Raw genomic sequence first — 72,089 nt, 5'->3', positions numbered from 1 at the left:
GGAAGGGTGGTCGTTGATTGTTGCAACCCTTCGTTTTGGCACCCAGCGGCATGCAACGGGGCCGACATGACTTTGGCATGGAATCGTGGCTAGCATGGTTTACCATTGGCACAGTGGCGCGGCTGGCATGGTTGGAATGCCTTGGTGTGGAGGTGTGGCTGGCACGTCATGCCATTGGCACATGTGGTGCGGCTGGCATGGTTGGCATGCCTTGGCTCGGAGACGTGGCTGGCATGGTTTGCCATTGGCATGGTGGCGCGACTGGCATGGTTGGCATGGTGGCGCGACTGGCATGGTTGGCATGCTTTGGCGCAGAGACGTGGCTGGCATGGTTTTCCATTGGCACGGTGGTGCGGCTGGCATGGTTTGCATGCCTTGGCGCGGAGACGTGGCTGGCATGGTTTTCCAATGGAACGGTGGTGCGGATGGCATGGTTGACATGCCTTGGCGCGGAGATGTGGCTGGCACGACTTGCCATTGTCATGGTGGCGCGGCTGGCATGGTTGGCATGCTTTAGCGCGGAGACGTGGCTGGCATAGTTTGCCATTGGCACGGTGGTGCGGCTGGCATGGTTGGCGTTCCTTGGCTCGGAGATGTGCCTGGTGATAGACGCTTTTATATGTCTAATATAGCTCAATTGTATATAGTGTTAGTGCTCAATTTTGTACTCATTTGGTTATTTTATTTATTTGTAGGTGTTTTTAGAAGAATAAGGTTTTGCGGCGAAATTGGCTGAAAATGCGGCGTTTGGACCTCCGTCGAAAGTGTTCCGGAAGCGCCCCAGAAGTGTACCGGAAATACCCCAGAAATACCCCGGAGGAACCCCGAAAAAGTGCGGAAAATGTCCCAGAAAAATCACTATACGGACCCTCGATTTTGGATAAGGGGTGACCTATTTACAGGCAGCTGCTAAAGGGAGAACAGCACAGGATAGGGGGACACCCACCTTCTTCACGATTTGAATCAAAAATATTTGGCGGGAAAAGATACCTCACGTCTGCAGATTTTGGGCGTGAAACTTTGGGCAGTTTTAAAGAGATTCAACACCGGAAATTGATTGGGCTGGACTTGATATGACTTAACAAGTTCATTAGAAGCAATTGGACCGATCAACTTGGGCTAGAATAGCCGGGAATTGGAATCAAAGTCAAATAAGGAAACACGGCTTCATGGGTTCAAAATCTGTTATTCAAGGAGATTAAAGGCAAGTAAACTCTTTCCAAAGATACATATATATCCAAGGAAGAGTTTGAGATAAGTGGGAAAGCTCAGAAACGCGTAAAACAAATTTGGGAAGCGATTATTGCCGTGACTGCCAAGAAAGGAAAAAGGGAATTTTGATGCGATTTGGGAAAGATTCAATGACCCTTTTGTGTATAAATAGGATGCTTAGGTCCCCTATAATAAAAACGAGGAGTTTGGGGTCGAGAGGAGATCTCAGGAGGCGTGAATCAAGAGATTTCTGTACACTGCTGCTGCTGCTGCCATTGAAGAGCACGAAGAACACGAAGAACAGACTTCCACAGACAGTCTTTCTTCAACTGTGACAAGGACAGACGCCTATCAGTCTTAAAACAACAACAACAGACGCACTTATTTTCTATCGTTCTTCTCTAGACGCTTTATGTGCGTCTCAGATTCACTGTTTTTATTCTTTTCACTCTTTTAATCAACTTTTGGGCTATAAACATGTATTTTGAGCAAGTGATTAATATGAGGAGCTAAACCCCAACACTGGGATGACGGAGGAAGCCCTATTTCACGCATGTGGTAATTCTAATAATTCTTTTATGACTATTTACATTGATTTTTAATCGATTTATGATTTTTATTGAATGGGTGTGATTTCGTTTGATGGTGTATGCTTGGTCTATGTATTTTTGATACATCATGCTTTTGATTTACAATCATTACTTTTCAAAAATCTACTTTTTGGCAAAGAATAAGAGTCCATATTTTTAATATTTGATCTATAATTGATTGGAATTATTATTTGAATCACATGAATGGAATTTGGTGGAATCCTGAGTCTCAGTACCTCTCGAAATTGTGACAAACCTTTTGTATATATAGTTTCTATTTTTATTTTAAGTTTAGAACCCAATCTTATCAAGTCCGAGTTGAACGAACTTTACTACCACTTTCAAAACTACATCAATTTTTGGCGGCGCCGACGCGGACTTGTATTTAGATTTATTTTATTTCTTTTAGAATTTTTGTTCTCTTTTACGCCTTTGGTATTTTTTGATTCTTTTCAGATTCGAGCGAAGCTACAAGGAAAGAAAAAGTGCTATAAAAGGAAAGCATCGCCAAAGAAGGAAAGAAAAGAGGAATCCGAAAGGAGTGAAAAAGAAGATTTTGTATATAGTTATTTTTTTTATTTTTAGAAAATGTAAATAGGGTGTTATTTTTGTAATTTTTTTTCCTTTTTTGGACATTTTTATTTTTTGGACATTCTTGAACATTATTTTTTTTTAAACCCTAAGGAAGGGTCAAAATTAAATATCAACTGTTTGCAGGGAAGGACGACAGTTACGATACTGTCTCGTCCCCTCGGGTTCGTACACTGACATCGGAGTCCGTGGCCTGAGTCGACTTCAACGGTTCATCGGCCGTCTGGTACGGGAGGTAAGACTCTATCCACCCACGAATCCCTGTCAGTGGGTTTTATTTTGTGATAACTCACACCCCTGCAAAAGAATGTCGAACTGGTATCACAATAGTCAATACAACGAATATCCGACTGAGTTTCAAAATGGACGTTACAATTTTAACCATAGTGTGAATAGTGATTGGGAACATCAACCTTTTCAAGGTTACGGCTCATACCATGGTGAGCCCAATTACTATACACACACACACCGGTCATACGAGCAAGAAAATAAGGATTATTATAGTACTAGTTCCTCGTCTTTGGACAATATAATGAAAATGTTGAAAACTAGTCCCTATTATGATCCTTCTGAAACTGTTCTTCCTCTAGAAGAGTCTCTCAAACAATTAACTGAGAATACAAATAGGTTTGTGTTAGCAATGAATAAACAAAATGCACCCATGAGTGAACCTTCTATACACGATACCATAAGAAAGTCATGTGAGTCGATTCAAAATCTTTTATTAGAGGCCCAGAACAGAACTGCTCAAGATAGTCTTAATTTCCAATATAGTGTTTCCAATAGTACCCTTGAAAATGAGGATAATTATTTGCATAATCAAGATGCCGAGGTTAGAATTGGTAACACTACTTTTTTAGATGAGGTTCAACAATTTTCATGTTATTATGATGATTATGATGAGGATAATGCTGATGAAGAATTTGACACATATAGGCATAGTGATCAGGAATCTGTTACTCAAATTGAGCTTTAAAATGATACTACTATTTCTAGTTCAAATCCAAATAATTTTAATGATTATTCACCTATTCAAAAGGACGAGGATTTGACTAGAGATACCCCCGTTTTAGATGATGTAGTATTTCCTTTTGATTACGAAGCCGATAATGGTTTAGAGGAACGAGTTTATTCTGAGAAAAATATTGTAGAGTCTAGCGATTTAGAAACAATAGTCTTAGACGAAGAAGATGAACTCATAGAGAATTTAAACATGTGTGAGGAGGCATCACCTGAGTATAACCTAGAAGAAGCAATTGACCATTTTCATGATTCTGATGATCTAGAAATTAGGGAAATTGTAGATAGTCTATCTAGAGACACCCAAAACTCCAAGTTTGGGGGTGATTATCATTTTCCATGTGCCTCAACCATTTTACAAGATTATCTTCACACACGTTTTCCTGAACCTAGTGATGTCCATAAGGAAGTTCAATTGTTAGAAACCCATCCTCTGGTTGATGAGGTTAGAACAGGCTATGATACCAAGATCGACTTTGTTTTCCCACAAAATATTTTTCAACCAATTGTGGGAACGTATAAATTTCAGATGTGTCAATTATTTAGTTTTGAGACTAAACCTAATTACTTTAAGAGATTAGGGTCGATACATTTTCTTAATATTGACCACCAGTTTCATCGTGGTCGATTGTGTGAGTCAAAACTGATTGACTTTAAGGATCCTCAATTATTCAGGTTATTATTATGTGCTTTTAAATTTTTACTTGAGTTTCTTCAGACTCTAATATCTGAACCAAATCTTAGCTTTGAGGAATTCCAACCCATAAAAATATTTAATTTGGACCCAGTTATAGAACTTGAACCTGAACCACAGCTAGATGTAGTTGTCTTAAACAGGAAACTAGACAAGGGTGTGCTTTATTTGTTTATTTTCTTGACAGGTTGCAGATTCCTTTTATTTGTGATAGCTCTATTTGGTTTTGATGACCCACAGAAATTTCGGCTATTACTTTATGATTCTATGAGGCGACTAATCCTTTCTTAGTCTGGCTGAAGACTTTAAACTTAGCACTTCTTGGGAGGTAACCCAACATTCATGCGACACGGTAATATCTTTCCTTATCTCTTTTTCTTCAAATGGTAACAGTTTCTCCCTGTTCATGCTTTTAATTTCATCTTTAGAACATTGAGGACAATGTTAGATTTAAGTTTGGGGGTATGGGAGAAACTTTTTAGTTGCAATATGAATAAATAAACTCCAGAGCCTAGAAATTTATGCCTATTAAGGTTGACACTAACCAACCTAAGTGGATGGAAGCATTTTGATTGTAGGAGTTGAGGAACCAATCTGATTAGATGGAAACATCTAAAGAGTCTATTCATAAAAGCACAGAGCTCAGGTGTTAGAAATAACATGATAGTTTCACCATATCTTGTTGAGTCCTTTTCACTTCTATTTTTATTTTATTTTGTTTTTAAACTATGTTTCTCTAAGTGATAGGTGGGGCCTACGATTCAAGTTGTTACCAATGCTAGGATGAATTAGAGTGATTGAGAAAAGATATATAAAAAAAAAAAAAAGGAAAAAATTGAAACCAGACCATTTGACCAAAAGGAACAAATTCAATAAAGTCGACCACTGGTACCCTTGTATATGCCAGTTGTATTGACCTAGAGTTAGGTTATCGACCACTGGTTCCCTTGTATATGCCAGTGTGTTCGTATTAGTCAGACTAATATCTCAATCCATTAGGATAGGTTCATTTTGGCGGAGGCCTTCAGACAGATATGGGAAACGCCGTTCACTTAGTAAACATCAAAACCATCTATGTTGTTTTATATCCATCTTCTTGATCTATCCATGTGATTAGTTTTGACTCCGGATATTGATGTCCATAGTGCAACTATTTGAGTAGAGCTCTGTCACTTTATATGAATTTTAGTATGCTTGAGTGCAAACTCGTGTACAACAATTGGAATTTCGTATCAGGGTACTTCCTCCTGTAGTCAATAAGTATGCCAACCAAGGAGATTCTTTAGTGCCTTCCAAGGTTCTGCGTAGATAGCTAAGGTCCGGAGTAAAGGTTTTGTGGGTATATCTCTAGTAAGCCCTCCCGAGACTATAACTCGGCCACTAGGGACACCTAGGGGTTTAAAGGCTTATTGCATACGCTAAATGCAATCGACGATGCCTGCGAAAGTGAGTTAGGATTTTATTTTGTAGTTTTGATTTGCTCGGGACTAGCAAATAATAAGTTTGGGGGTATTTGATAGACGCATTTATGTGTCTAATATAGCTCAATTGTATATCGTGTTAGTGCTCAATTTTGTACTTATTTGGTTATTTTATTTATTTGTAGGTGTTTTTAGAAGAATAAGGTTTTGCGGCGAAATTGGCTAAAATTGCGGCGTTTGGACCTCCATCGAAAGTGTACCGGAAGCGCTCCAGAAGTGTACCGGAATTACCCCAGAAATACCCCGGAGGAACCCTGAAAAAGTGCGGAAAATGTCCAAGAAAAATCACTATACGGATCCTCGATTTTGGATAAGGGGTGACCTATTTCCAGGCAGCTTCTAAAGGGAGAACATCACAGGATAGGGGGACACCCACCTTCTTCACGATTTGAATCAAAAAGATTTGGCGGGAAAAGATACCTCACGTCTCCAGATTTTGGACGTGAAGCTTTGGGCAGTTTTAAAGAGATTCAACACCGGAAATTGATTGGGCTGGACTTGATATGACTTAACAAGTTCATTAGAAGCAATTGGACCGATCAACTTGGGCTAGAATAGCCAGGAATCGGAATCAAAGTCAAATAAGGAAACACGGCTTCATGGGTTCAAAATCTGTTATTCAAGGAGATTAAAGGCAAGTAAACTCTTTCCAAAGACACATATATATCCAAGGAAGAGTTCGAGATAAGTGGGAAAGCTCAGAAACGCGTAAAACAAATTTGGGAAGCGATTATTGCCGTGACTGCCAAGAAAGGAAAAAGGGAATTTTGATGCGATTTGGGAAAGATTCAATGACCATTTTGTGTATAAATAGGATGCTTAGGTCCCATATAAGAAAAACGAGGAGTTTGGGGTCGAGAGGAGATCTCAGGAGGCGTGAATCAAGAGATTTATGTACACTGCTGCTGCTGCTGCCATTGAAGAGCACGAAGAACAGACTTCCACAGACAGTCGTTCTTTAACTGTGACAAGGACAGACGCCTATCAGTCTTAAAAAGAACAGCAACAGACGCACTTATTTTCTATCGGTCTTCTCTGGACGCTTTCTGTGCGTCTCAGATTCACTGTTTTTATTCTTTTCACTCTTTTAATCAACTTTTGGGCTATAAACATGTATTTTGAGCAAGTGATTAATATGAGGAGCTAAACCCCAACACTGGGATGACGGAGGAAGCCCTATTTCACGCATGTGGTAATTCTAATAATTCTTTTATGACTATTTGCATTGATTTTTAATCGATTTATGATTTTTATTGAATGAGTGTGATTTCGTTTGATGGTGTATGCTTGGTCTATGTATTTTTGATACATCATGCTTTTGATTTACAATCATTACTTTTCAAAAATCTACTTTTTGGCAAAGAATAAGAGTCCATATTTTTAATATTTGATCTATAATTGATTGGAATTAGTATTTGAATCACATGAATGGAATTTGGTGGAATCCTCAGTCTCAGTACCTCTCGACATTGTGACAAACCTTTTGTATATATATTTTCTATTTTTATTTTAAGTTTAGAACCCAATCTTATCAAGTCCGAGTTGAACGAACTTTACTACCACTTTCAAAACTACATCAGCTGGCACGGCATGCCATTGGCACATGCGGCTGGCATGGTTGGCATGCCTTGGCGCGGAGACGTGGCTGGCATGGTTTGCCATTGGCACGGTGGTGCGGCTGGCATGCCTTGGCGCGGAGACGTGGCTGGCATGGTTTTCCATTGGCACGGTGGTGCCTCTGGCATGGTTTTCCATTGGCACGGTGGTGCGGCTGGCATGGTTGGCATGCCTTGGCGCGGAGACGTGGCTGGCATGGTTTGCCATTGGCACGGTGGTGTAAGAATTTAGGGTTTGGTGTACGAAGGTGATGTCGGTCAATACTAAGGGTTCTATCGTGGAACATGACACATACATATGTAAAAAACAAAAGTACCCTGGTAATTCTTACGTAGGCGTGTTGAATGATTCAATAAATGCGCTAGTGATCCTAGTGACGTCATGTCAGATGTAAGGTTTTACGATTTTAACCCTAAGCTAAAAACCACCATCAATACAAGGATAGCATGATTCATCTTTTAGTAAAATATATTCTTCAAAATAGGAATGGTTGTTATCATGTGATTATGGGTCTACTCATATAGATGTGAAAAATTAGAATGGGATTTCTTAAAAGATCTCAGTGATGACGTTTTTCAACCTTGGGTGGCCATCGGTGAACTCAATATTCACCTTAACAACAAAGTTCAGAACTCAAACAACTATTCTATAGATAACTGGGTTAGAAATTTAATTGATTCAGCTGGTCTTATGGATTTGGGGTACATTGGTATTAAATATTCTTGGTCCAATAGAATTAATGGAAGAGGATATAAGAGAGGTAGGATAGACTTAGCTCTCCATAATGCCTTATGGCAAATGGAATATCTATACTCTAAATTATATCATCTTCCATTCAGAACCTCAGATTATTGTTCAATTCTCTTAATTACTAGAGTTGAATGTTATAAACCTAGTAAATCTTGGAAATTTTATAGATGTTGGCTGAGAGATTCTTCATGTGCTGAGCTTATTAATTATTCTTGGAATTCTTCAACTAGAGCTCATAGTTTAGCTGAAAAACTAGCTATCACCAAGAAAGATCTAGCTAAATGAAACAGGGAAGAGTTTGGTCACATCAGTATTCATGTAAAATATTTTAAAAATTATCTATCATATCTTCAATCCATTCCTTATAATGTTGACGTTAGCATCAAAATCCAATTTACTGTTGATAAACTAAGTCATTGGGAGAGAGTAGAAGTTGAATTCTGGCAGCAGAAATTAGGAGACAATTGGACTAGAGATGCAGATAATAATACGAGTTATTTCACTCTATGGATAATAGATGAAGATCAAGAAATAGTATCACTGCTCTTAGGGATTCAACAAGTAAATGGTACCATAAAAGAGAGGATTTAGCTAACTTCCTTACAAGTCATTTCTTTTTGATAGCCTCAACCACTTCTCCGCAGTTCCACAACCCTTCTTTCCATCTCATTCAACCAATCATTACTCAGAAAGATAATGAAATGTTAGTGATGACTCCGACAAATGAAGCAATTCACAATACACTTAGAAGTATATCTAGCTGGAGTGCTCCAGGACCAGATGGCTTCCCTGCTTGCAGGCTTTTATAGCCTCAATGGGATATCGTAGGTGATGAAATAACATTCATGGTCCAAAAATATTTTAAAACAAAGGAAATGCCAGCTCATATTAATCAAACTATTACCTGTTTGATTATTAAATCACAATATCATGTTACTCCAAATGATTACAAGCCAATTGGCTTATGTAATTGTCCCTACAAAATCATTTTAAAGCTTCTTTTTTTAAGAATGAAACCCTTAATGAAAAAGATCATCCCTCCCTCTCAGGTTACGTATGTTCTTAGAAAATTCATAATGGCAATATCATAATGGCTCATGAGCTAATTCACACCATGAAAAGATCAAAAAACAAAACAGGATGCTATTAAATTAGACATGTCAAAATCCTTTGACAAGGATTGAATGAGCTTTTGTCGCAAAAATACTACTTCATATGGTTTCTGTGAAGAATGAAGAACCATCATTCAACAATGTATTTCAATAACATAGGTTTTTATCATGCTTAATGGTAGTATTTGTGATTCTTACACTCGAAATAGAGGTTTACGTCAGGTTGACCCATTGTCTTCTTATCTTTTCATCATGTCTATGGAATATCTATCAAGATATTTGGAATATGCTGAGGCTATTAAAAAAATTCAGGGAATTCGAATTATTCACAACTCAACACCAATTGATCATCTGCTTTTCGCCGATGATTGTTCATTATTTTTCCAAGATGATTCAACAGGTCTTGCTCATGTTACTATACTTCAAGAATTTGGTAGTTTGTCTAGCCAGGTGATCAATTTTGCTAAATCAGCTGCTTTCATCTCTGGTGATATTTCTCATGACGAAAAGCTAAGTATAGTAAGGAAACTGAGAGTTAGAAAATTATGTTTTACAGATAAATACTCGGGGTTACCAATTCTTCTTGGAAAGTATAAAGCTAGTTCCTTCAATTTTATTCTTTTTAAAATAGGTTTCAAGGCTAGAGTTCCAAGACTCTTATTCAAGCTGCAAGAACAACTATGGTTAAATCAGTTTTAAACTCCATACCTGCTCATTATACGAGCAACTTCAGATTACCTAAAAACACTTTGAAGAAGTTAAATACTTTGTAAAGAAACTTTTGGTGAGGATACAAAGGAAAGAATGGTATTAACTTTATATCCTGAGAATCTCTTTTTTTTTTAAACAAGATGAAGGCCTAGCTTTCAGAAATCTAGAACAATACAACATATACCAAACTGGCCTAGAGATTGTGTACTGAATCTGACAAGCCATAGGTAAAAAACATGAAAGAAAAATATCCACCCTATTGTGATTTCATACATTTGCAACAGAAATACCAGAACTCATCCTGGGTATGGAAGGGAATTGAATTACACCTTGAGAATATCAGGAAATTCCACATATGGGATGTAAGATGTGGAACTGAAACCCTAGTATGGTATGATAAGTTTATTAGAGGCATGGATACACCTCCTACCCCTACTGAAATTTATAGAAAATAATCCATAATATTGCATGCATGTGTCAGATCTTATGTTTCAAAACCCAAGGAGATGGAATACTAGTTTAGTCCAAGGTCTTAAATACATAGCAGATTTAATTCTTAAAATGTATCTAGTTCATGCGGAAGATAAGATGATACTGGAACCAAATCGAACAGGAGAATTCGATGTCAAGTCAGCTGACAAGGCTTTAACTTATAATATTCATGTAAGAAACCAGCAATCTCAGAGGATTCCGAAAACAGTATCGAAATATCTCTGGAAGGCTCCACATAAGGTGAAACTCTTCATCTGGTAATTCTTGAGAGGCATTGTTCCCACGAGGAAAAGACTTAGCTACTACAAAGAAGACATAAATAGGAAATGCCCTCATTGTGATAGACATGAAGAAACTCTACAATATCTTTTCATTGACTGTGATTATGCCATAACCATTTGGTTGGCTATGAATGTGAATGTACCTAACATACAAATGCAACAGATAGATGTAACCTCATGGATATCTAGCTAGTTCACTAACAGTAAATGAGAAGATTCAGAAACTAATTGTTGGATTTCAACTCTAATGTGTACAACTTGGCACATTTGGAAAAACAGATGCATGAAGGTGTTTTAAAAAAGGAAAATGAATTGCTGGTATACCAGTAATGCTATTAGGAGCCTAGTGAATCATTGCGTACCATACTATCAGCATCAACATAATAAAGACTTGACATAGAACATAGAAGCTTGGACTCTTCCTGATAACCAACTGAAAATGACTATTGATGCCTCATTTGATCTCTTTACTAAAAAAATTGGTATCGGTCTAATCATTAGAGATTATGTAGGTACATCCAGAGGTATCAAGGGCAGACACTTCAATGGAATATTAGATGCAGAGTAGGCGGAATGCTTGCTCACGAAACAATCTATATTATGAGCCAAGGAATTGAAGTTAAAAAATATTATTTTCGAATCATAATGTCAGAATGTAGTTAGTTCTATCAACAATGCCAACTCTACGGTTCACTAGATGAATCAAGAGTATGTAGATGAAATAAGGCATCTAGTTATTTCCCTTATGGTTTTTGGTCTCAGTCATGTTAAAATACCTACTAATAAAATAGCCCATGTAATAGCTAACAAGCGAAAGCTAACAATTCATCCTTTCGCAGATAACACGATAATGAAGACTCAAAAGATTTTGCAAAAACTCCCTCAAGCTAAGGTGCAATATATTAACAGAAGATTTAACTCAGCAGCAGATCACATAGCAAAAGAAGCTCGTGTAAAGAATCTTCAGCAAATATCTACCCAAATTCAGCTAAGGATATCTCAATCTAGTGTGGTGCCCAATATTTTTGAAAAGAAAGATATTGTAAATACGATGTATTTTATTGCTTGATTAATATATTTACTTTCTCCATCAAAAAATAATAATTCGTCCTTTAATTATTGGTGTAGCATCCCGGGGCTTTTGGAAAAAGTATAAGAGATGATAGGAGGGTAAGCAAGAAGTTATGTAATGTTATGGCCTGAATGAAATAGTTATTTGCATTAAAAAAAAAAAACTTATTTTTAACAAAAGACAATTCATCATTATAATTAGTATCTATCTTACAAAAACAAATGGTTTTGGACCAATCTGACGGTTGTGGATTGGTTTTTTATTGAGATCCACGGCCAGCATCTGCTCTCAAAGTTGAGAAAATTGAAAGACAAATCGTGGCTGAGAATCAACCCATGTTTAACGCCTGCATCCGACGGCTCAGATTCACCCATCCATTATTATCATCTTCGTGCTTTATAAAAGTCTCCGCCGTTTTATTTCATGCCCTGATCCAACGGTGCAGATACAATTTAGGGTTAAATGCTCAGAAAGAAAAAACACACAGAAGAACATAAAGGCGCTGCCGTTTCATTTCATTGAATGAAATTGATCTCGGACTTGAATTCACACACCAGGTATAAGAAAGTAGATAATCAGAGTTTTTTTACCCGAAGTTTGAAGACACGTTTTCTGGATCATCACTTTCATGTTTCTTTCTGCGGAAAATATTCTCAATCTCAGGTATGATTCGTTTGGGCATCTCAAATTGGGGTTCTTATTTCTTTCTCTCAGTGTTTGGTTTTTATTTTTCCTCTATCAAAAGGTAAGCCCTAGATATCTGATTCACATTTTTTTTTATAGCTATCGATTCACTAATGGCGTAACTACTACAGCACATCATCCATCCCGGAAAGTTTAGGTATTTATCGGTTTCCTCTCAATTAATATTACTGTATTTTGACTTTTAGCATGTATTACATTGTCATACATTAGCTTCAGTGGAACGATCCTGATTTGTCTATATTTCTAATCTTCTATGATGTTTAATTGCTAATTTTATTTTATTTTATTTTTTTGGTTATGAAACAATCAGTTGTTAAGCCTATACAGTGTTGGTTCCGATAAATCATTGTTTGAAGATGAATTTAGCTAGAACTGGGCGTATTTGTGCATCTTACATTTTTGTGAACCGTTGTTTTAAATAATATCTATGGTAGAAAAAGAGTATATGATCCTTATTTACGAAGTTTTGATAATGTCAACAGGTTAAGTGTGATTATGGACTTAAGAGTGTTCGAAAAAATGCTTGAAAAGTAGTTTTAGCTGGTGTAAAACAGGAATGCCAGCAGCAGAAAAGCAATAAGTTGGGCTAAAAGTTTGCTATCTATATTTAGGTCGGCCGTGTCGTAGCTTATTAAGGAAAATTGGTAAATTTTGGCTACAACATCCAAGCCAAACTTCCGGTCAATGAAAAATAAGGTACTGATGACAGAAAGTAAATCTTTAGTCTGAAGTATCAATTTGTGGTTTTTGTTAATAGCGGTTCCAGAAATCACCATTGGAACTGTAAGTTTGATTTTAGACGTATTTCTTTTGTTACTTTATCTGAAACTATTTGATTTAGTTGTTCATTTTGAGTGTTCCTTTTAAAATCTTTGATCTATTTTTGCAGATTTTTATCGGCCGGGGATATACTGGGAGACAAGCCAGCATCCAGCTCAGGTACGTGTCGGCTTCGATACGGTAAATGTCAATAGAATTTCACTTTATTTGATTAGTTTTGGGATGTATTAAGTTAGGGTCGGCTTGATTTGTATATTAAGTGGAAGGTTTATGAATTAAACCATTCACCAAGTCTTTCGTATAACCGACTTTTGTTGGAGAAGAATGAGAAGTCAAGAAATAATTTAATGGTCAAGACCGATTTTATTTGTTTAGAATGAGTTTGCAAATGTTTGATGAGATTTTTGCAGCTTTTACAATAATGTTGCTACGATCAAAAAAAATGTCACTATCGCGGTTTACTTGAAAAACACTATGACTTTGTTGTAGGTGGAAAAATTGAAGTTTGAGTTTAAGATTTCCTATATGATGGAAGAAGCGTCTTGGCACGGATAAATTTTATCCATGGATTCCTTAAGTGAATCGTTGTTTGGAGTAGGACAATGGAGACCTACTTACTTTGTTTCTCATCATAAATTCCTTCTCGATTATACATAGTTTTTACATAATTAAGTTTTCATTGCCTGCCTCTTTAAGTCAGTTGGATTCTGAATTTTTTCTTGACCATATCATTAAATACTAATATTGAACTACAACAAGAATAATAATGTGGTTCTTAGTAAAGACAAAATGTGAAATCTCAAAGAGATGGAGAAAGATGTGGTAGCTTTTTCCTTTTCTTAGACATGCTTATTACCAACTATATTATCGTTGTGGCGTATCAAGTAGCATCATTTCTCTTTTTGGATTTTGGTAACAATTTTGTTATACTTCAGGAGGATGATATCTTATCCCTGCTTTCCGAGGGAAAAAGATCTTGAGGATTTGATGATTGATGTTAATATTAATGATGAAAATCTCTAGAAAGTCATGGATGGCACCGAACTGATTGTTGAACAAATATCAAACAAAAATAAAAAAAAGTGGTCATTTGCTTTCTACTTCCTCTTAAAGTTAAAGATCTTGGCTGGGAAGTGAATATTTACAAGTGTAGGTTCTAAGTCTTACTTGAACATTAAATTGATTAGGGCTGTCAACGGATAAATATCCGCCGGATATTGGACAATCCGATAAGGTTAAGGTTAAGAATTATCGGATATCCGATATCCGTTAACATCCGGCGGATATCAAAAACACAAACCGATATCGTTAACGTTAATCTATCGGATAACGGATATTTATCCGTTAAAATCCGATAACCCCTGTCACAGAAGCAAATGCAGAAATGCTGAAAATTTAGGTTGTTCTTCATAGTTTTTTGACAGACTTTTTTGTTCAGAAATACAAACCACACAAACACCTCAGTCACATCACACATGAAAAAACAAACAACAACAGAGTCTGCAACTACAAGCAAAAAACTACACTAAAAAAGGCTAGATGACTAGATCTTCTTTGCTGGTTTCATTTTGCATCAACTTCAGTCGACGACTTCCATATCTGCATTCACAAAGAATATTGTCACAGTTCTAATCATATGGTAGCTCATCTAATATTAATACAGTTCTTAATATGGAAAAGAATTAAGTAAAGGAAAAGAAACGAAGATTTACCTGCATCAAAGAAGTCTGGCAGCCAATCACTTAAGCATAGCAATGCTTGGACTAAATCTGGACTTAGTGAAGTTCTATGAGTTGTTAGGACCCTTCCACCATCGCTGAACATGGACTCTGACGCCACACTAGTCACTGGCACAGCCAATACATCTCTTGCTATCTTTGCCAGAGTTGGATACTTACAACCATTCATCTTCCACCAAACCAATATATCAAAGTTCATTTCATCTTGAGCTGTTAGAGTTGGAAGAATTGGTTCTGCTAAGTATGTCTCTAACTCAGATTTCTGAACATCATCTTCATCATTTTCCAACACAAAACTAGCATAATCTGTGCTAGATGCACCTGAGCTTCTTACATTCATGCGAGCGACAGAGTTTCTAAAGAAAGCAGGAGCTGCAGTGTTGTTTTGAGATTCATATGCATTGTAAACCTTGAACAAGTCTGTTTTGAATTTCTCATAAAGTTCTGCAGCTTTAGCATCTCCAAACATTCTTTTATATGTGTACCTAACCCATTTTGCCTTATACCTAGGATCTAAAACCACTCCAATGCTCATAATCAAGTTACTATCACTCCAATATCCATTAAACTTTTCTCTCATTTTCGACCCCATTTCTTTGATATAAAAAAACTCACTATCTTCCCAACTGTTTATGCATTTGTTAATTTTATAAACCCCATTATAATACAGATTTGCAGTTGGATACTTAATCCCTGCAAACTGAGTTGAAACAGTATTAAAAACCTCTAAACATTTACATATTTCTATTCCTTGATCCCACTTCTCTTTAGATGGTAGAATATCAAAATCAGAATCAAACTCACTAAGTCTTTCAAAACCTTCTTGCAGTTTAATTGCATTCTTAAGCATCATGAAAGTGGAGTTCCACCTTGTGTCCACATCTAAACTAACATCTCCAGACAATCTACATTGTGCCAATGCTATATCAAACTTTTCTTTCCTAGCTTGTGAAGACTTTACATATTTAACACAATCTCTAATAGCCTCTATAAACTCAGCAACTACTTTCATGCCATACAATACAATCAAATGCAGTATGGGGTTGCTACACCTCATGTGAAACATTTTTCCTCCAAGCAACAAACAATTTTTACCATCTAGCCAAGTGATAAGATTTCTCATCATAACACCATTAGCTGGAGCATTATCAGCAGTCAAAGCGAAAAATTTCCTATCTATGTTCCATTCCAAAGTGCAAGTTTTGATAAAATCTGAGAGAGCATCTCCTGTATGTGGTGACGGCACTACAATGTAAGCTAAGGTTTTGGCTTTCAAATTCCACTCATCATCTATAAAATGACATGTAACACAACAATAACCATCTTTAGTGTATTTGGCAGTCCACATATCAGTTGTAAGACTACATTTAGAAGTCAATTTCTCTAATTGTAGTAACAATTCATCTTTCATTTCAGCATAACACCTCATAACATCTGCTCTACTTGTATTCCTACATGGCATTTTAGCAGCAGGGTTTAAAGCCTTAACAAACTCTCTAAAATAGAAATGCTCAACCATGTTGAGAGGGTAATCATGCTTAGCAATCATTCTAGCAAGGAAATCTCTCATAAAAATAGGATCATACTTCCAATTAAGTAATTTAACTTGGTTATTACCTCCTTTTTTAAATGCAGTGCTAATCTTCCTCTGGCCTGTCTTGTTTTCAGGCTTCTCAAGGCAGGTTTTTAGATGTTGAGACAAGCGGGTAGTTCCTTGTTCACTCTGAGCAGGTACTAACCTTTTACAATGATGACATTCACCCATAAGTACAGCTTCTTCCTCATCTGTCTTCCCTTTTACAGGTTGTACAATGATTCTCCTAGTGAATTCATCCCATGCCGGTGACCTTGTTGTACGCAATTTGTAACAACCCAAATTTTGGGCCTGGGTTCCAAACCCAAAATCCAAGATGCTACCTTTAATAACAGGCCCTGACTTCCACACTTGGCCAAGTCCAAACAACTAATTCTTTGTCTAATCTTTATTTATGTTCAATTCAGAAATTCTGTTGCAGCGGACATATAAAAATTCTTTTAAGAAAATCTAACCGTTAGATTGACGTGATTTTTAATTTACATGAACCCTAAAGAAATATACTTTATCAGAAAAATTAATTTCACCGTTAAAAGTTCCGTATTTAATCCAAAAGAGTTACGTTTTTAAGGAGGAGTCATAAAATAGAAACAGACACCAGGTAATTCAAGGAATATTTCGGACGTAAATACGAATCCATAAATTGTTATAATTATATATTCTGAATCCTAACTTATCATATTTCCAATCATAAAATTTCTATAATTTTTAGTTTATCTTAAAGACCTTTTGACCATAGTCAAACGAGTAGTTGACCTGTACTGCAGAAACGTAAAACAGTGATGGTTCGTTTTACAAAAATCATATCAATTCATTCACAACGTCAAAATAGCTTTTACCTACCATGATGAAAATATAAAAGAACCATCTTCAAGTTTACAGAAGACACGAAAGTCTAAAACATAACGTAGAATATTTTGAAAAATAGATAAAATTCAGTACAGCTGAATCTGACAGAAAACGTCTGAGTTTTGTACAGTGAAAACAACTGATAAAAAAATACTTCTGGAACTCAGAAAATTCTAAAATTTTTATATGTGCATATTGAAAGAGTTTTACATATACGACGAAAAAATGAAACAAAAAAAATATTATCTACTAATTATTATGGACAGTCAAACAGATCTGATCCAGAAATTTCCATTATTCAATCAAATAGAGTAGTCTAAACAAAACATTATTTTCATTGGTTATACGTTAACCCAATAATATCTAAAGTTTTAATAACCAATAAATAACTAATTAAATCATCTAAAAGAGTTGATGATATTTTATTACAATTCTCAATCATAAATCCTATGCAAACTACTACTAATAACACCAAAACCGATCTCTACGCTTTTCCGCCATTAGCTCCTTGTGGTGCCATAAAATCTGGAATTTTTTGTCATTAAACGACGTGAGTTGTGACACCCAGTAGGAAAAGAAGCAACAAAACATTTTATCAAACATTTTCAATTCTTTTTAAAACAACTAACATGATTATTAGCATCACAACCACATGGAAACACCACATCCATAAGAACAATCAAATCAATCAATCAAATCCGCTCGCCCCAGGGAGCCCCACGTGGGTTTAGGGAACAAAACCATTCCCAAGGATATCTCGTATCCCATCAAAGTTGTTTTTAAGAATCACAATCTATGGACCGCAGCCCAACATACATAATCATACTCACAACATCGATTATCATTCATATATGAATCAAAACTTACAAAATAAAATTAATTAAAAGAAACTTAAATAAAAATAAGGTTTTTGATTGTGTTGCGCCTACCTCAAACGCTAGCAATAATCCTTAGGAAGAACAGTAATGAGATCAATAATCAACTAATATCAAGGCCGCTCCAATTCTACAAACTAATCACCGCCGTATTATTTTTTTTTTTTTTTTGTTTTCTACTGGAAGAACTTTTTTTTTTTTTTTGTTTCGTCTGGCTAGGAATAACAATGAGATGGAGAAACAAAGGTGCGGCTTGGTTTTTATCTCTTTTTTTTATTTTATTTTTTTTTCATGCCCTAAACCTAACAGGAAACTAATTTAACCTAATTAAACTCTTCTCCTGATCGGCACCAAGTTGAGTATACATGGCCCAAATTCAAATTGGGCCCAATTAGCCAAACAACCTACTCACTATTGTTGGGCCCTCCTATATGAACTAAACACCTACTAATAATATTGTTGGGCCCTCTTATATGAAACTAAACATCTACTAGTTAATGTCAAGTTTCTTTCTTTCTTTTTTTTTTTTTTTTTTTTACAAAATACCCTTTTTATAAACGACGGAAATAGCCTTGAAATTGGGACGGGTTTTACAACTCTATTCCCCTTAAAAGAAATTTCGTCACGAAATTTATAGGTTACCTTAGAAAAGTTCAGGATATTTGCTCCGCATTTCGGGCTCTAATTCCCATGTCGCTTCCTCAACCTGGCGGCGTTGCCACTGCACCTTAACCATAGGGATGGTCTTAGTTCGAAGCACATGCTCCTTAAAATCCAAAATTCGCACCGGTATCTCCACGTACGTAGCATCCTCTTGAATCTCCAAATCTTCCCAGGCAATAATATGTGAAGGGTCAATAACATAAGACGGATCTCTCTCGTATTTCCGCAACATTGACATGTGGAAAGTGTCGTGAACGTGCCCAATTCGCTGAGGTAACTCCAACTGATAAGCAGCTGCACCCACACGTCGAATAATTTTAAAAGGTCCAATGTAACGTGGTGATAACTTTCCTTTCTTTCCAAAACGCTTAATACCTCTCTTCGGGCTCACTTTGAGCAACACCAAGTCACCCTCGGTAAACTCTAGAGGTCGACGTCTCTTGTCTGCATAACTCTTCTGACGACTCTGAGCTGTCATTAGCCTCCGTCGGATTAACTGAACCTTCTCAGTCGTCTCTCGTACCAAATCCGGTCCGAAAATGTTACGTTCGCCGATCTCGGTCCAACACACTGGTGATCTACAAGGTCGTCCATACAATGCTTCAAAAGGTACCATACCGATGCTAGCCTGATGACTATTGTTATAAGAAAACTCTACTAATGGCAAGTTCTCACTCCAACTTCCCTTGAAATCCAAGGCACAAGCTCTTAACATATCCTCTACAATCTGAATTACCCGTTCAGACTGCCCGTCGGTCTGGGGATGAAAGGCAGTACTAAGTGAAACACGTGTACCTAACGCCTTCTGTAAACTCTGCCAAAACTGAGAAGTAAAACGAGGATCTCTGTCAGATACAATTGACACCGGTGTACCGTTCAACCTTATTATCTCGTGGATATACCTCTGACTTAACGTGGCTAACGTATCAGTCTTCTTGATTGCTAAAAAGTGCGCCGACTTGGTAAGTCTATCAACAATAACCCATATAGTATCCTTACCATATGCAGTTCTGGGTAATCCCATGATAAAATCCATAGTGATGTGTTCCCATTTCCATTCTGAGATGGGCAATGGTTGAAGTAACCCTCCTGGTTTCCGATGATCAATCTTCACTTGTTGGCAAGTGAGACATCTCGACACATACAAGGCAACATCTTTCTTCATACCTTTCCACCAATATTGCCTTTTCATGTCATGGTACATCTTTGATCCTCCCGGATGAACATAAATTTAGAATTGTGAGCCTGTTCTAGTACCTCCATCCTATATTTCATTGGCACACAAAGTTTTCCCATAAAACGAAATACACCATCAGTTTGAGTCCAACCTTCTGGAGTTTCTCCTTTCTCCATTTGAGCACGAATCGAAATCATCTCCCTATCAGTCTGTTGAGATTCTACAATCCGTTGTTGTAACTCTGGAACAACTATAGTATTGTAAATCATCTCGTCAGGGCCCAAGTCACCTTCCTCCATAAGTCTGCACAAATCCCAAGTATGAAGAGTCATACTTGCTACATTGGCCCGATTTTCGGCTAAGAGCATCTGCTACCACATTTGCCTTTCCTGGGTGATAATGGAAAGTATACGTGTAATCCTTAAGAAATTCCACCCAACGCCTCTGTCTCAGGTTCAAATCTCGTTGAGTAAAAATATACTGCAAGCTCTTATGGTCACAAAATATGTCTATCTTCTCACCATACAGATAATGTCTCCACAACTTCAGAGCGAACACAATAGCTGCTAACTCGAGGTCATGAGTTGTGTAATTCAACTCATGTGTCTTTAGTTGTTTTGAGGCATAAGCTACCACTTTTCCTTCTTGCATAAGAACACATCCTAAACCCTTCAACGATGCATCGGAAAATATCACATAACCAATTCCGCTTACCGGTGTTGTCAAAACTGGTGCAGTAGTTAATTTCTCCTTGAGCATGGAGAAAGCCTTCTCACAATCATTATTCCACTCGAACTTGGAATCCTTTCGAGTCAACTTCGTCAGTGGTGAAGCAATACTTGAGAAGTCCTGAATGAATCGTCTATAGTAACCCGCTAAGCCTAGAAAGCTACGAATCTCAAACACGTTCTTTGGCCTTTCCCATTTGGTAACCGCTTCAACCTTAGCTGGGTCCACTTTGATTCCTTCTCTACATACCACGTGTCCCAAAAACTGAACTTCAGAAAGCCAGAAGTCGCATTTACTCAACTTAGCGTATAACTGATGAGATCTCAACAACTGCAATGTTAATCTCAAGTGTTCCTCGTGCTCTTCTCGTGACCGTGAATAGATAAGAATGTCATCTACAAATACCACTACAAATTTATCTAAGTACGGTCGAAAAATTCGATGCATAAGATCCATGAATGCCGCTGGAGCATTTGTAAGTCCAAATGGCATCACCACAAACTCGAAATGTCCAAATCGAGTTCGGAAAGCGGTTTTTGGAATATCTTCTTCCTTGATTCGGAGTTGATGATAAGCTGATCGCATATCAATTTTTGAGAAAAACTGAGAATCCTTCAACTGATCAAACAAATCCTCGATCCTAGGTAAGGGATACTTATTTTTCACTGTAACTTCGTTGAGTTTTCTATAATCGATGCACAATCTCAGCGAGTTATCCTTCTTCACAAAAAGGACTGGTGCACCCCAAGGTGACGTACTACCTCGAATAAAACCCTTAGCTTCCAACTCGAGTAGTTGCTTATCTAGTTCTTTTAACTCCATAGGTGCCATTCGATAAGGAGCCATCGAAATTGGCGAAGTACCAGGTTGAACTTCAATAGTGAAGTCCATTTCTCTTCTTGGGGGTAAACCTGGTAATTCCTCAGGGAAAACATCTTCAAACTCCTCTACCACTGGAATACCCATAGTAGAGACAGAATCTTGTTGCTCATCTCCTATCATCTCTAAGTGATAAAGAAAACCTCTAGAATGAGTCTGTCGGAAATGTCTTTCCGACAAGATAAGGGGAGACGCAAAACTACGAGTTCCGGTAAAGTGGACAACTGACCCTTCGTCCGAGTGAAGAGTCACACGTTTTTGAAAACAATCAAAAACAGCATGATGAGCAGATAACCAATCCATACCCAGGATTACATCATAACCAGACATATTCATCACAAAAAGGTCAATCAAAAACTCATGCTTAGCTATACGTACTACACACATTCGTGCCACGCGGTCAATACGTGCACTACTGCCTATCGCACTAGCTACGCCTAAGTACCCATCAAGTAATTCAGTTTTCAAACCCAATGACAAAACAAACGAAGAAGCAATAAACGAATGAGTAGCACCAGTATCAAACAATATCTTAGCCCAAGAATTGTAAACTAAGAATGTACCTTCAACAACTGAGTTATCCGGATCCTGACCAACATGTGCAATGTTGAACGCCTTAGGTTGCTGAGGGGGCTGTCGAGCTTGGTATTGTGGTGGATTGTTCTGAGGACGGTTCTGCTGATAACCTTGACGTTGGTTCTGAGGTATAAAGGGTTGTTGGTTCCTCTGAGAAATAAGTGCAGGACAGTTCCTCTTAAAATGTCCAGGTTGCTTGCAATGATAACACGAAGGTGCAGGAAGCTCCATATTCGGTCCATTTCCTTTCTTCTGGTATGGGTGGTTGTTATTTTTATTCTTGTTCTTATCCCCATTGTGACGTTCTCTAATTCGATTTGCCTCCTCAATGTCTCTCTCAGCAATCATCGCTCTTTCCACTATCTCATTATAAGAGGTAATCTTCAAAATAGACAACCTACCCTTAATTGAAGGTCTAAGTCCCTCCTGAAACTTAAAAGCCTTCAGCTCTTCATTCTCCACCAGATGAATAGCAAAACGAGAAAGTTCTTCAAACTTGGCTTGGTACTGTGCTACGGTCATATTTCTCTGAGTCAACTGCATAAACTCGATCATGCGTTGGTTTCGTGCAGTTTGTGGAAAGTACTTATTTAGGAAGGCGAGTCGAAATTCTACCCAGGTAAACAGACCGTCATTCCTAGAACGACGAGTCAAGTCCCACCAGCGAGTGGCCTCACCCTCAAGCTTAAAAACAGCAAGATCCAGCTTATCCTCGTCATTCACGCCTAATAGGGTGAATATTTTCTCAATCTTATCTATCCAATCTTCAGCGACCAGTGGATCAGGACTACCTTTAAAGGAATCGGGCTTTTGTTCACTAAACCTTCTAACTAACAAAGCTCGTTGATTAGGTGGTGGAGGAGGAGGAGGTGCATTCTGATTAAGATTCACTTGTTGTTGCATCGCTTGAGCAACAACATTCAAAGCACGAACAACCTCACCGAAACCCTCATCATGGGGCGGCTAAACCATTCGTACGACGAGACATGTCCTGATTGAAGGACATTAAATTATAAGTAACACCGAGAGAATTATCTATGCAAAAGAAGTGTAACCTATTACGCATTCAAACAACAACAATCAACAGATACACGAACAATTTGACATTCAAGCATATAGACGTACCGACTTATTCAGAAACTAGCCTGCCCAAAGGATCAGACTAGCTCTGATACCAAACTGTAACAACCCAAATTTTGGGCCTGGGTTCCAAACCCAAAATCCAAGATGCTACCTTTAATAACAGGCCCTGACTTCCACACTTGGCCAAGTCCAAACAACTAATTCTGTGTCTAATCGTTGTATGTTCAATTCAGAAATTCGGTGGCAGCGGACATATAAAAATTAAGAAAATCTAACCGTTAGATTGACGTGATTTGTTAATTTACTATGAACCCTAAAGAAATAGTAATTTACTAAAAATTAATTTCACCGTTAAAGTTCCGTATTTAATCCAAAAGCGTTACGTTTTTAAGGAGGAGTCATAAAATAGAACAGACACCAGGTAATTCAAGGAATATTTCGGACGTAATACGAATCCATAAATATTATAATTAATATTCTGAATCCTAACTTATCATATTTCCAATCATAAAATTTCTATAATTTTTAGTTATCTTAAAGACCTTTTGACCATAGTCAAACGAGTAGTGACCTGTACTGCAGAAACGTAAAACAGTGATGGTTCGTTTTACAAAAATCATATATTCATCACAACGTCAAATTAGCTTTACCTACCAGGATGAAAAGATAAAAGAACTCAAGTTTACAGAAGACACGAAAGTAAAACATAACGTAGAATATTTTGAAAAATAGATAAATTCAGTACAGCTGAATTGACAGAAAAACGTCTGAGGTACAGGAAAACAACGGAAAAAACATACTTCTGGAACTCAGAAAATTCTAAAAATGTTATATGTGCATAGGGAAAGAGTTTTACATAACGACGAAAAATGAAACAAAAAAAAATTATCGACGATTAATGGACAGTCAAACAGATCTAGATCCAGAAAGCCATTAGGCAATCAAATAGAGTAGGCGAAACAAAACATTATGCAGTGGATACGTTAACCCAATAATAGCTAAAGTTTTAATAACCAAGAAATAACTAATGAAATCATCTAAAGAGTTGATGATATTTATCAATTCTCAATCATAAATCCTATGCAAACTACTACTAATAAACACCAAAACCGATCTCTACGCTTTTCCGCCATTAGCTCCTTGTGGTGCCATAAAATCTGGAATTTTTTGTCATTAAACGACGTGAGTTGTGACACCCAGTAGGAAAAGAAGCAACAAAACATTTTATCAAACATTTTCAATTCTTTTTAAAACAACTAACATGATTATTAGCATCACAACCACATGGAAACACCACATCCATAAGAACAATCAAATCAATCAATCAAATCCGCTCGCCCCAGGGAGCCCCACGTGGGTTTAGGGAACAAAACCATTCCCAAGGATATCTCGTATCCCATCAAAGTTGTTTTTAAGAATCACAATCTATGGACCGCAGCCCAACATACATAATCATACTCACAACATTATCATTCATATATGAATCAAAACTTAAAATAAAATTAATTAAAAGAAACTTAAATAAAAATAAGGTTTTTGATTGTGTTGCGCCTACCTCAAACGCTAGCAATAATCCTTAGGAAGAACAGTAATGAGATCAATAATCAACTAATATCAAGGCCGCTCCAATTCTACAAACTAATCACCGCCGTATTTTTTCTTTTTTTTTTTTCTACTGGAAGAACTTTTTTTTTTTTTTGTTTCGTCTGGCTAGGAATAACAATGAGATGGAGAAACAAAGGTGCGGCTTGGTTTTTATCTCTTTTTTTTATTTTATTTTTTTATTCATGCCCTAAACCTAACAGGAAACTAATTTAACCTAATTAAACTCTTCTCCTGATCGGCACCAAGTTGAGTATACATGGCCCAAATTCAAATTGGGCCCAATTAGCCAAACAACCTACTCACTATTGTTGGGCCCTCCTATATGAACTAAACACCTACTAATAATATTGTTGGGCCCTCTTATATGAAACTAAACATCTACTAGTTAATGTCAAGTTTCTTTCTTTCTTTCTTTTTTTTTTTTTTACAAAATACCCTTTTTATAAACGACGGAAATAGCCTTGAAATTGGGACGGGTTTTACACAATTTCTTCAACAAAGCAACAACAAGTGGATGATTTTCATTCGCCACTTCTGCTAATCTCTTACTTGAAGAAGGTTTTGAACTTGAAGCAATTGTTGAATATTCAACACTTTGATCTTCTTGTTCTGGTTGTTCGGAATTTGGTTGAGTGCCTGAAGTTTCAACTCTGTTGGATGCTTTATGAGACATTCTGAGAACAACAACATGAATATAGTATTAGTAAAACATACTTGCTGAATAAATCATAAATCTAATCAGTTAAGTAGTAAAGCAAGTCATGTACAATGACAAACCTTGAATGTACAGCTGATAGGCTTTTAAAAGAGGTCCTAAAAATTATCCCCGGCCAAAAACTTGGTGGGCCCGGAGATATGTATAAAATTAAGCGCAATGAAAACGGGGGCCTACAGTAATACCGCAAGTGCACGGTCGTCGGTTGTAACTCGTGCAAGTACGGGTCGATCCACAGAGATCGGGTGTGTTTTGGAGTGTTTAGCTATTTTGGGTTCTAGTTGCTATTGGGCTAAGAAGCCTTTTGGCTTAGCTTGGGCTTTGAGTACTAATGGGTTTGTTCACAATAAAATGAACTGAGCTTGGGCTCAGTTGGTCTTTGAAGTGTGAATGGGCTTTGGCCTTAAACTTAGGCTTTTGATTAAGCCCACAGTTGATTGGATTGGGCTTTTAAACTTAACCTAAACTGGGCTTTGAGCCTTAATGAAATGGGCCTCAACTTTTGGTTCAAACCTGGGCTTGGTAACTGTGGACTGGGCCTTAGCTTTTTGGAATGAGCTGAGCTCAGTTGGCTTTGGAAGGCAGCAGCAGTAGCAAGACTGCACAGCAGCTGCACAAGCAGTGCAAGTAGCAGCAGCAGTTTGCAAGGCAGGGGAAGAAAGCAATGCAGCAGTGGTGCAGCAGCAGACAACAGCAACAGCAATGCAGCAGTGGAGCAGAGAAAGCAGCAGCAATACTGCACAGCAGTGAGGCAACAACAGCAGAACAAGCCAAGGGAAGCAATGCAGCAGTGCAGTACTGCAGGGCAGTGGAAGGGGAGCAGCACAACAACAGCAGCAGCAGAAGGGCAGCAGCAGCAGCTGCAGGGGAAGGAAAGCAGCAGCAGGCACCAGCAGCAGCAGTACTGCAGGGCAGAGGCAAGTGCACAACAGCACAAGGCAGTGGAATAAGAGAAGCAACAGAGTTGCAGCAATGGAAAGGAAAGCAACACAGTGGCAAAGAAGAAGGAAACAGAGAAGCAACAGACAAGGCAGTGAGGCAAAAACTAAACAGATTAAAAACTAAACAGCAATAAAGCAGTGAACAAAAACAAAACAAAACAAAACAAGATGAACCAAGGCCTGAGGCCAAGGGCAGGGATGATAATGAAACTAAAATGAGCAAGGCTAAGCTAAGGCAAGATTACAGGAGGTATACTAAAAGAATGGGAAGAAAACTAGCTTGCTAAGAGCACTAGTTTCTCCCAATGCTCAATCAACAGTGCAACCTAAGCTACAACAAGAATGGTAAGATAATCAGCTTGCTATGAGCACTGATTTCTTCCATTGCACAATTACATCAATGCTTCACAGATATCTAGCCTAGCATTAACAGGAAATGTGACAGTAAATTAAACACAATAGTGAACATGTAACAAACATCAACAGGAAAGAATAGCATTAACAGGACACAAGTATTAACAATGAACATTTAACTAACAGCAAGTTTAACAACAAGTTTAGCAAGTTTAACATAACAGTGAACATAAACATCAACAATGAACACAAACATCTAACAGTAATAACAAACATTAACAGGATACATTTAACAAGATATGAAAATCTAACATGAACATGAAACTGAACTGTGAACTGAAATTAACATTTAACAGAAATTAACAGTTAACAGGACATGAAAGTCCTGGATGTTGGCTACTCCAAGCATACTCTCTCACACACACCCATAGTCCCAATTTATAGTCCACAACACAATTAGGGTTCTACCCATTTTCCCAAAATAACAGTAGGCTAGGGTTTGTGATTACTCACCCAATTTGACACAACCACTCCATTTTGATGTCGACCCATGCTTCTATTTGTTCTCCTGTATCACCTCCATGCATCAATTGCTTCTCTAGCACACGTTAATCCATCAACCCATAACCTGGGTTTAGGTTAGGTAATAAGTTGATGGGATAAAGGGCTAGAATGATGGGGGGAAGTTTTCAATCACGTGTAGGATGATGACGGAGGTGGTATGGTGGTGGACATGGTGGTACGGCGGAGCGGCAGTGGAGTTGGTGGTGGAGCAGTTGCAGAGGAGAAGGAGGAAGGAAGGAAGAGAAAGAAGAGAAGAATGGGTCGAGTTTAGGGTATAGGTATAGGTTGCTAGTGTGTGAGGCGGATCCATCGAGTCTTGATGTTCTGTGACTCTAAGCTGCGAGATGCGAAGATGGTAGGTAGATCGGACGGTGATGCGGAGGCAAGCGAAAAGCGACCGTCGGATGAAGTGATACAACGAAGTTAACGGCTCTAGATGGGGTTAGGTGTTGTAGTGTAAGTCGGAGATATCAAACTTTGATGAACAGCAAAGGAGCGACCGTTGGATTCAATACCATCTAATCTGAAGGCTTGGAATTTCAGCGCTGTGGTGCTTGGCAGAGACTTCAGATTTTGATGCTCTATGAAGGATCGACCGTCGGATGCTTCTGAGAACTGATCTGATGGCTGAGAACGGAGGCGTTTTTGTGTGTAGAAATGAGGTTGTGCGCACCATTCTTCGCGGCTTCCTTGCGTAATTTCTCCCGGCTTTTCACTACTTTTCTGCTCTTTTTGCTCCGCAAGTCATCCAGACTTTATTTATTACCTAAAAATGCAAAATTAATTAATAAAATATTTATTCTCGAAAACAATGAAAATACAGAATATGGGATAAAATGTAGAATTAATGCATAAAAGATGAGTTAAATGCCAACAAAAAGGGATAGATATATACAATATTTGGCACTCATCAAATACCCCCAAACCTGAATTTTACTTGTCCTCAAGTAAAACAAAACTAAGGAAATCCTAACTATACCACTGTCGCTGGTCTCTCGAATGCATTTAGCGTATGCACTAAGCCTTTTAAACCACTAAGTGTCCCTAGTGGACGAGTTGAAGTCTCGTGAAGGTTTACCAGAGGTGTGCCTACAAAACCTAAGGACAAAATATAAGCTCATATTCCATCAAATGTGACATGTGCAAAACAGTTTAAGCTCACAGCAAAATGGAGATGTCAATCTAGCTATCGAAGGCACAATCCTAGCACTGATAACAAAAAAAAGACATGTGATAAGAGTGTAAAGTGTATCTACACATGTGTAAAGAAAGATCTGAAGTCATGACTACTAATCACCAAGAGATAGTTTCTCAGGCTAAGAACTGAGGTCGAAATCTAGCTAGCTGTCCGGACTTTACGAGAATTGTGAATGAGTTGGAGGTATTTCACAATTACTCGCGTTGTACATCAATGGCATACACCCTCCTTGCTTATTACAAAAAAACAACAAAATAACTCTTTACATGACTCTTATTTACATTGACTATTCTCTTTTTATTTTTGGAACAAGAGATGATGGAATTGATAAATATTTGATTTTTTGTATTTTTCTGATATTTTTTTCTTTTTTTCTGAATATACATCGACTTTTTTTTTTTTTTTTTTTTTTTTTTTATACACTTTTGATATATGTACAAAAGGAAACAAAATTACATGACACTTTGCAAGAGGTAGCCCTTTTTGATGCACCCAGTTAAATTCGATGGTTGTCTTTCTAATGTAACCTCCACCTTCTATCCCAACCAACCAAAGAACAAGCTAGTCAAGTTTCGTTCAGTATTCTAAAGTGATTGGCAATCGTAACTTCCTATCCAACACCTTGAAGATCGAGGCCATACATGTATTGGTAGATCGTGCGGGCAAATTTCTTATCACTATGTGAATTGTGCTAGAATCAGGGTGCCTAAATATCTAGACTAAGACTCCTAAAAATACATATTTGCACAAGAGTCAACATTTCAAGGTAAATGAGCTCCATTTTTATGATTTTTTTTCAATTTTTCAATTTTTTTTGAATTTGAATTTTGAATTTTTTTTTTTGGAATTTTTCAATTTTTTTCAAAAAGAAGAGTTCGTTTTAATTATAGCATATTATCGTGGCATCTACTCTATACCCCCAAACCTAAACTAAACATTGTCCTCAATGTTTCAAAATATGGAAAGAATTAAAATGCAACATATGGAAAGGGACATGCTGAGTAGAGTAAAAGGAGAGAGAATACCCGATTTCGGCGAAAGCAGAATTAAAACTCCGTTATTCAAGGCAAAAACCAACATATTTCAGCCGAGATCATATTGGATTAGCAAAATATATACAAAAGGAACAAAAGTTTTTTAAAATTTATCTACTTGATTATATACAAAAAATTCACCATACACTAACAATCTAAAGAGTTGAGGATCAACCCAAAAGACAAAGTGTAAAGGTTTCAACAGCTTCACACAATAATAACAGGAAAGAAACGCAAGTGAAACTGTGAAACAAAATGAGCTACCCCCAAACCTGGATTTTACAGAAGATATAATTTTGAAAACAAAATCGCTCAGTTTCGGGGGTTCATCATGCAAAAGGTCTAGCTCGAAATGAACTTTGCTAGGGACGGGCAAACATGCTAATTCCAACTGTGGTTCCTCAAATGTATTATATTTGGATGAAAAATAGTCCAAGAGGACTTGGGAAGCACACAGTTCCAAACCTAGGTTAGGAATTTTCAGAAAAGTCGGTTTGACAATATGGGTACAAACCAAATCTAGGTTGGGTGGAAGGCCATCAGATTGTGACTTAGGTAGAAGAATAGGCATATCATTATCAATCAAATCAAAATCTTCTAACTCATCTACACATGTCACATCATGCTCACAATCATCAATCAAATTGGCAAGATCACAATCAGAATCATCAACATCATCAACAAATTTATTCTCATGCATCGGCAAATCAGGAGAAATATCACAATGTGACCTAGGTAGAGAATCAGACACATCCAATATATTTTCATGCATATTAGTGTCTACAGAAGATTCAACTATTCCTACGACATGCTCATCTTCACAGAATAATTGTACGAATCCCATGTCAATCAAAATCATATGAATTACAATGAGTATTAGAAAAAACAACATTCATGAAGGTCGAGGGCGAGAAGCCATATGTTTTTGAACCAACAGGTTCCACAATATTTTCATGTTCTTCTAACATATCATCATAATCATCATAATCATCATCATGGTAGCATGCATATTGGTCCTCATTAACAGTGGTGGTGTCATTAGTCGATTCATGTTCCTCTAAATTAGGTTCATATTCAACATTATTTACATGAATGGGACTAGACACTTCATTAGGGACAACATACATTTCCTCATGAATTTCCTCCTTTTGTCGGTGAAGCAAAATCTGATCTAAATGTGCATGAATTCGTGCTGTAGATCTATCATAGTCTTGCTTACAGAGTCTTAAAGCTTCTGTGGTGGAGTCTAAATTCATGGGAGTACAAAATTCTTCATGTTCAAATTGTGGTGAATGGTACATGTGTGCATGGTCATTAGGGTTTACAAAATATTGATCGCAACCCTCAAAGGATTGATTATGGTCCCAATGACTACCATTCTCACAATTTATGGGCATTTCATACATTGGATTTTCTCTAGATTGCCTAAAATTATGCAAAATATGACAATTCTCAACAGGGTGGTCTAAACTACCACATGCGGGACATGCATAGATTTCAGGTTGCCTAAGAAAATTAGATGTGACAAATTCCTCATGTGATTGCATTTCTAAAGCTGTGATTCGAGCTTCTATTTGATCCATAAGTGATGATTGTGTGAGTGAGGCACTAGCAAAATGTTCATTTTCACGTTGCGACGAATGATGCATGTATGAATAGTCATTAGGGTTCATGTATTGCGGCTCGGGACTTTGAAAATGTCCATAATAATTCCTATGACTATTGACATCATGGTCCGTGGAAGGCTATTGACATCATGGTCCCTAATAATTCCTATGACTATTGACATCATGGTCCCCGGCAGCGGCGCCAAAAACTTGATAGGCTTTTAAAAGAGGTCCTAAAAATTCCTATAATTCCTATGACATTATTGAAAATGGAAGGCTATTGACATTATTGAAAATTTCCATAATAATTCATATGACTATTGACATCATGGTCCCCGGCAGCGGCGCCAAAAACTTGATAGGCTTTTAAAAGAGGTCCTAAAAATTATCCCCGGCCAAAAACTTGGTGGGCCCGGAGATATGTATAAAATTAAGCGCAATGAAAACGGGGGCCTACAGTAATACCGCAAGTGCACGGTCGTCGGTTGTAGCTCGTGCAAGTACGGGTCGATCCACAGAGATCGGGTGTGTTTTGGAGTGTTTAGCTATTTTGGGTTCTAGTTGCTATTGGGCTAAGAAGCCTTTTGGCTTAGCTTGGGCTTTGAGTACTAATGGGTTTGTTCACAATAAAATGAACTGAGCTTGGGCTCAGTTGGTCTTTGAAGTGTGAATGGGATTTGGCCTTAAACTTAGGCTTTTGATTAAGCCCACAGTTGATTGGATTGGGCTTTTAAACTTAACCTAAACTGGGCTTTGAGCCTTAATGAAATGGGCCTCAACTTTTGGTTCAAACCTGGGCTTGGTAACTGTGGACTGGGCCTTAGCTTTTTGGAATGAGCTGAGCTCAGTTGGCTTTGGAAGGCAGCAGCAGTAGCAAGACTGCACAGCAGCTGCACAAGCAGTGCAAGTAACAGCAGCAGTTTGCAAGGCAGGGGAAGAAAGCAATGCAGCAGTGGTGCAGCAGCAGACAACAGCAACAGCAATGCAGCAGTGGAGCAGAGAAAGCAGCAGCAATACTGCACAGCAGTGAGGCAACAACAGCAGAACAAGCCAAGGGAAGCAATGCAGCAGTGCAGTACTGCAGGGCAGTGGAAGGGGAGCAGCACAACAACAGCAGCAGCAGAAGGGCAGCAGCAGCAGCTGCAGGGGAAGGTAAGCAGCAGCAGGCACCAGCAGCAGCAGTACTGCAGGGCAGAGGCAAGTGCACAATAGCACAAGGCAGTGGAATAAGAGAAGCAACAGAGTTGCAGCAATGGAAAGGAAAGCAACACAGTGGCAAAGAAGAAGGAAACAGAGAAGCAACAGACAAGGCAGTGAGGCAAAAACTAAACAGATTAAAAACTAAACAGCAATAAAGCAGTGAACAAAAACAAAACAAAACAAAACAAGATGAACCAAGGCCTGAGGCCAAGGGCAGGGATGATAATGAAACTAAAATGAGCAAGGCTAAGCTAAGGCAAGATTACAGGAGGTATACTAAAAGAATGGGAAGAAAACTAGCTTGCTAAGAGCACTAGTTTCTCACAATGCTCAATCAACAGTGCAACCTAAGCATACAACAAGAATGGTAAGATAATCAGCTTGCTATGAGCACTGATTTCTTCCATTGCACAATTACATCAATGCTTCACAGATATCTAGCCTAGCATTAACAGGAAATGTGACAGTAAATTAAACACAATAGTGAACATGTAACAAACATCAACAGGAAAGAATAGCATTAACAGGACACAAGTATTAACAATGAACATTTAACTAACAGCAAGTTTAACAACAAGTTTAGCAAGTTTAACATAACAGTGAACATAAACATCAACAATGAACACAAACATCTAACAGTAATAACAAACATTAACAGGATACATTTAACAAGATATGAAAATCTAACATGAACATGAAACTGAACTGTGAACTGAAATTAACATTTAACAGAAATTAACAGTTAACAGGACATGAAAGTCCTGGATGTTGGCTACTCCAAGCATACTCTCTCACACACACCCATAGTCCCAATTTATAGTCCACAACACAATTAGGGTTCTACCCATTTTCCCAAAATAACAGTAGGCTAGGGTTTGTGATTACTCACCCAATTTGACACAACCACTCCATTTTGATGTCGACCCATGCTTCTATTTGTTCTCCTGTATCACCTCCATGCATCAATTGCTTCTCTAGCACACGTTAATCCATCAACCCATAACCTAGGGTTTAGGTTAGGTAATAAGTTGATGGGATAAAGGGCTAGAATGATGGGGGGAAGTTTTCAATCACGTGTAGGATGATGACGGAGGTGGTATGGTGGTGGACATGGTGGTACGGCGGAGCGGCAGTGGAGTTGGTGGTGGAGCAGTTGCAGAGGAGAAGGAAGGAAGGAAGGAAGAAAGAAAGAAGAGAAGAATGGGTCGAGTTTAGGGTATAGGTATAGGTTGCTAGTGTGTGAGGCGGATCCATCGAGTCTTGATGTTCTGTGACTCTAAGCTGCGAGATGCGAAGATGGTAGGTAGATCGGACGGTGATGCGGAGGCAAGCGAAAAGCGACCGTCGGATGAAGTGATACAACGAAGTTAACGGCTCTAGATGGGGTTAGGTGTTGTAGTGTAAGTCGGAGATATCAAACTTTGATGAACAGCAAAGGAGCGACCGTTGGATTCAATACCATCTAATCTGAAGGCTTGGAATTTCAGCGCTGTGGTGCTTGGCAGAGACTTCAGATTTTGATGCTCTATGAAGGATCGACCGTCGGATGCTTCTGAGAACTGATCTGATGGCTGAGAACGGAGGCGTTTTTGTGTGTAGAAAATGAGGTTGTGCGCACCATTCTTCGCGGCTTCCTTGCGTAATTTCTCCCGGCTTTTCACTACTTTTCTGCTCTTTTTGCTCCGCAAGTCATCCAGACTTTATTTATTACCTAAAAATGCAAAATTAATTAATAAAAATATTTATTCTCGAAAACAATGAAAATACAGAATATGGGATAAAATGTAGAATTAATGCATAAAAGATGAGTTAAATGCCAACAAAAAGGGATAGATATATACAATATTTGGCACTCATCAACAGCAGCAGTAGCAGCAACAACCAACTTAAAGAATGAGTGAACTCCTAGAAGACCTGAAATTTGCAGCTGAAACTCAAAACCTAATCACAAAAGCAAGAAAAAAAGAATGAATTTAGTATTGAAGAAACCAATATTTATTCCACATTTTAAAGCCCCCTTCACCCTTCTAATCAATCAATCAAGTCACCAAATCAAAAAACCTCAAGAAAAGTGGAATCAACTATTTGAGAAATGAAAGATAAAGAAACCTTAATTTCTAATTGCTAGTCATGTTTTGATGTTCCTTCACAAATCACCATAGAAAAACAACAACAAGAAACCAACTGCAACCCCATGACCCTTTTTCTCATATAAACCAGATTTAGTGAATTCAGAAAGACAGAAACGGGAAACCAATTTCCTATACAAACTTGATAATTTTTTAGTAACCCTAATTTTATCTGGAAAAAATTGATTTTCAGAATCTCAAAAATTAAAAACATAGAAACATTCATGACTTCCTTAGGGCTTAGGGTTTCGATTAGATTAGAAGAACATCAAAATATGCAGTCGATTTTGGGGAAAAATGAAACCTAACTTTGAACATCAAAAATAAACATCGACTTACTTCTGTGAGAGTCTCTGATGATGACTGATCATCATACTTCTTCTCTGATGATGAGAGTCACTTCCTTCTCAACTTCTCGATCTCGAATCACACTTCTTCTCTGATGAAAAACGTTCCTCCTCTACTAGAGTCTCTGAGTCTAGAATCGAATAGAGAAGTCGATTTCGATATATTAGATTAATTAGGTTATCCCTGTCGGCAGCATATATCTAGGGGTAGGAAATTACAAGTACACCCCTAGACTATCGGATATCGGATATTAACCTAACGGAAAGGCTCATTCCAATATCGTTATCGTTAAGAGAAAATATCCGATAAAATATCCGATTCCGATATCCGATATCCGATATGTCGGATAAAATCCTATAGGATGTCGGATTTCGGAAATGGATATCGGATATCGGTTATCCGTTGCCAGCCCTAAAATTGATAAATATTGACCAATAAAAGCTTTCATAAATGATTTATTCAAGAGGTGTTGTGTGTGAGTCCGTGTGATCTTATCGCATTAGTCTATTTCCTAAGATTCTAAAGATTCAGGGGCAATAGTAAGTTAGCTCATTCTTATCGTGATATCCATTTGATATTTTGTCGAACACCTTTGCTTCTGTATAAGTTTGTAAAATTTGATGATGTTAATGTAAGCTTCATTTTACAGGTTGAGCCATGCCTACAAGTTGGAGATTCTTGATATGTACAAGTGATGGTATATGTCAGACATGCAACACATGATTACTTCCCTTGAAGAAAAAGACAAGTGTACAAGCATAGTAGGTAACGTGTGCAAAATATCTATATACTTATTAGCGGTCTTTGAATTGTTTTGAAAATTGACCCATTAATTTGCAAACACAAGTATTGTTTTCTTAGTATTTCATTTTTGTATTCATCGACTGACGATTAATCTTTTTCACAAAAAAAAAAATGTTTTTAGGTGGGTATTTTAAGTATCCATAAGCAAAATTATGCACACATCTATTGGGAATAATCTAATTGTATGATTTGCATCGCAGAACATCGAACAACACCAGTCTCCCTTCACCTAAAGCAGCGATAATGAAGTACTGAACTATATTGCATCAGAGCTAGAGATAGCCATGTTCAAAAAAGGAACTTTTCAAGTTTTTCTTTTCCACTTGAATTTTTGTAGTAGCTTGGTCAACTCAATAAGATTATGGGAAAAAGGTTGTAAATGTTTACTAAGATCACAGAGGTTGTAGAAAATGGTGATTTCTTGCAATATATTTTGCCCTTTGTTTTTTTTGGGTTGATGCTAATTAGTTTTAACTATTCTTCCCCTGAAAATTTCGCTATGTCCTGTACTTGAAAAGTGCTCTTTGTAGTTTTGTAGTGGTTTAACTTCATAGTTTGTTTAAATTTTGATGGTATGTTTCTTTAAATTTTACCTTCGTCCATGTTTTGAAGTCATTTTGATCTTTACGCTTTAACTTTATATTATATTTCTTTTAAGTGTTCATATTAGATAAATAAATAACTTAGGAGTTTCTGTTAAAGTTGACTATTTAACTAATTTATATGCGTACTTGAGTTGTTTGGGTGGATTTTCATTTGTTAACTTGAGATCAATTTTTCGGATTCACTATAAGCTTACCTTTTCCAAATCCTTGATTTTCTTTATTCTCCTTGATTCAAATTTCATAAGAGGCAGTATGGGAAAACAAATGTCTAATGCGGCATTCTTCAAGTAATATCGCGTCAATGCATACTTTTAGTTTTCTGTTCGAAGCCATACTTTTCAAACCAAAAACTCGTTTCAGTATTAGGTAGAAGAGATGTACGATTATAGACCTGCATTAACAGAAGTCTTTCTTGAAAAATTTGGCAGTGATATAAATTGCAGGATGCTCCAAGTTGGACAATCCTATACCCTCTGACTCATTGAGTTCTACTTTGGATGTGGCAAGACACCGAGTTCTACTTTTGAGTCCTTTCTCTACGACCTGCAGTTGGGAAATGGTAGTCAATTAGAAGAATTATTAGGAAAATCTCGAGTGGATAATTATGCTTCTTTACTTTAACATTATTTGAATGGTTTTGTAAATTCTGTATGTTGAGTGAGTAGTGATGTTGTAAGCACTAACACTGTAAATTATGAAGCATTAAAAATTAAAATGATAAAAATGCCATAGATAGAGTTTGGATTGATGTGTTCCCATGCCATAACCATTTTACGCATTTAGGTCATAATCATTACCCAGTATAAATTCATCTAAACTGGCTTGAAAATTGTGCTGCCAGTATATAAGAATCCCCATTGATAGAAAAAGTATCACGTCACGCCAACTGCATAAGTATATGGCCTCATCTTGCATATCAATAGGTAACATAAAGGATTAGCGTTTTTAACACAATTTAGTGTGGGCTACCAGCCAACCTAAATAAAGATGAGTAATATAAAAACCAATCACTATGGCAAGAGCGTAGTCAGGGGACGAGAAATGGGTGGCCAAGTCACCAATTGGCACACATTTGAGACGGTGCAAACGAGCAAATACCGCTAAAAATGAGCTAAAATAATTGAAATTGAGCTTAAAAGCCAGCTAGAAGCTGGGTAGGAAACTACACATCCGTCCTTCCATATGGCTCTACCCTTGCACTATGGCCCTTGGCTACATTTTGGGGATACTTGGTTTCCGCGTTAATAGTGTTAAGCCAAACCGAGTTTTCACCAAACTAAATTGTGTAGTAGGGTTTGACTTTGATCAAAAACACATGATGCTTCATGGTTCAGGAAAAGGGACAAAAAACATTAAATAGTATTAGGCAGAAAGTGGGTTTTTGCTCCGAAAACTTGGTCTCCATGCACAATTGATACTTAGTTTGCGCGAGCTAAGCCGCCGCTTACCAGCATTACGGATCTTTAATGCTCCACAACTATGGCTTAATTCTTTTCCGAAATACATCAAATTTATCTAGATTTCAGTATGAGATAAACGATAGTGCTTGCTTTAACGCAAACCTTGCACCTGCTCCTCAGCACAATGATTCCAAGAACTTTTTAAAGACCCATCTAAAATAGACTTCATAATATCAACGGGCGAAAATGGAAGCCAGTGTCAGTTTACAAGAAAGAGAAGAATTTTATTATTTCTAACGCCAAACAAAAACCAGGCCGTTACGGCACGGGTCATACCCTAATAAAATATTCATAAGAAAACGAAAAATATCTCGGAGTGTATAATTGGTTTAGCCAGATGGATGGGGAGCTACACGCTCGATCAAACTATCCATCGTGCGTTACCGATTGGGTTAAAAAAATGAAATCTAGTTAATTAGGAGATCATCAATTAGCGCAAATGATGACTTTCAAGAGATTTATTGGGTTGCTTCATTAGTAAGGGTATTCACCGTCCCAGTTACCTGGAGGATCGTATTCGCAAACAACGAACGTACCACCAGTTGCGCACACTATTCTAGCACAACCCACACGAACAGATTCTCTCCAAACTATCTGGGTGTAATGCCCACATTCTTTCCCCGTGTTACACGTATTTGCTCCATAGTTGTAATACGATTTCTCTGCAATCCAAAGCTTTACCAGCTCTACCGCGGTGAAGGTAGAAGTACTACCCCAAGCAATGTTCTCACCATAAGGTCCATCTGAATGGATGAGTTTACAATCTCCAGCTCTTTGTTTTGCATAATTCATGGCATAAGTTGCGAGGTTATTGTCCCAAGTCACCATACCGACGCTTACATTTCCCCTAGCTGCATTATGAGCTGCAAGATAATCTTGTGGAGTGTTTTGGGCTTGAGAAAAATGGATTAAGAAGGCCAGAGTTATGCCCATGAAACTCATGACAAAAGAAAAACCAAACTTTGTGGTACTCATATTCTTGATGTATGATATGAAGAGTTAAGATTCTAGATGTAGAGGAATGATTGTAGTATTTTTTGTTGTTGTAGTAGTAGAAGGTTTACTTGATGATTTGAATAAAGGTCATTCCGTGAGTGTATTTATAGAGGAAAGAACAGAATTTGGGTACATGCTAATATATCTTGCATGCATGTATGCTGGATTGCTTAGGAATTTGTCACTTGATCCTAACTCATGCTTTAGTGTCGGTTCATGGATTTTTCCCCTAATACTTGGATACATTTAATGACCATGAATCCGAAAAGGCCTCTGGATTCTTCAACCTTAAGACATAAACACTTTATGAGAGCCAAGAATAGTATGTGTGCGCAGTTCTTAAGGACTGATTCAGTTCTATATGTCGTATTGCTTTGCCTCATGTAGGGATAAAGGGACATAGTTAGATTAAGGAGCAAATAAACCATTTAACAAAGAGAAAAACATGATCACTTTGTTATGTAAAAGTGATAGATAAAACAGAAGAACTGTAATACAAGAGAGGACACGTAACTAGCAAATTAAGGTGCATGGTCCAATAATATTAATAAGCTTCATGAGATAAACTTGCTGAAGATAAATAGGTTGCTTACATGACCCTGTTTATTTTTATCTGTTTCTTCTACCTTTTCTTGTACTCCTTATCTTCCTTTTTACCTTTTTTGGCAGTTCATATGTGAGGGAATGTAAGTGACTACGGAATATGATCGAGAATGAGTAATAAGACCTGTAAGTCATTGGTGGATTATGGGAAAAATATTTGATTGTGTGTTGGTCGAACATTTTTGATCAAGCAGCATCACAATTAACAATTATGGAAAACATAAAGATATGTACACTATGAACAAGTTTTCAATTTCCAATTTTTTTATTTTGGTGAGTATCATTACAACCAAACATATGCACATGATGCTGCTAGATCAAAAAATGTTCGAACAATATGCAAGTAAAAAAACTACCATTTCATGTGATCACAATTGAAAAGGGTATATTGTCTGCACAAATTCTACTGCCAATTCAATGAAGGTAGCATATATTAAGGAACAGGCTTGCAAGCTTAGAGCCGAAACATGCAACAAAATTTGAACTTACAAAAAATAAAAGATTAAAAAAAATACATCCGAAATACAAAAAGAAACGGAAGGAAGTATGAAATTCATAGACCACCTAAAGGCCTTGTTCAATGAGGTAATCCCCCAACCTTTCTACAACCATGTTGCATTGTCCTGGAGTCATTGGTTCGTCGTACACACCGACGATCAGAGCTTGAGTAGTCTTTTTTACGGTGATACCACCCGCCCCCTTCACAAACAATAACAACATCAAAGCATGGAAAATTAAAGCGAGTTGTCAAACTGAACACAAGATAAAAATCGTGTTAATGCGACTTGAATAGATCACCTTCTTTCCACGGATCACAGCTCCAGGCTCTCCTTGGATTACCATGTATTTTGTGCCACCAAGGAATAAGCCAGTGGGGGCAAGGTGCCCTGGTTCATCGAAATCTTTCATTATACCTGTAATATTCTCCGCCTTAAACTGCAAAATGATTAAGGGCACAAACAATCATCCTCGGAATAACGAATATAAGTAAATAGCTTATCATAAAAGGGCTAAAAATAACATACATAAAATCATCTCCGCTGAATCGATCAAAAAAATAAATAATAATCATCTCCACTGATTGCAAGAATCCTTGTGAAATTCACAGTAAACTTCCTAATTCTAAAGATCCCGTTACCCCATGAACAATATAACATCTGACTGACTGACTCAACCAAATCTGGTGAAGGGTTAACTAAAATGCCAAAAAAACACGCAAAATCACTAGATTGTGTATAGTTTTAGTGTCAACATGTTTAGAATTTCAGCATGTCAGATAACATCTTTACGAATAATATTCTGATGAAAATTAAACCTTAAAAATGAACAAAATATAAGAAGAATGAAACCTCGGGAAACTTTTCACTCTTAGCCCAAACACTTCCATCATGACCAATGATTGCAGCAGCTGTAAGATAATGTCCTTCTGTTTCACACATCAAGTGTTCATCTACATATGTTTGCCACGACATTTTCTCTTCTTTATCTGTATGTTAATTTCTCTGAAATTTGTTTTTTAATTTTCTCTCAAGTAAAATGTAGATTTGTAGAGTTCTCAAAATAAATAGGGACAAAAAACAAAAAATAGTTTTTGTTCATTCAAAGATCAAAACTGTCCATTCAACTGATTCGAATTAGTGGCCATTCAAGTCCCGCCTTTATTTATGGGAATTTTTACAAGTATATTTCTTAAGACCCATAAATCTTTTCATATTTACATCATGATCATGGACAACCTACCTACACCCGAAAATGTTGCAAACTTATAGGACATGTATGAAGGGACGGAACTATTGGGGTAGCCAGGGTTTGGCCCATGAAAAATTAAAATAAAACAAAATTAACTGGGAAGAACCCCGGACCAACTGCATAGGTAAATCTCTAACCATTGATTTGTAAATATGTTCAATGTTATTCATAGTCTACAAAATCAAGCCACTCCCGGAAAATGGTTCAGTGCCAACTCCCAGATTTTCCCGGACTTCCTTGGATAAAATGTAGAACTACTGAATATAAAATGAGAAGATAGGGTACCACTTCCAAATGCCTTTTTGATTCTTTTAAGGTGTCAGTGCATTTAGCAACGATACAGATCGTAATAATATTGAAAATGATAGACACCTCCAAAACCCGGTTAAATTAGGGCCTATACCACTTAATTGGGATATATAGATCAGAGGCGGAGCTAGGATTCCAAAAGAGGTTAGAATTTTGTTTTTCATTGCACATTAAAGACTATATCTTTTATGGATGTTAGTTATTTGACGATCATTATTTCCAACATCGTAGGTAAACCGAATGGATGTAATTAAACACTAGTTAACTTAAGAAGCAAAACCAAATACCCAATCTCTTAATTTTTCAAACAAGAAAAATCGTACTAAAATCCCCACAAGAATTTAACATGAACATAATGATCAAAACTTTAAATTGGATAGAAAGAAGAAGGTACCTAGACTGGTGATGTAATTAAAAGACTCCAACGATCAACACTGCAGCACTACAAACATACAATCCAAGTTCTAAATCTCAGGATGCAATTGAGAAAAGAATTTTTTTTTCTGAAAAAACTAGGTATCAACATAGTTGCTTCGTTTACTTTTCTAGTTTCAAGTCTCATGTGATTCTTGTTGTATACGGGAGAAAAAAAGTTTCGTGAACGTGTTTGATTTGGGCTTTAGCTAGGGATGGGGGTGCATATAATGGATTTATATGGGGTGCAAATGTATAAACATTTTTTTTTCTAGCTTCAAAAATGAAGGACTAGGTTTAAATTTAGGAAATTAAGGGGGTGCAGTTGCAAACCCTTGCAATGGGATGCCTCCGTCCCTGATATAGATTACTTCATCTACCTTATACACAATAATAAGGGGTGTCTAAATTTATTGGAACTACCAAAATTACCCTCTAAAAAATATTAATGTTACTAAATACACCCATCAACTCTTAATAATAAACCTAAAACTAAAATCAGTTTTCATTTCCATCTCATAAACCGATTTTTCATCTCTTCTACTCCCTTTTCTTTATTTTTTTTGAAACCAAAAATCGTCGATTATCGATTATCGACGATCCAAAAACGATTAATCGTTTTCTTTCTTCCATAAAATGTCGAAACCATGAAGATACAAACAAGCCACTGGAATCACTTATCCTAGTGATTGTAATCCCGAAATTGTTAAAGCAATTGGAAACAAACCGAAGAAGAAAACGGTTGCTCGAGAAGAACCATCTCTAATCGAACAAGAACAGGAGGAAATGGGTCGAATCAGGTACTTTTCTATCAACCCAATCCTCTAAACTAGGTTTTAGTAACATGCAATCGCTTAGAAATTGAATTTTTTGAAATCAAAATTTTCCGTCTTTTACGGAATCGGATTATGTTAGTGCACAAGTAAACCGATTCTGTTTAGAAACGGTTTATGTTCTTGCTCACATAAACCGATTGTTCTGCATGTGAATAGGAATCGAAAAATGTTAGTGTATAAATAGGCCGATTCAGTTATGGTAGGGATAATCGTTGTTTCTGTAACTTTTTTCGTTTGAATCGGATTACATATGTGTTCACAAAAACCGATTGTGTAGCCTTTGAATTCTTACATGCTTAGTTATTAATCGGACTTTATATGCATATCGAGAAAACCGATTAATAGAATCGGGTTACATTAGCTAAAAAATCCGATTGTTGGTTTTATTATGTTGGGAATCGGATTTTATATTTATATCGAATAAACCGATTGTGTACCTTGACTTAAAAAAATGCATTTTATTCCATTGTTGTTTGTCATTTAACTCTGTATTCTACAGGCCAAACAAGGGAAAGCAACAAAAGCAAGTCGAAAAGAAATATAAGAGGAAACATGACTTTGCTTCTCCTTAGCCTTTTGGACCTCGTCGAAAAGACGGTCAAAATTTGAATTCTTCCCACTAAAAGGCCACGGAGAGTAAAGCCAAAGGGATCAGCATCAATGACCCACCACCTCAAGCAGAGCAACCAACACATGAAGAATCTGATTCCGATACATCTACTGAACAAGAAGGTGGTGATAGAGAAGTTTCCGAAGAACAAAGATGAGGAATTTAATGAGGAAGAAAGTGCTGGAAAGGAGATCGATGAAGAAGAAATTGGTGGAAAGGAAGGTGGTGAAAAACAAAGTGATAAGAGTGAAAATGATGAAGAAGAAGGTGAGGATGAAAGTGAAGAAGAAGGTGAGGATGAAAGTGATGAAGAAGAAAGTGAGAAGCAAGTTGATGAAGAGATAGGAGAAGTTCGAGAACAAGTCCAAGGAGGAGACTCTCAATTACAAGGTAAGACAGATGGTACGAAGAAAGATGGCCCAAAGAAGAAGAAAGGGGACCACATGCCCGACCCGCTGTAGATGTTTTCTCACGGCCATAAGGATCCCGTTTACGGGTTACCCGGTGACAGAGGACAAATGTTATGGAGGTACAAAGGCAGTTGGGACGCCGTCGTTTGCCATACAATAGTAAGTACCTAAACCTTATGCCATGTAACATAAAAATTATTATCCGTATAGTGTTTTGATTGTTGTCCATCGGGTTTATTTTGTTTTATAGGATCACAAGGATGTCGTTCGTCTTATGAAGCCAGGAACGTCAGTGAGTATGATGAGTCAATGTCCACTACAAGCAATAAAATCAACCATTGGAGAAGTTCTGGAAGTAATCGATCTATTCAATTCTACGGGGTTGATATCTGCGGTCGTAATTTGGACCTTGGTTACGACAAAACTCTTTGTTCCTCATTTTCCGAGAAATATTACGGGGAAACGGATACTTTGCATCTTCCGTTTGGAGAACTGACGATAACTCCAAATGATGCGAAGTCCATTACCAGGCTAAGCATAGAAGGTAAAGCCGTGAAGCACAAATATTACGCGCAAGAGATTGAGTGGGAAAAGATTTACACGTTCACCAAGGATGTGTTCCAATGGGATGGAGAGGACCAAGTCAGATATGCTGGTAGTAAAGTCAAATAAGAGGATATTCCTTCTCTCAAAACTAAGGGACAAATTCATGGGAACAAAGAAACTTCGTGTTGAGGGAAAAGAGGTGACGTCGGAACGCATTATCGCCACGACCAATGCGTATGTCTTCTATTTCCTGGGAGATATTATCTTCCCCGAAGTTTCTGGTTCCTGTGTGAGAGCCAACTTTATCCAGCTATTGCAACCATTTGACAAGCTTCACGAATACTCTTGGGGAACTGCCATCCTTGCACACTCGTTGAACGAGTTGAGAAAGGCTTCTAGGGCTCAAAGGAACCAAATCGGAGGGGATGTGGCTTTTCTGCAGGCATATATATATTTGCACTTCCCAAATTTTCTCAAAGGTATTTTGAGAACAAGGAATGGTACCACGAGTATTATGGAGACAAATACACCTACAGAAGTAAGTCGAAGAACCAGAAAAAGGATTATCTGAAGTTGAGACACCAATTGGACAACTTGACAATGAAAGATGTTGTCTTTCATCCTTACAATGAGGATTTTTCTAAAGAAAAAAGAAAATAAAAGAAGGTTGGGTGCAGAGAGCAAAGTGATTATTTTGGGCCTTTGTTTCACCCAAGAGGATATGTAATGTACAACCCGACGAGAGTCGCAAGACAATGCGGTTACGTAAAAAAAATCCCAAAGAATCAAAAGATGTTCAAAATCAATAAAAAAAAACAAATAATATGATAATGATATTAACATTGACATTGTTCACAAGCCTTTACCATCATATGATTATTGGGAAGACAGAGCGTTTCACAGATATCGTCTGGATGGTCCATCTCGAACAGATGATGATGCAATTCTGGGTTACATGTCGTGGTACCTCAATGTTTCGCATACTCGAGTGATACAAGTAGATGAGAGGCCCAAGATAGAGGACAAAGATACGTCTCTCGAATGCCTGGTGCATATTGTTATTCAATTACGGTTTTGTTAATGTTATTAGCGTTTTTTGATGAATGTTTGTTCTTTAAAATGAAAACAGAGAAGCTGAGTCGGGTACTTGATAACCCAATCAAAGTTACAAATTAGGGAAGGGAAAAATGTTAAGGCCAATGGAAAGCTGATTGATGAATTGAACAATCTCGAAGATGTAGAAGCTAGTGCAAAGTTTGGGGAGCTGGAGGAGGATGAGCCAAAGAAGAAAAGGAAGAGATCCCCTCCTAAAAAGATGTCTGAAGGTGCATCGAGCAGCGCCCAACCTGGTAAACGAGGTCGCGGTTGACGTGGTCGTGGCGGTGGACGTGGTCGTGGTCGTGATGGGGATGTTCATGAATGAATGGTTATATTAATGTTTACGTCTTTAACTATGGATAATTATGGAGTCAAAACTTATGTCTTGTCTTAAACTTATTGTCGGATTATGTTTGGTTATATTCCTAGTTTATGAATGACTTAATCTGGTTTCTTTTGAAAATTGTTTGTGTTTGTCCAAGACGCGATAAAATAACCAACTACAATGTGTGCGCAAAAAATGCAGGATTCTAGCATTTTTTCAGTCAGAATCGGTTTAGATGTACCTATATGTAACCCGATTCTGACAGTTTCCCAGAGGTTCAGTTTCAGAATCGGTTTACATGTACATATATGTAATCCGATTGTTATGAAGAAAAGTTTTGCAACTTTTTTTTCTAAGAATTTTTTTTCATTTGCATATATGTAATCCAATTGTTATGAAGAAAATTTTTGTAACTTTTTTTCTTCTAAGAATCAGTTTTCATGTACATATATGTAATCCGATTGTTATGAAGAAAAGTTCTATAACTTTTTTTTATTCTAAGAATCAGTTTTCATGTACATATATGTAATCCGATTGTTATGAAGAAAAGTTCTGTAACTTTTTTTTTCTAAGAATCGGTTTTCATGTACATATATGTAATCCGATTGTTATGAAGAAAAGTTATGTAACTTTTTTTTGTCAAGGATTGGCTTTCATGTACATATATGTAATCCAATTGTTATGAAGAAAAGTTCTGTAACTTTTTTTGCCAAGGACACAATCGGTCTACGTGGTCATCTCTAAAATCCGATTTTTTGGATTGAATTCAAAAAAAATAGTCGTTGAGACTTCATCAATATAAGGACAACCTCTTTGAGTCACTCCCACATCACACACTTAGCCTAGAAAATGGAATGGCAACTGTTTGAACATTTGTGTCTGGTTAAATTATTTGCTAATACGTTCCGTGAACGTCCGAATGAAATTTATTCAATGTTTTGGAAGAAAGTTAAAGAGTTCTTTTACGGGCGTACCGCGAATCCCAATAACCGTAAATGGAGAGACTTGGCTAGATTCTAATACATAAAAAGCGCAATGAGAGAGTACGTAAAAGTTAGAAATATGGTGTACCACTATCATCCAAGAGCTCCTCTTAGGGAAAAACTGAGTAATGCGATCATTTTTATACCTATGTCAAAAGTTCACATACTAACATTTAAGAACTCATTGAATTTCAGCTGGAACGTTTCAACGGGCTATGGAGAATTCGTAATGGGGAAACTAAGTCCATTCACCACAAAGAATATACGACTTTGTACCGACGTGCTCAGAGGTTTATTGACGAGCATTTGATGTGTCAAATTCTAGAATTCCCATACTGAATCCTATATATGTATTGCGCTAATTTCCTAAACTATGTAATGAATATTTTTTTCTGAAAGTAAGGCATAATCGGATTATATGGACATATATAAACACCGATTTTTTGAATCGGTTTATGTGGGTATTGATTAAACTCCGATTCTGGGTTTACATCGTCAATCGGCATAAACTCAACCCATAATCGGTTTACAAAATCATTAACATCAACCAATTCTGGATCGAGTCTTTTGAAAAAAAAATATTTTTTTTACAAGTGTTGATTATGCATTAATGAAAGTTAATTTCAGGATTAACTTGATTAAACATACTTAATTATCTGAATTAGCACTAATTTAACAAGGGCTTATTATGCATTAACATAAATAGTGAATAAGGAGTTTATATGAATTATTTCTTAATGACCCTATTTTATCATGTAGCTATAGACCCCAATTAAATGGCATAGGTCCCAATTTAGCCAGGCTCCAAAACCGAATTTATAAACCTGATTTATTCTATAAGGGTTAGTTTTGCTTCTTTGGAAACGCCACAGATATTATGAAATGATCAATGACCCATTCTTAAGCTTTTTCATCAAGGCATAATAGATGGTCAAATAAGTTTTTGATCTTTCTCCAGCTATATACGCCTTTGAAATTCTTATTAAGACTTGGAATGTCCTTCTTTAGATTGACTATTAAATCCTTAGGTTTGGGATCAACTGTCTCATATTCACGTCTTCCCTTAAGGAAACCAAATTAAATATTCAGGTGAGGACATTTGATAACATATGATTGGTTTAAAAATTACAAACTTAAAAAAAATGTCTAAATTACCGTGTTTGGAATTTTATGTAAGCTCGAATTCAATTTAGAAATTGAGCAACTACTATATTAGGACTCCTTTTTCCAAATCAACAACCTAAAAACTCAATCCCATCCCTTACTACAGAATAAAAGTAGCGTTGGTGGAGCTTACCCTCTCTCCTATTGGTTGGTGAGCGTAACCTCGCGCTCTCATTGGCTAATTGAGAAACCATTCGTATTCGTCAGTTCGTTAGATATGGTGCGTTGATCTGACAATGTGCGGTGTAGATTGGGTGGATTGTTGGGACACACGCGACGGACGACGCTCATTGTTTAGAAAAACTGTTATATTAATTTCGTGCATTTATTGTGAAAATCCAGAAATAAAGAAAATTACAATATTAATTTCAAACATTTATGATTAAAATAAAAAATAATCAATTCAACATATTTATGGAAAAAAATAATATAATTTATAATTTTTGAATCTTTTATAATTTCATGTATTTATTATAGAAAATCCAGAAAAAAAAATATATTATATTAATTAATGAATCAAAGAAAAAATCAATTAGACTTATTTATGGATAGTTTAAATTTTTAAAATCTTTTGTAAGGAAAAAAATCTTAATTTTGGCATGTATGATTGAAATAGAAAAAATTCTTATACATGAAATTTATGGAACAAAATAATAAGATTTGTATTTCTTAAATCTTCGATGTATCTATGGATAGTTTATATTTTTAAAATCTTTTGTAAAGAAAAAAATTCTAAAAACGGTAATGAAAACTACTATATTAATTTTGGCATTTATGATTAAAATAAAAAAATTAATTCAACTTATTTTTATGGAATAAAATAATAAGATTTTTATTTATTAAATCTTTTATAAGGAATTTTTTTTAGGAATTACTATATTAATGATAAGCATCTAAAAAAATTATTGACAATATCTAAAAATTACTATTTTAAAGTTAAATTGATATTTATGTTTGGAGTATCAGAAAAAATCTAATTATTTATCTAAACACAATCTTACGAGTTATATTAATACAGTTAATTTACTAATATAAACAAAGTCAATGGTTAATAAGGTAAAGTTTATAACCATTTTTCAAGTCATATTAATTAAAACCATATTTATGTTTTATATTTATTTATATTACCATATAACAGGAATTAATTCCATAACAGTTGTAGAGGTTTTCTTTAGAGCCAAGTTTCCAACATCTATATAAAGGATACAAATCATTCTTCAACATTACACAAACCCGCCTACTTTCAGTTTCTGTGTAAAAAAGAGATAGCGAACATAAGATATCGACCATAACTTTTGAAGAAAATCACATCGAAGACGGAGCAATGGCAGTTGATTTCCATGGTATGTAAATCCATTCAAATGTCACAGTTTGGATATGCATCAATAAGGTTTCTAGGTTGCTTTTTTTTTTCTCTAAGCAATTTTTATTTGTAACAACCAAATGCAAAAATTTAATCTCTGATGTGCGTATATGTAGGAAAGAAGCCTTCGTGAACAGTTTATACCTCCTTCAAGCGCCTAGTTAGGAATCAGACACATCAGAAAGTCGTGCGGACATTAGTTCTGAAAAAATGGAGATTTGAAAACAAAAAAGCAGGTCAATTATGGAGTCTTGACTTGCATCTCATTGACCAAGAGGTGGGTCAGTCGACCTCTGATGCATATTCTCGATAAAAAAAAATATTTTTCTCTAGATTGATCAAGTGTAGAAATTAGTTGTTTATTGGACGTAATGCAGGGTACTCAGATGCATGTTAGGGTAGGAATGGATTACATTGAGCTGTTTGAAAGGAAATTGGAGGAAGGAAATGTGATTCCACTGAAAGGTTTAGCATTGTTGAGCTATCAGCCGGTTACAGAATTGTGTCATTTGAACATGTAACGTGGATGAACAGGAACATCTGAAAGTTGGCCTGCAAACATTTCCCAGGAGACAATCAGTTTACTTGCTCTCGAGAATGTTGGTACCAGAAAAAATGATGCTACATCTTATACAGGTGAACAGTCGAATATATAAGATATACTAATTTATTTATTTATTTTGCAAAAAGCATTGCAACTAACATTAACTTCTTCTTATTTCATGCAGTTGTGATTGGAAGGCTAAAAATTCTGTGTCGAATGTTGTGACGAAATCAGTTGAAGAATTCGAGAAAACAAGTAATGTCCTTATGAGTGAGATTATAATTGAGAATGAAGGGAAAACTGCATGGTATCTTATGGGTTTTAGATTCAATAATTTTTGTTGAGTGGGTTATTCTAATGAAACTTTTCTTTAGGGGAACTACAATGAAAGTAAACCTATGGGGTTCATGCTATCAATGATAGGTTGTTGGAGGGTTGTTTGAAACTTTTCTTTAGGGGAACTACAATGAAAGTAAACCTATGGGGTTCATGCTATCAATGATAGGTTGTTGGAGGGTTGTTTGAAATTCTATATGGGTAACTCATCTGCAAATGTAATCAATGAAATGCACTTCATATGTTTTGCACTATTTCGAGTACTAATCAGATTTATATTAATTGGAAAAGACATTTAATTACTTGAAGTTGGAGCATAAATGAGCAGTTTAGTTGGTCACTTTTTTCTAACACAAGTATATGAGGCGTTCATACGGTGTGTTTTCTTTATTACATCATCTTGGAATGGTTGCGCTTCATATGCTTTACACCATTCAAAGTTGGCAATATATTTCTATGTTCATATAATTTTTTTTAGGGTCTCGAATATCGCATATTGATATAATATATGGTGAGTATGATTTTTCGTTTAAATACATGAAGTTAGAGCCTGAAGGAGCAACTAAATTGGCCGCTAAGATTTCTTCTTTGCACTATTTAAAATTTTCTATATATTTTATATTGATAATTTTTTTTAGTGTATTTAATATCAAAATACTTATAAAATTATATAATGAATATGAATATTGATTTGACTACAGGGACTTGGATCCTGGAGATGCAGTTGAGTTGTCCAATTGATCCTTAACACAAGTATATGAACCGTTCACGTTGTGCATTTCCTTGATTGTGTCATCTTCGATGGGAAGCGCGTCAGATACTTTGCACTATTTAGAATTAGAGCTGACATATTTCAAGTTGCACAATTTGTTCCTCTCATAGAATCCATGCATGGATTTACATTTTGTAGGAACTCACGTATCGTCTCAAATGCAATGGAAAATTGAATTTTAAAATGATTCCTTTACATCTGAATTTATATGACACTTCACTCTTTTCCTCGCCTCGACTGTTCCTCCAGGATCCAACTCCATGAAATTAAATGAAAAATTGTGCAAACTTGAAATATGTCAACTTTTAAAAGTGAGAGATTTAATGTCACACATGATATATCATTGTATATTCATCAATATGCTATTATTACCTAAATCCATGCTTGGATATACATTTTGTAGAAACTCATGGATCGTCTCAAATGCAATGGAAAATCGAATTGTAAAATGATTCCTCTACATCTGGAGTATAAATTTTAGTAAATTTTGGACTCAGAAAAAAATGAATTTTTTCAGAAAAATAATTGGTATTCTAGCTATTGAATGCATCCTATGACTTGGTAGTAGCGAATATTCCAATTCATTCAACAACATTTCAAGATACCACTGTATATTTTGAAAAGGAAATGATCTGCAATCCGTACTCAAGTATACGCCTTCTAGACCGAATATTTACTGAGTTTTTGAATTTTTTTCCTATTGTCTATTCCAATACATTGTTTAAGATGTCTCTTTAAGTGAGGAACTCAAGAAAGGTCTCACACTGGTATCTAGAATACATATTTGATTTCTAAAGAAAGATATATCAGTGCATTCCCTTAATTACATCTTCTTTGACGGGAAGCACTTTATATGCTTTGTACTATTTAGAGTTGACAATCTTTTATATTAATATCGTTTTTTTTTTTGTAGTGTCTCTATTATCATATAGTAATACAACTATATGAGTTGGCTTTTTCATTTAATTACAGGGAGTTGGAGTCTGGAGAAGCATTTAAGTTGGCCACTTGAATCTTAACGTAAGTACATGATTTCTAAAGAAATGTATATCGGTGTCTTCCCTTAATTACATCATCTTCGACGGGAAGCACTACATATGCTTTTCATTATAAATAATTCACAATCTATTTTTATTATTATCATTTTTTTAGGTATTTCTAATATCATATATTGATACAATTATATAATGAGTGTGATTTTTCATTTAACTACAAGGAGTTGGAGCATGAAGGAGCATTTGAATTGGGTGATTGATTCTTAATACAGGTACATGATTTATATAGAAATACTCCCTTCGTTTCTAGAAAAGTAACTTTCACTTTTTCAATTTGGCCTATTTTTAGGCTAAAATGAAAAAGTATCTCTTTTCCAGAAACGTAGGTAGTATATATCAATGCATTTTCTTGATTACCTCTTCTTCGACGGGAAGCATTTCATATGCTTCGCACTTTTAGAGCTATCTAGCTATTTTAAGTTAATATCATTTCTTTAGTGTCGACTATATTAAAATATAATTGTTAACTGGAATCCCTTATGGAATGGGCACAGGGGCGAAGCCCCGCCTCACCAAATGGGATCCGATTCCCATCATACCCAGTGCGAAGCACGGGTTTCACACTAGTTAATATATAAAGAGAAAACAATACACTTATTTTCTGCGTAAATAAAAGGAAAAATAAATATAATCTTCACATATTCTCCACCTATTTAATGTAGTTGCGCCGCCACGCCAAATCAAAAATACATCATCACAGAGTGGGGTGAAGTCCCACACACTCCACATCAAAAATGAATTGCCTCCGGATAGAAGGAGCCCGTGCATATCAAGATAAAAGAAAAAACAACATATTCTCCACCTATTTAATATATTTGTCCGCAACACCAAAACAAAAAGAAATACATTGTCTTGGGGGTTGTTTTTCATATGTTTGATTCTCTATGCTGAAGAATCATGTGATTAACCCTATTTAGCATCTTAAAATTCACATCTTCCCTTGACCAAAGTCGGATCTCTCGCCACACTGGAAGATTTATCCACCTATACTGGAGTATATTTATATTAACCTCAATTTTATTTTATAAACCCTAAGCCGTCTGCACGCCACCAAAAACTTCTACCTCTTCTCTGCATGCTGCATGTTTCTTTATCACCATGGAAAAACTCCGTCCCGGATCGAGTAGAGATGTGGGCGTTTTTTGATGGGGGCATGAGAGACAAATGATATGTTAACACGTGTTATTTCAATTAATTGATTCCAACATATTTTGTTTCCATAAAATATAAAAAAAGTGTATTTTTGGAGAAAAATTAGTTATATATTATCTTTGATATTTTTGGTAATAAAAATTGTTGAAACAATTAATATGAAAAACACATGTCAACATATCATTAATCCCCCATGACCCCATCAAAAAACGCCCCCATCAAAAATTTATCCCAATTTTTGCACCAGAAAAATTCCCAGATGAATCTCCCCTAAATGAATACGAAACTAATAATATAGCATAAGGTCGTTGGCTAAATCACCTAAAAAAATAAAAAAAAATTGATAGATGAAGTGGTGCTGCTGATAGTGTTACATCTATCACATTATGAAGCATTTTCAGAGACTTGATCATACATTGAGGATAAGCTTTGGATCTCCTTGTTGTATAATATCCGTGTTTTGTATCAATGTGAGTAGATACTATGGAGGAAACATATTCGACTGAAACTACCTTTGTATATAATTTGGAGAACAATGACACAAGATTTGGTGTATCTAAAGTCAACGTAATGCTTCCAGAACTACTATTGTGGATGCCACGAATGGTCAAGTTCTTAATTAAGTGTACTGGAACGTACTTTAATTTTTTACTAGAATAATCAAAAGTAAATCCAAATCTTTGAGACTAAGACAACCTGAGAGTTTACTGATTAATTCCCCGCCCTTATACGAAATATAATCAAGAGTCAGATACATAAGACTAGGCAAATATATAGAGTCTGGTAGGTTAATGATCTTCGACTTGTTCGATGTACACTTGAGTCTCGAAACTTTTCAATGTCTTACAAGTAAATATACACTTGGGTATATCAAGGATATCACCATCAACAATATCAATATCTTTAATTAAAATTAGCCCTCACAGCAGCAAGTAATCATCTACCAAGATTAGTAGGAAAGGTTTTACGAGGTTTACTAGATACAAGATGAAAACATTGAATATCATGTACGTCATTATCACGGAGGTTTATTACCTTGTAGTCTACATTGAGAAAACCTTTAGGATTAATGGAATTGTGCCGTCTCCGTTTGTGCTGTTTTTTTATAGGACGTTTGAAGATTAAAAATGGGAGAGAATCCCAGATATGCCTCCATCATTTCGACAAAACAGAAGCTCAGACAACATATATGGTGTCGATGAAAGAAAATATGTGATGGATTAATTCATCTGACAAATTGCTTATCCAGTCCTCTCTAGATTCTCGGATAAATTTTTAATGGGGGCGTTTTTGATGGGGTCATGGGGGGAGGGAGGGGGGTCATATTAATTGTTTTAACAAATTTTGTTAGCAAAAATATCAAAGATAAAATATAACCAATTTTTTCTCCAAAAATACATTTTTTTTATATTTGTGGACACAAAATAGGTCGAAATCAATTATTTGAAAAAACACGTGTTAACATATCATTTGTTCCCCATGTCCCCATCAAAAAATACCCCCATAAAAAATTTATCCCCAAAATTCAATCATATATTCTCATGTTATATACTTTGAAAATGCTAGGATCGAAATCCAAAACGCGGTATTGGAAACACCATTTCCCCTTGTTGTTTCTTTGTGTTAGAATATGGTAGAAGTGCAATTACAAGACATAGTTGCGACCATACACGGAAGAAGAAATCAAGTGATGATGTCTAATCTAGCATATGTCTAGCCTATGAAGTGAAGACCAAATCATAGTCAGAAGACCAAATCGTAATAATCTAGTAGCTAAATTGTTCCAGCTAAGCTTAAGATACCTAGTCAAGATAAGATAGTTAAGTTGTTATTTTCTAAGGTGTATTGATCCTAACATCTCTATATATACAGGATCATTATGTAAATGTAAAGGTATCCTAGAATCATCAAATTCTGGAGATCAATAATCCAATCCACCCTATGGGGTTTTTCAGTGGAGTAGGCGTTAGTGTCGAACCACATAAATTCTCCGACTTCTTTATTTATATTTAATTCATTCTGCTTAATCGATGATACACATAATTTATTATGGTATCAGAGTGGAAAGATCCACTCGGTATGCTTCTCCTACAAGATTTAATATTTATTTATTTTCAATCAGTCGTTTTTTTTTGTTCTTATTGTCACGCTGATCTAATTTAAATCAGTTACTTCCTTGCTTTTTAAGTTTGGGAATGTTGCAGTTGGTGGATTTTTTCATCTTACCAATATCAATTGTAATAGGATATCATATCCTTAATAAAATTGATTTTTAATTTCTCTGCATTAGTTAGTCATCAATAAAATCTCATTATTATTTGTGCTAATGCTAATGTGAATGTGAATATATGTCGATAACAAAATTGTTTGTCGATCATGTTTTGATACATTATCTTATCAATCTTCATACATATTATTATGTGATTGCATTGATTCTTTTCTACCGGATCGTCAGATATATTATTTTTGAGTTGTCCAAGCTTATCAAAGATCTATTATTTGTCTAACAATTGCCGGCTAATATCAAGCCGAATATGTTTATTTTCGGTAACATCTTTTGTATCAGAAAATACATGATATTTTTCAATCTTATTTCCAAAAATTAGTTTCACCCATGAAAACTCTCTTTGATCAAATATCTTTTTTGTAGATCTTTATCCAAGATCTTACTATTCACATCTTGCTCCGGTTTTATGAGCTAATATTCCTCGAATATTTAGTTGATCATTTTACTATCAACTAAACATCAATTTTTTCCAACCTCTGGCAATCAATTCTTTTGGAAATGTTTTCTATCATTTCCATCTTATTCTAGATATCCATCTTTTATTTCTGAAAATTTTCAGAAAATATATTCTTTGAAGAACATAAGTTTCGTACCGTCGAACTTGTTTTTTTTTTGTTTTCTGCATTGAAATTCCCAGTAACAATTACTTTGCTTTAGATTCATGATGTTCCACGACAGATCAGTAATGGTCCTTATCTATATTCATTGCAGTGATTACTCCATATATGATTTTATACCACAGTCCAACATACAATAGGCTGTATAAGATTCATGTTTTAAAATATCAATATCTTTCTTTGTTTTTTTATCAAACTAATTAATTTATCGTTCTCTCTCAAAATCATGAGTTTCTTCTCATAGTTTATGGGTATCAAACATGGATCTAAGCATGTGTCATATGCTCTCAATATCTTATCACTCTAATATATAGTTGCATTTATTACACTGTGATGGTGTTCTCCGTCCACATCATGAGTTTCTTGTATGGGTTTCGGCTACGGCTACAACCATAGACTTAATGATGATCAGATTATGATCACATCACACTCGGATCAGTTTCTCTTAATGAGTCATCATATGAATTACCCCTACTCACCAAGATTATCATGTCTCTAAAATGGTACTGCAAATGGTGGTACTCCCATTACACATGGTGTTTTTATGCTTTTTTGGTTCGAAGCCATATCTCAGCAGTACCAATCTTGGATTTCACATATTTATGAATCGGGAAATCCTACTTAATCATCTTTCCCATCAAGATTAGATTCCATTTGTTGTTTTATTTTTATCAAACTCATTTTCTTAATGTTATCTCACCCAAGGTAGTTAATATCGCGTACCGGTCTCTCATCGGACGAGTCCGATACACCTGTACAAAAGATAATATTGATGATACATCATTAAAATAAAATTTCAAATATTTATATAACCATAATAAAAAATAATAAGAATCATACATATATCTCAAATTTCCAAAATACAAGGTGGTTTATTATCCAGCGATGTGATCGCTGTTCCATTATGCCGATAAATATTTTTTATTATCCTTCATATTTATCTTTTATAATTCTCAGCCTTGCAATCGAAATATGGTTTTCATTTTACATCCTACCATATAGTCATTGATTTTATATTATAAATATATATTTATTTTTTCTGAATCACCCTTTTTATTTATTATTGACAAACTAAAAGGTTACAAAAGGTACTATAACACAAATAACATAGCAAAAAAATTACAAAGAAAATGAAATTTAAGAATCAATTTTAAGGTAACTAAGAATTTGATTTTCATAGTTGTTATTCCATCTAACTCCTCTTATTCTAACTCCATGTTCTTTGACTGTCTTCATTATCCTGTGCTTGAAGCCATGAAAGTTAACATCACCACCTTCAAAGAAAATCCTGTTTCTTTGAAACCATAGTTCCTTAATGACAGTACAAGAAGAAACAGTCCATACTTCATCAATGAAAGGACTGTGTTGTTTTGCTGCAGAGAAAACATCTGAAAAAGAGTATGGCCTGGGAAATTGAAACATATTACTAAGCCAATTCCAAACCTGAACACTGAATTCACAAAGCCACAGTGTATGCTCCATAAAATCCTGTTCTGATTTGCAGATACAGCACCTAGAAGGCATTTCATATCCCTGCTTTCTTTTCATGTCATCATTCACATAAACTCCCTGCAGAAGTTTCCAAATGTTGCTGGCAATAGTTGGATGCAAAGATTTTCTCCATATATAAGAAGACCATTCTACCTTGTATTCCTTGTGTCTTATTTTCTCCACTGCCTTTGCATTATTGAACAGACCACTTGTATGTAGGTTCCATATTATGGAATCACTTCCACTGTGGATCTGAGGCAAATTATCATACTGTAACAAATGCTGCAACTGAGGATGTATATTTCATTGGTTATTCCTGATTAAGTTCTGAACTTTTAATTGCATATTGTTATGGATAAATTCTGTGTAACCAATTTCATTGATTAGTGGGGATGATCCATACCAGTTATCAAACCATACAGAGATGTTAGCTCAATTTCCAACCTTCCAAGAGATGTCTTCTTGTAAAGTAAGCCAAGCCCATTGCAGACCTGCTCTTACAGATGATAATTTCCATTTTGAAAACCATATACCATATTTATCTTTGAACTTAGCTGTAAAAAACATAGCCCATTCATCTGATGAGTATATCAATTTCCACATCATTTTCATCAGCAAAATTTTGTTAAATACTTCTAGCCTTCTAATACCCAAGCCACCTTCATTGTATGGCACACAGATCTTCTTCCAAGATAAAGTCTTGTACTTTCTAATCTCACCATCACCTGACCATAGAAAGTTTCTTATTAGTTTTTCACAGATCTTAATAACAGAAGATGGCCATTTGTAAATTGCCATATTATAAAGAGGGTAACTGCACAACACTGTTTTAACAAGAATCATTCTATCATGAACGGATAGTAGTTTTCCTTTCCAAGTTGCAAGTTTACTCTGAAGCATAAGTACCATTGGCCAGACCATTTCTGTAGTTACCCTTCCTGGAGCTAGAATGATACCAAGATACTTATCTGGAAAACAAGATATATCCATACCAATTATACTGCTAATTTGGTGCTTTCTGACTGAATTGGTGCCATCAATAAAACACTTGCTTTTGGATTTGTTAATCATCTGACCAGAGCTATGTTGATATTTTTCAATCAACTTGAATAGACAAAGCAAAGTCTTCTTAGCTCCATTGCAGAATAAGAAAACATCATCAGCAAAAAATAAGTGAGTTGGGTATATTCCATTCCTGACTACCATTGGAGTTATTTGCCCTGTATTAACCAAATTTGTGATATTCCTACTCAATACATCCTCCATCAAAATAAATAAAATACGGGATAATGGATCACCCTGCTTAAGACCCCTATGCATTGAAAAAAAACCACATGGTCCTCCATTGATCATTACTGATAATTTTGCAGATTCAAAAATGCTTAACAACCAATTACACCAAGATGAAGAAAATCCATATTTGCGCATAACTTTAAGAAGAAAAGTCCAACTTACAGAATCATAAGCCTGAGATATGTCCAGTTTCAAAGCCACATTACCACCTCTTCTCTTTTTCCTCATTTCATTAACCATCTCTGAAGCTAGAAGTATTTGTTCTTGAATGCTTCTCCCTTTAACATAAGCAGCATGTTGTGATGAAATTAACTTCTCCATGAGTCCATTCATTCTGACAGAAATTATCTTTGTGAAAATTTTGAATAATACATTACTTAATCCAATTGGTCTGTATTGACTTGGTTTCTTAGCACCTGCACATTTAGGAATGAGGGTTAGGAAATTTGAATTTAGGCCCTTGGGGATAAACCTTCTTCTCCAACAGAATTGTATGGCATCTTTTAAATCCAACTGAATTATATCCCATCAACTTTTATAAAATGATCCAGGAAATCCATCTGGACCAGGTGCACTATCTGAGTTCATTTCAAAAACAATTTTCTTGATTTCTTCTGTGATGGGAATGGAGTCCAACATTTCTTGATCTTCATTTGTAATAACTGAAGGAATAACATCAAGCAATTCTTCAGAAACATCCACATTTTGGGCTTCAAACTTTTGTTGAAAATGTTTGACTAAAATATTTGCAATTTGAGATTGATCACTAATAATATTTCCATCTGCATCTTCTAGTTCACTGATTGTATTTCTTGCTTGTCTAATCTTCATTCTAGCATGAAAGTATGCAGTGTTTGCAGAACCATCTTTAATCCATTTTGCTCTGGATTTAAGTCTCATAAGAGTATTTGCTTGAACTTCTCTTGTTGCATATTCATTTTGAGCTTCTACTAAGTTGGCTAAGAGATCTTCATTTAAGGGATTTTGATCAGATAGCTCCATTGGTTTTTGAACCTTCACTTCTGCCTCTTTAATTTTTGTATTAATGTTACCAAAAATACTCCAATTCCACTCACTTAGAACCTTTTTAAAATTCTTTAGCTTCTGCAAGAAAATAAATGATGGATCTCCAATAATATTCTCAGTCCATACTTTCTTCACTTCACTTAAGAATAATGGATGATCAATCCACATTTTCTGAAATTTCCAGGGAACATTTTTTGGTCTTGGTATACTTGCACAACCACATAATAAAGGAGCATGATCTGAAATTATCCTTAATACAACCTTATATCCCCAATCACCATATTTTTGTAACCACAAAGAATTAAAAACAGCTCTATCTAAGACATATAGGATTCTTTTTGTACCTTGTTGACAATTGGACCAGGTGTATTGTTGTCCTGTGCTAGGAGCTTGAATTAAGTTGCATTCATTCAGGCAATGAAGAAAATCCATCATTGAACTTCTGTTAGGAGCTTTACCACCAAATTTTTCTTCAGGTGAAATTATAGCATTGAAATCACCTACAACAACCCATGGTTTTTGTATCTGACTAATAATTTCCATCTCAGACCAGAGAAACTTCCTATGACTTTTTTTAACATGAGCATGAACACCAGAGATTAATACTTCACCAATACTGACTGTTACCATTTGGCTAGACATTGAAATAACTTGAGGAGTAGATAGAGAAGCATTCCAAAATAACCATAAATTACCTTTTGTAGTTGAGGTTGAATTGTGTATCACCATACTTTTCATTCCAGAGAGATTTAATTGACTGCAAAAAGAAGTATTACAAGAAATTTTTGGTTCTGCAACCCAAAATTGAGATGGGTTAAATTGATCACCAAAGACCTTAGTTTATTCTGAGCCCTAGGTCTTCTTAGGCCCCGAATATTCCAATATATGATCTTCATCTTGGTGGTGGAGGATTTTTGGTACCTTCCTTACCTTGATTTTGTCTGAGATTATGTTTCTTATTTGTAACAATTGGATTACCACCTTTAACTGCACCTGGATAATGTTGAGAAGTGGAAGTAATAGAAGTAGGATTAATCACTTGCTTTTCAACCACTTTAGACCATGATGTAACCTTAACAGTTTCATCAGAGATAGTTCCTGTCTTTCCATTTACAAATTTGATTTGAGGAGTTTGTACAACATCATCTTTTTTATCTTCATTAACCACAATATCTTCAAGAACATTTTCTTGAACACATTCAAGAGGACTGAATCTTCCAGTATTAGCAGTGTGAATAATTTGATGAGCTGGAACTGTTGGAGTAGCATGAAGTGTATGGATAACTGAGATTTCATTGTCTTCTGCTGATGTATCACAAATATCAAAGGGCAATGATCTAGGAACACTTACTGAAGATAAGGCATTCAGAGTGTTTGTTGAACTTGAATTAGGCTGCTGAGGAATTTTTAAGGAGCTCTTAGGTTGTTGTGGAGTAGTTTCATTCCTTTTTGCTTTTTCAACTCTACATTCTGTGATAAAGTGACCTACCATTTTGCAGCAGCTGCAGTATTTTGGACAATCTGGAATGGAAATCTCTTGAAAAAAAACCCCATATTTAGTTCCAATCCATACTTTATTTGGAACTGAAGAAGAAAAATCCACCTCAACCAATACATTTGCATAATATCCAACATCACATTTAGCTGTTGCTTCATCAATTTTAATTGGAGTTCCTATTTCTTCATAAATTTTGAATAGAATTGATTTACTCCAGAATTCAAGACCTAAACCTGGAAATCTCACCCAAACAAACTCCTTAGAAGTTCTTTGACTGATAAGTCGAAAGTATACACCCAATTTCTAGTCTTCAAAATTTGATCTGTAACTTCCCATACCTGAGACTTGATGTAGTTACGATCTGTAATATTACCCAATTTGATGGTAAAGAAACCTCTACCTAATGGAATTAGCTTACAATCTCCAATTAATTTCCATTGATTTCTAAGAATTATTGCAGCATCAACAAATTTAATCTTCTGTAAATTTAATCTACCAATTAAAGAAAAACGCCATGGATCTAAACTTTTCTCAAATAATTCATCAGGTAATTCAATCGAAGGAATTTTCATACCTTCAACTGATGAATTATTATCAGACTCAAATTTTTTCTTAGATTCCATTTTTCGAAATAAAACACCTGATTTAAGACAAATTAATTTCAGTAACCATGATGAATGATGTAAGATTCAACAAAATCACCTGAAATTAATGCTTGGTTGAACAGAAATCAAGAAAATGATGAAGAAAAAATTCCGAGTCAAGCACCGATTCCGTCGCCGGTCACTTTTGCTCTCCGTCGCCGAGTTCAATTAAAGTTTATTTTTCGATCCCGTTGAAAGAATTGTGTTTATGATCGAGTCTCTTTTTCCTTCTTAGTCCGAAGAATTTTGACTTGATGAGGATGAAAACTTGTCGACAATATCTTTGTACCCTTCAATTATCTCCTTCAGGTTCTTTCTCATATCATCCTTATAAATATATATATAAATATATATATTAGGGCTTTTTACCTTTTCCATTTGAAATTGTACTTGTCTGTAAAGACTAAATGCATGTTGGTGAAAAATTTATTCACTGAAACCGATATTATAAATGTACAAGTAACAATGATATATCGGTCTGTACCAGCCTGTACAACCTATAATATCATTCCGTCTTTGTATTACCAATATTTTCGATATCGTATAGGTATCTTCCGATATCCGATAAAAACCTGTAATATCGTCCTGTACAACCGATATTGACTACCTTGATCTCACCATTGATGTTATTCTTCTTGATACTTAACCTTCTTATCAAGAGCATTAAATCATCTCCATATTCCTTTTTCTGAATATGCAAAAATTATCTCTACTATTATCTCCTTTTATGAGATATATCAATTCAGTTCCGACAATATAATTCCATGTAAGATATCTTAACTATTTCAGAAATTAGTTTTGTCTAGGTTATTAATTGACTAAGCTAGCCCATTCGGTTAATCTAAGCTCTTTGAGCATATTATGCAGCCAAGCCAATTTTCAACACAAGATTGATGTTGTAATTATGAAGATCATTTTTCTATTTTTGGTTCATGCGTGCCACTTCTGTTCAAGTGTCGACATTAACAAAGATAAAACGACTGTAATCAAAGTTCATGTTGCAATAATCCTTTCATGATATTATCCAAGTTAAACATTTCAAAAATTTATATGTTCAACTTGGTGGAGGTTTGGAATATAGTAGAAGTGCAGTAAAAGTCACAGTTGTGACCATACACGGAAGAATAAATAAAGTGACAATGTCTAGTTTAGCATATGAAGCGATTACCAAATCATAGTCGGAAGACCAAGTCGTAATAAGGTAGTAGCAGTTCCATCTAAGCTTAAGATACCTAGTCAAGATAAGATAGTTAAATTATTATCTTTTCTAGGGTTTACTGATCATGTATCTCTATATATAGGATCATTATGTAAATGTAAAGGTATTCCAAAATCATCAAACTCTAGAGATCAATAATCCAATTCACCCTACGGGGTTTCTCAGTGGACGTAGGCGTTAGTTTCGAACCACTTTAATTATCTGTCTTCTTTATTTATGTTTGATTCTTCTTCTTAATCGATGATCCATCTCAATGATACCCATAATTTATTACTTTGTTCCATTTATCTAAAATATTTTGTTTTTTGAATATTTTTATGTGTGCGCAGGGTAACACAGGAGTCCCAAAATTCTTAGAAAATCTACTTCCTCAGTTTTATAACCTACGGCGTTTGAAGCTGCCGCAAATTAAATTTTCAAGAGACTCCATCTATGTGATAGCCTCAATTCTCAAGAACTCACCTAACATTGAATCCCTTAGCTTGGATCTAATTACTATTGACACTTTAATTATCTATCACTTTTCATGTTAGTTCTGTAACCTTTGTTTTCTGAAAGATGGATTCTAACTCTTATTATGTTGAATTATAGCTTCCCATCTGGAATCCAGTTTCGCATACAGATATACGGTCAGACTCATCCAGTTCCGACTCAGACACATCGGATTGCGAGTCAGATTCATCTAGTTTCGACTTAGACTCAGATTTAAACCATTCAGAATTAGGCTCATCCAGTTCATATTTAGACTCATCATATTCCAATTCAGAATTTTCGTATTCATATTCAGACTCAGACTCATCAGAATCAGGTTTGGAGTCATATTTAAGTCGGGATTCATTCGTCAACAAGGTTGGTGACTGGCTGTTACTTTTGAAATCCTTATCATTAATTTTATTAACAAAAAATAGAAATATAAAAAGTGTTGTATATGTAATCCACCATTAAATGTTGTGATAGTTGGAACGTTTAGATGAAGTTGGATATTGAGAGGTTCTCGTCAACATTCACGCTCGGCAACCTCAAGCTTGTCAATATTTCCAAGTTACAAGGAAGTGACATAAAACTCAACTTTATCGAAGTTTTGTTGAGGAAGACGAACGTCCTGGAGAAACTATACCTTATTGATAACATTATTATGTGCATTACAAAGAAATGAGAATAATCACTCAACAAAGAGTATTTTTTCATTACATTACTTGACTCGGTAAAATGCAGGTATTTAAAGAAGTGACTAATAGACAAAACAAATACAGACAGTTACACGTGTGAGAAGAGTGTGTGAGACAGACAAAACACAACTAAGCAGCACATGAGAACAAAGAGGGAAAGAAGAGTTTAAATATTAACCTACACTGCAACAGACCCTAATCCTTTACCATTGTTCTGCATGTTATTATCCCCCTCAAGCGAATGGGTGATACAACCATATGAAGCTTGTCTATGAGAGAACTGAATCTTGGAGCGTGTAAATTTTAGTAAAAATATCACCAATTTGATCAATTGTATTAACGTAGAACATATCAAGATCCTTTGAGTGCACCAGTTCCCTGATAAAATGATAGTCTAAGTGAACATGCTTCATCCTGGAATGCATGACTGGATTAGAAGCCAAAGATATAGAGATAATGTTATCACACCCAACCTAGGAATACCAAGTAAAAGAACATGAAGATCCTGCAGAAGAAAATAGATCCAAACCATCTTTGCAGCACTATGAGCCAATGTCATGTATTCTTATTCAGTGTTAGACCTGGAAATAGTAGTCTGTTTCTTAGAAGACCATGATATCACATTAGAGCCAAAAAAAAATACAGTAACCACTTGTTGATCTCCTGTCATCTATACACCCAACCCAATTTGCATCTGAAAATCCCAATAGAAATGTAGGGCATTTAGTGAAATGTAAACCAAAATCCATAGAGTTCCCTTCACATATCTGAGAATCCTTTTTGTTGCAGCCAAGTGTGTATCTATGGGATGTTGCATGTGCTGACAGACTAAGTTAACAGCAAAGGAGATCTCAGGTCTTGTCCAAGTCAAATACTGAAAAGCTCCCACTGGAGACCTATATTTTGTTGGATTGTCAAGAAGCACTCCATCAGATTTAGACAGTTTAGTTGTAGGTGAAAATGGTATATGACATGGCTTAGCCCCCTCCATATGATATATTTGCAGCAAGTCAAATATATACTTGTCTGAGACATAAACAAAGAATCTGCAGTTTTGGAAATCTCAAGACCCAAAAAATAACTAATATGACCTATATCCTTGATAGGAAACTGCAGTTGTAGTTGAGGCAATCACATGTTTTAAAACTATAGCAGAAGTTCCTGTAAGCATGATATCAGTCACATAAGCTAGAGCAACAGTAAGTTGATCACCATCTTTATGAACACACATGAGAGGAATCTGCAAATGAATTCTTGAAATTAAGAGACAAAAGAGCTGAGTTGAGTTTGTCATACCATGCTCTAAGTGCTTTCTTAAGACCATAATGTCCTTATGTAAGAGACATACATGATTTGGTATGTCCTTGTCGACAAAACCAGAAGGATGAGACATATAAACTATTTCTTTAAGATCACCACATAAGAAGGCATTGTTTACATCAAGCTGATGAATAACCCAGTTGTATTGAATAGCCATGGAAAAAATAAGCATAATTGTAGTTGGTTTTGCAACAGGGCTGAAGGTCTCATCAAAGTGTATTCCAATTTGTTGATAATAGCCCTTAGCAACAAGGATATCCTTGTGTTTATCAATACTTCTATATGGATTTTGTTTCACTTTAAATACCCATTTGCAGCCAACAATGTTTTGACCTGCAAATGGAGGAACCAGTGACCATATACCAGCATTCTGCAAAGCTGTATATTCAGCCACTGAAGCAACATTCCAAAAAACTTCTTTCTTTGCTTCAGAAATACAAGTAGCCACTCTAGATATATATTCAACAGGAAAAGGGTGTTTAGTAGCAAAATAAGATTTTGGGGTATAAATTTCATTCTTGCCTCTAGTAGTGATGCCATGATCATTCCTATAACATGAGTAGGAATAGTTGAATGTGCAGAAGATGGAGTGGTAGATGCAATAGTAGATAAAGATGTTGAATCAGTTGATTCAGGAGCAAGGATTGATGAATGAACACTATCCTTATAAGGAAATGATGACTCAAGAAAGGAAACATGTCTGGAGATGTATATTGTATTAGTAACTGGATCAAAGCATCTATATCCTTTATGGTTAAGACTATATAACCAAGAACAATACATTGTTTACTTCTAAGTAGAAGTTTGTTTGATGTATAAGGCTTAAGCCAAGGGAAGCAAGCACAACCAAAGACCTTCAAAAAATTGTAATCAGGAAACTTATTAAATAGGAGCTCAAATGGAGTTTGAAAAGCAATATATCTTGTTAGTAATCTGTTAATGTGATAATTTGCAGTGTGTAAGGAATCAACCCAAAAATAAGTTGGCAATACAGATTGGTATAGAAGTATTCTAGTAACACCAATAAGATGCTTATTGTTAGAGCATTGCTCGGTCGAACTTGCAATCGTTGCTATCTCAAGCATGTTTGTCAATGGTAGTGATCAAAACTATAAGTATTGATTTCTAGTCTATTATAGCTAAGTGTCAGACTAGGATAGAAAGTATAGTTGAGCTTAAGGACTTCATGGTGATTCATCATACAAGTAGAAGAACTACTCAAGGAACTGGTGGAACTTCTCGACAAAAAGGTATGTGAAGACTTGAACTTATCTATCACTCAAAAGTATATCTACTCTATCTCCTACTCTTTGAGACAAGAAGTCGTATGCTATATATATATAGACTTTGATTATGCACATTTGGTATTTTCGAGCCGAGTATACCTCGCCTATCTATATCTCGAAATATGAGTTGGTAAGATTTTCGCTTTAACCAAGTTTATCTTTACCATATGACGAAAGTCATGATATGTTTCAATCATCTTGAAAATTGTTTTGACGAGAAATGGTGTAACAATTATATAATGTCCTCTAAGAATGTTTCAATGATTGAAATGAGAGTTTAGATTACATAACCAATGGTGGACATAAGCATTATTGTGGAAACACATTTATGTATAAGTCATATTCCTTGAACCAAAGTTTGCGAACTTTGTTGATCAAGAGAACCGGAAGAATGGTGTGAGCCAAGTCCGCGAACTGCCAAATTTATCAAACCCCAGAATTTCTGCTGGAGTTGACAAACTACTCCCGTGAAACTAAGTCCGCGAACACAGTCCGCGAACCGGGGAAGTTTTTATACCCGAGAATTTCTGCTGGAGTTTGTAAACTCTGCCCGGTAACTTAAGTCCGCGAATCTAGTCTGCGAACTTGAGAAGATTATATATCTGAAGATGATTTCTAAACTTAAACTTAAAAAGATTAAGGAATGCAGTTTGCAAACCGTTTCTATAAAAGTTCATGAACCGATTCAAGTGAATCAAATCATCTTTGCTTCAATTGTGTCTTGTGTAGTACATGAGATTTCCTTGCAATTGAACAACTCTCTAACTAGTTCATTTGAAGTCGTTTGAACTAGTTATGGTGAAGAAGAACATGGTTGATATGAAATGCTCATATGGCTAACCTTTTTGTTAACTATTGTTGAACCAACAAGTGCATACGTTTGGTTATGGTTAACAAACCTAGAAGTGTGCATTGTCAAGTGTGTGTAACAAGTTAAGTTTTCGATCCAACGGTTGAGAAATATTAGCTTGAATCTAAATCAGGTTTTCATCTAACGGTGTATATTGATTTGTTACCAAGGTAACTTAATTGCAAACCCTGATTTGAAAGACTATATAAGGGGAACTCTAGTATCTGTGCAAAACTAATCCCCATACCTCACGTGTGATACTAGTTTGCATATTAGAGTCAGTTCTCCTTTAACCTTTGGTTTTCTTCTTCTAAAACCAGGTTAACGACTTAAAGATTTCATTGGGATTGTGAAGCCAGACCGATACTACTTTTATCGTAGTTGTGTGATATGATCTTGCATCTTTTATTCGTACGAGTACAATCAGATTGATTGGCTTGAGATTGATATCTCCGATAGGCAAGATATAAAAAGTAATCACAAACATCTTCGTCTCATTGTTTGTGATTCCGCAACATCTTTTTTCGCTACCATACGATTAATATTGTTGTGAGGTGATTGATAACTCTGGGTTGTTCTTCGGGAATATAAGACCGGATTATCAATTGGTTCCTATTCACCTTGATTATTAATCAAAAGACGGAACAAAACCTTTTAGGGTTTATCTGTGGGAGACAGATTGATCCTTTGATAAACTTGTCTATGTGAGACATATTTGTTTATTGTCAAGTCTTCGACTTTGGGTCGTAGCAACTCTTGGTTGTGGGTGAGATCATCTAAGGGAATCAAGTGCACAGTATCTTGCTGGGATCAGAGGCGTAAGGAGTACAACTGTACCTTGGATCAGTGGGAGACTGATTGGGGTTCAACTACAGTCCAATCCGAAGTTAGATTGGAGTAGGCTAGTGTATGTATCAGCTTAATACAGTGTGTGTTCAATCTAGACTAGGTCCCGTGGTTTTTCTGCATTTGCGGTTTCCTCATTAACAAAATTTTGGTGTCTGTGTTATTTCTATTTCCGCATTATATTGTTTTATCTTTATAATTGAAATAATACAGGTTGTGCGTTTTAGATCTTAAATTATATTGTTTTATCTTGATTGATCCTTGGATATTGGTATTTGGTACCAACCAAGTTATTCCTTGTGTTTGATTAAAGACTCGCTGATTTCTATAATTAGCTCGAGTAAATCAAAACAAGAGAGAGATATTAACTCCTTGAGATACTTTTACCTAATTGAGTCTGAATGTCTAGTTGATTCTCTAGAAAGTATTTCGGATTTAGTCCATATAGATTGCTAAGTGAAATATTGGGTGGTGTTGTTAGACCCCCTCTTTCTCAATTGGTATCAGAGCAGGCAAACACGTTAAAGACCTTATAAGTCTGTGTTTGTAGTGATCTGATTATGGAAGAGTCTATCTCTAATAACGTACCAGTTCAGAAATTACCAAATGATTCTAAAAGCTTGGATTCACCTGAGAGAACTATCACATCTAAGTCAATATCTAAACATTCTCTTGATATAAAAACTGTTGGTTGGGAAACTCTCCTAGAAGAATAGTTGGATGAACTTTCTAATGAAGGTGATTCAGATATTGACAGAGATGTTGATGAGGAAGTCTCAGAGTATTTAAGTTTTTGGATTCGTGGAAGATGATGAAGATTACAACTTCTCATGTCTCACCTCCTTTGACTCATCTCTGTCGAGAAAACAAGAAGATGTTACGCAGGTGTTTATTTATCGAATCGTTCTAACGAATCGATCCTCAAGGATTCTGAGGAAAACCTACGTATGCAGTCACTTGAATTTGATAATCTTTATCAAAAGTACTTCTTTTTGGAAGAGAAACTTGCAGAATCTGAAGCAAGGTTTAACTCTCAACAAATTAGTTTTTATGACAGATAAAGTGCTTGTCTCGCTCGAGAAATACGCCTTGAGGATGATTTAGCTGCTGCTCTTGATAAAATCAAGATGTTGGAAGATGACTTGAAAAAGTTCAATACTAGTTCAAGCAAATTAACCACTATGCTAGGAGCAAGTAAAAATCATCGTGATACACGAGGATTTGGCTATAAGGGAATAGATGCTCCAAGTATTAGAAAAGAGGTAAAATTTTTCAAGGCTAGTGATTCTTCTCAACAAAAGGTTTCCACTGATGGCAAAAGTGAAATACCTTCACCGGCAATTAAGGTTCGAATGAGAAAAGAATATCAACCTCCAAAGTCAGGACATATGGATCGAGGTAAGAACATTCCTTATGTTTGCCACTATTGCGGAAATAAAGGTCACCTTGAAAGGAGATGTCGTTTTCGTAAGGAATATGAAACTTCATGATGTTCTTGTTTGGGCATCACAAGAAGTTGTGAAACCAAGATCATATGCTAAGTCTAATCCCCTTAACATTACAAGTTGTAACTTTCCAACCTTTAGGCAAAATAATCGTTACCGTAATAAACCTAGATTTTCCTAGAAACATTATACGAAGACTTTTCACAATCATAATGGTTATCAAAAGGATAACTTCGTAAAGACGAAGACAAGATCCGATGCTCCCAATTGGAGAAAGACTAACTTGCAAAAGAATAGTCAATCCAATTCTATTCCGAGAAATCTTGAAGAGAGTAATGGGAAGAAGGTTCCGGTTGTTTATAAACGCACTCAGAAGTGGTTACCAAAGAAAGATAATGATGCTCTGAGTGTGAAAAGAAATGATCTTCCAGAAAATTCCATGACTATGGAGAAGGCAGTATCCATGATGTTGGAACTTAACAAGTTTTTAGGGAAAATGGAATTGGATGTGGAAGGTTATAAAAGCGATCTCTTTCATGATAATCCAAAGGTCACTTGTGGTGAGAAAGACGTTGTTCCCCCAACACAACTTGATTGTGTTGTAAGTGCATCCTCACCAAGAAATGTCTTGTTATGTATACGGTGAGGGAAGCACGAGAATTGGGGCACACATATTATGTTCGGTAAGGCTGTAGAATTCAACTGGATTATTCTAAAAAGGTATATCTATAAACCTGAGCAATATTTGTGTTTTTATAATGGTCCATGTACCTTGCTTATTGTTCATTTCTACCTAACTTGATCTGTGTTTAAGGTTCTTAAACGTTTAGGTTTGAAAATAGTAGTTCCGGATGTTTGGACTTCATGGTACACCTACCAGATATGCATAACATCTTTTAAAAACAAAATCCCTGGGTTTAAGTTCGCGTACTTGAAAATTTGTTTGCAAACCCGTTATGCATATTTGCCTGTAGATGTCAATATTTGATCGACTTGTTTTGGCCGTAACTTCTTCGTCTAAACTCGGAATGAACTCATTGTTTTTGCATTCTCTTCCTATTTGAATTCTCTTCAAAATGGAGATGATAATTATTGATTTTGGATGAGTTAAGATTGGTATTTGTCCCGTCTCTTGTTTTTGAGTGTTTTGCTCCGTTTCGTGGCACTTGTTCCACTTCTCTTGGACTTGGGAACTTGGATTCATGAAGAAGTACTTTTCTAAGCTCATTTGTAGCTTTTACAAGAATATTGTTTGTGAATCACAAAGAGGAAGTTCAAGAATGGGAAGTAGTACGCATTACTATGGGATTCTTGAATGTTCACAATCATTTTATGTGAACTATGGTGCATGGTCGTTAATGAATTTGTATGTTCTTCTTTGAAAATCTTTTTATACGCCTTTGGTAGCTATTCTTGGTATAAATCCGGGCGAAAAATATTGATTCTACTCTCTAAGGACAAATCATCTTATATGTGCATTACGAGTTTGTCTTGATGCCTAGGAAAATGCTTATGAGAATTTATTCTTATTTTTTAGAAGGATGACTAGAGTTTGGTATAGAAATTATTGTGACTATACATGGCTATGTCCAACATTTTCATCTTCATGTTTTTAGATTTTGTTTTTAAATTCTAAAGGTGTTTGGAAGATGATTTTTGCAGTATTAATCTTTATGGTTTTATACATTGCAATTGCTTATGAGATATGTGTGTTTGCGTCCGTGAACTATGATTGTCCCATATCTTGTCAAAAATAAAGTCTTTTGTAAGTCGGTATTCACGTATTGATAAAAGAATGAATGGACTTTTGACAAATACAAAAGTTAAGCCTATATTGTCAAATATTTGAAGGAAGATAGGTTAAAATCTTTTGTTTTCAAGGATTATGTTTATTAATATCGTTATGCAAATAATGGTGGAAAATAGAATGAATCCTTGTGTATTCCCCAGTATTGATCATCCTTGATCCATATTTTATGTATTACTGTGAGGCTCCG

General features: G+C 36.0%; 4 protein-coding genes and 1 long non-coding RNA gene across 5 annotated transcripts; 1 reads left to right on the top strand and 4 right to left on the bottom strand.

Annotated features, from left to right (window-relative positions):
* Positions 1-12,158: 12,158 nt before the first annotated feature.
* LOC113353570 lies at positions 12,159-13,478 on the top strand. The gene is made up of 4 exons (XR_003361378.1): positions 12,159-12,286; positions 12,407-12,464; positions 12,811-13,024; positions 13,218-13,478. It is a non-coding gene; the product is annotated as an uncharacterized LOC113353570 (long non-coding RNA).
* Positions 13,479-21,671: 8,193 nt separating this feature from the next.
* Positions 21,672-23,092, bottom strand: LOC113351421. The gene is made up of 2 exons (XM_026595409.1): positions 21,843-23,092; positions 21,672-21,687 (listed from the first exon to the last, which is right to left on the bottom strand). Exons 1-2 carry the CDS (start codon positions 23,090-23,092, stop codon positions 21,672-21,674), a joined length of 1,266 nt encoding a protein of 421 aa, XP_026451194.1.
* Positions 23,093-38,117: 15,025 nt separating this feature from the next.
* Positions 38,118-38,879, bottom strand: LOC113353569 (pathogenesis-related protein 1C-like). Its single transcript, XM_026597127.1, has one exon. The coding sequence runs from the start codon at positions 38,809-38,811 to the stop codon at positions 38,311-38,313; it is 501 nt and encodes a 166-aa protein (XP_026452912.1). The 5' UTR covers positions 38,812-38,879; the 3' UTR covers positions 38,118-38,310.
* Positions 38,880-39,779: 900 nt separating this feature from the next.
* Positions 39,780-40,988, bottom strand: LOC113348094 (profilin-2). The gene is made up of 3 exons (XM_026591793.1): positions 40,785-40,988; positions 40,234-40,371; positions 39,780-40,134 (listed from the first exon to the last, which is right to left on the bottom strand). Exons 1-3 carry the CDS (start codon positions 40,905-40,907, stop codon positions 40,000-40,002), a joined length of 396 nt encoding a protein of 131 aa, XP_026447578.1. The 5' UTR covers positions 40,908-40,988; the 3' UTR covers positions 39,780-39,999.
* Positions 40,989-57,142: 16,154 nt separating this feature from the next.
* On the bottom strand, positions 57,143-61,936 carry LOC113351420. Its single transcript, XM_026595408.1, has 6 exons — positions 61,687-61,936; positions 60,746-61,546; positions 59,557-60,606; positions 59,323-59,451; positions 57,941-59,205; positions 57,143-57,784 (listed from the first exon to the last, which is right to left on the bottom strand). Exons 1-6 carry the CDS (start codon positions 61,934-61,936, stop codon positions 57,143-57,145), a joined length of 4,137 nt encoding a protein of 1,378 aa, XP_026451193.1.
* Positions 61,937-72,089: the final 10,153 nt, after the last annotated feature.

The sequence above is a fragment of the Papaver somniferum genome, chromosome 2, assembly GCF_003573695.1.
Source record: "Papaver somniferum cultivar HN1 chromosome 2, ASM357369v1, whole genome shotgun sequence".
NCBI classification, from domain to species: domain Eukaryota; kingdom Viridiplantae; phylum Streptophyta; class Magnoliopsida; order Ranunculales; family Papaveraceae; genus Papaver; species Papaver somniferum.
This window is presented reverse-complemented; position numbering and strand designations above follow the sequence as displayed.

Coding starts and splice junctions, on each gene's coding strand:
- LOC113351421 (XM_026595409.1), bottom strand. CDS start 23,092: ATGCAACAACAAGTGAATCTTAATCAGAATGCACCTCCTCCTCCTCCA.
- LOC113353569 (XM_026597127.1), bottom strand. CDS start 38,811: ATGAGTACCACAAAGTTTGGTTTTTCTTTTGTCATGAGTTTCATGGGC.
- LOC113348094 (XM_026591793.1), bottom strand. CDS start 40,907: ATGTCGTGGCAAACATATGTAGATGAACACTTGATGTGTGAAACAGAA. Junction 40,372..40,784: donor AGAGTGAAAAGTTTCCCGAG/GTTTCATTCTTC, acceptor ATCATTTTGCAG/TTTAAGGCGGAGAATATTAC. Junction 40,135..40,233: donor CTGTGATCCGTGGAAAGAAG/GTGATCTATTCA, acceptor TTGTTTGTGAAG/GGGGCGGGTGGTATCACCGT.
- LOC113351420 (XM_026595408.1), bottom strand. CDS start 61,936: ATGGAATCTAAGAAAAAATTTGAGTCTGATAATAATTCATCAGTTGAA. Junction 59,206..59,322: donor TCCTGGATCATTTTATAAAA/GTTGATGGGATA, acceptor CTAAATGTGCAG/GTGCTAAGAAACCAAGTCAA. Junction 57,785..57,940: donor AAGAAGACATCTCTTGGAAG/GTTGGAAATTGA, acceptor ATACATCCTCAG/TTGCAGCATTTGTTACAGTA.